At 38.2% G+C, this 63,246-nt stretch overlaps 2 protein-coding genes across 5 annotated transcripts; one reads left to right on the top strand and one right to left on the bottom strand.

Moving 5' to 3' along the window:
- Window positions 1-17,709: 17,709 nt before the first annotated feature.
- Window positions 17,710-24,101, bottom strand: LOC145765716 (uncharacterized). The gene is made up of 6 exons (XM_082577541.1): window positions 23,851-24,101; window positions 23,008-23,122; window positions 22,212-22,440; window positions 20,544-20,714; window positions 20,237-20,389; window positions 17,710-20,078 (listed from the first exon to the last, which is right to left on the bottom strand). The coding sequence occupies exons 1-6, from the start codon at window positions 24,099-24,101 to the stop codon at window positions 19,702-19,704; spliced, it is 1,296 nt and encodes a 431-aa protein (XP_082433667.1). The 3' UTR covers window positions 17,710-19,701.
- Window positions 24,102-24,360: 259 nt separating this feature from the next.
- On the top strand, window positions 24,361-54,860 carry LOC145779177 (tight junction protein 1-like). Of its 4 annotated transcripts, none has more exons than XM_082590739.1 (33): window positions 24,361-24,373; window positions 34,141-34,311; window positions 34,500-34,602; window positions 35,632-35,879; window positions 36,238-36,273; window positions 37,275-37,349; window positions 37,965-38,076; window positions 38,341-38,464; window positions 38,860-38,966; window positions 39,059-39,236; window positions 39,723-39,798; window positions 40,214-40,441; window positions 40,587-40,846; window positions 41,192-41,411; window positions 41,694-41,863; window positions 42,202-42,297; window positions 42,565-42,647; window positions 42,930-43,149; window positions 43,819-43,919; window positions 44,636-44,815; window positions 45,065-45,200; window positions 45,557-45,618; window positions 45,863-46,014; window positions 46,481-46,621; window positions 46,792-46,869; window positions 48,503-48,565; window positions 48,912-48,953; window positions 49,280-49,369; window positions 50,953-51,069; window positions 51,413-51,673; window positions 52,840-53,039; window positions 53,954-54,091; window positions 54,278-54,860. In XM_082590739.1, exons 2-33 carry the CDS (start codon window positions 34,142-34,144, stop codon window positions 54,373-54,375), a joined length of 4,365 nt encoding a protein of 1,454 aa, XP_082446865.1. In that variant the 5' UTR covers window positions 24,361-24,373; window position 34,141; the 3' UTR covers window positions 54,376-54,860. The 4 variants fall into 4 exon arrangements, with proteins under 4 accessions (XP_082446865.1, XP_082446866.1, XP_082446867.1 ...); XM_082590740.1 differs by having other exon boundaries at window positions 53,954-54,037; XM_082590741.1 differs by having other exon boundaries at window positions 51,413-51,610.
- Window positions 54,861-63,246: the final 8,386 nt, after the last annotated feature.

Below are 63,246 nucleotides of genomic sequence, written 5' to 3' on the forward strand. Positions count from 1 at the left end.
GTTCCCTAAGCACTCTCTTTGGAAAACCAGAGGGTAGCCTATACTATAGCCTTAGTTGCTCGAAAAAGCAGAGAGTATACTGCGTATACCACCGTATACCCTCGAATACAGCACTGGTGAACATCAAATCTCTTGTCGTATAACTACATTTGAGGCCTTGAGAAGAAAGGCTCTCTTTGCGTTTTTCAAACGCTGCGTAATTCCTGTTTATGGTTTAATTTTGTCGCTCATGAAATCGGATTGTTTCTTACTGAATACTGAAAAGTTTGGGTAAAAAGTGAAAGTAAAAGCAATAGCAAACAGTATGGTTTATTGCTTCACTGACGTTTCGCGCACCATGACAATGCGCATCTTCAGAGCGAATAGCCTATCCTACAAAGTAAAATTTCACAAGGTTAGCCTATATAAGCTACTGCAGTGCGATTGAAGGCAAGAAAAAAGAAAACACACAATATTTAAAAAAATTGGCCAATGATGTGTGAGCGGTTACTTTTCACGTTAAATTACGTAAAAACTTCCAACAATGAACATAAATTCGAAGCAGTGAAGACCACTGGAGATTCGAGACGAAACTAGATTAATCTTGAAACTCAAGAAATACAATTTGACTGTTTTGACATAGCCTATCATTTGTGCATAGTAAAAAGAAGAGTTTTTCATGATGAACAGTGCCAAAAGCTTTTTTAAGATTTAGTAAAAAAGTTGAACCAGAGGCATAAGAAGCCGAGCAACGTGATCAAGTTTAGCATCTTCAAGTTTATTACATTTACATAAACATAAAACTACGCAACAAATTAAGTATCGAACGTTTTCGACATCACAAAATGTCCTCTTCAGGAATAATATACATACAAATTAACTACATCTGAAAAAAATACAATGGTTAACTAAATCTATAAACAGAAAAAGACAAAAACTGCACAGTACTTCTGACTAGCTCAAACTCAACGACATAGGCTCCACGAGAATCAAAGATAACTGCATCAAAAGGTGTTAAACAGATCACTTGATATGGTAGAAAGGCAAGGTGCGAAAAAACTAATTTTAAAATACAGAGAGCAAGAAAGACGAGCCGCAAGCATACAATTGTCTGTTCAAAAGTGGATTGTGACGCTTTATGTACAAGGCTTCCAAGGTCTTAGTTTGTAACTCAGACCTGCCTCTAGACATGATCTCAAACTGCTTGATAGAAACGTTATTTTGGCATTCTGTACATGAAAAAATGTGATCTTTAATTGCGCTTTTCTGTATACAATTCAAATTCAGGTGTTCCCCAGCTCTAGTCGATAAATGTCTTGTTGACATACCGATGTATGTCAGGCTTGCATCACGCAAACAACTGAATTTATAAACGACATTAGAACATAGAGCAAAGGGCGTTGGCGACTTCAGCTGAAAATATCTGCCTACTTTGAACGTTCTATATACAGGGTAAATGTCACAATCAAATTTCTTTTTGACAATTTTAGCTAGATTTTTTGAAAATCTTACCGAATCTTTTCCCAAGAATGGTATATCAAAAAAGTTGCTAAAATCGTCTTCTTCGGGTTTATCTTTCGGTTTCGTATCCAAAAAAGTTTTTAATATTTTATCAAAAAAGTATGACGGGTATCAGGCCCGCAACCAGCAAATAATTTCGGGGGGGGCATTTAATTTTTATCAAAGAACAAACATTAAAATGATGCATTATTGTGACATTTTTATGTTAATGTCCACGCCCATTGATAGAGTGTGTGGCACTACCATGTTACGGTTCAGTGGTCATAACTTATGTCAATCACGTTTTTGTTTAGTACAGCATTAAAGAAAACTAACCTTTGTAACCTTTTCTCATTTAGCTATGACTAACCAAGGAAGAAAATTACGATAATACAGTAATGTGTTCGGTCGATTACAAATAAAATACAACATCTGTAGGCTACGAACTGCATTGGCACGACTGGAGTCATAAATTAATCAATAACATATAGGCTATTTACATCAACATAAACAAACAGATACATATGAATAAACTCAACACGGTAATTACAAATTACAATCCTGAAACATTTTGTTGGCTCAACAAGTTTTTATGTTTGTAGGCCCAAAGAAATTGACTTTGCAAATGCAAAATTACATTTTAATTTAGAGCATAATGTCTAACTTTCTACTTGATTTGGCAAGTTCGTTTAACACCAATTCCGCGCTTGGAATTTGAGTACGATGGATTTGCATGAGAGCTAGTCCAGAAAGCCTGTCCTGCGCCATAGTGCTTCTATGGTAACTTTTCAAGCGTCGTAGACAGCTAAATGTTCTTTCTTCACAAGCAATTGTGACTGGAAGTGTAGCCAAAATTATCAAGAGTTTGTAAATGTTTGGATAAAACTCTTTTTGGGATTATATTGCTGACACCGCATCAATCGCACTTGCTGGCCTTTCACTTTCAAGAATTCATTTAAAATCAGATTTACAAATGCCGAAGCCCAACTGAGTAGCTTATTCACCACGCTATCGCAGCTGCTTTTGATCTCGAATTATTTAGTTGTTTTTAAACGCTTTTTATGGTGATGATGGATGCTGACATTATGTATACGCTAACGAAACAGATAATAAGGATGCCAGCCTAATTTATCGAACAAAATCGTTAGCATAGCTTCCAACCAGCGTAGCCTACTTTCGGTTTCGATAGTCTACACTCTACAGTATGGCTGTACGTGTACGACGTATAGTACAATTCATACTGCATAGAACGCTTAAAAATTTTTCAAAAAATTTCGGGGGGGGCAAATGCCCCCAATGCCCCCCCCTGGTTGCGGGCCTGACGGGTATCCATTTAAATGTAGCATATTTTTCAACTTGTTAGTTTCATTGTGGAACAACAAGTCCGTCGAGCAAACCAAACGGGCACGAGATAAAAGACATAAGATTAATCCAGATTTCCACTTATTTGGGCAAAAAGCACTGTAATTTAAAAGTAGGCCAGTGTTGGTGGGTTTTCTCCAGATTTGTGTGTCAAACGAGTCATGATTTATTTTTACCTCAACGTCTAAAAAGGCAATAGTGTCATCAGATTTTTCAACAGTAAATTTGATGTTTTGATGTTGAGCATTTAAAAGGTTTAAAAACTGCGAACAAGACTGATCGTTGTCAAAAATTGCAAAAATATCGTCAAATATCGTCAATTTTGCAATTTATAATTATTGCAAGATTTAGCCTAAAGTGACATCTCACGGAGATTCGGTCTGGGCAGCCCGTTTGCTCAAAAACATTTCACAAAATTTAGGCTGATTGAGTAGAATTTTCCACATTAGTTCAGAAGATTAGTGATGCAATGCACCATTTTTTTTATAATGCCTATAATGATAAGTGGATAACATAGATATTTGAACGCCTTTTCTTATTTTACCCTACCTTCAACCACAAAAAATGGTTGCTTTCATTACCTTGAAACTTGAAGTTTGTGGTTGGAGGTTTAGTGGTCCATCGCATCTGTTTGTGATCTAGAGTGGGGGACATCCATTACAAGGGAGATCAATTCGACACTGCTCGGAAGCGTTTGTTTTCAAATAAATCATTTTCAAACTGCCCAGCCCAGTTGGCAAAGGACTGAAGCCGGTGGACAAAATCAATTGAGGCCCAGTCGGGCAGCCTAATTGGAGCCCAGCAAACTATCGTCCATTGGTGACCCAGTTGTTATTGTTGACTGATTCAGTCGTTGAGCGCCCAACTCGAGGTTAAGCGGCGCTGGTTCGGCTCTTGTGGTTCGGCATTTTCAAGACAGCATCCAATGTAGCGGCACCTGGTGAATACAATAATTCCCAGGTGGTAACTGGCCTTTCACATTTAACTGCAACAGCTGTGTTACTCCGACCCTTGGGAGTTGGAACAGGTGGAACTGTCCACATTGAAAAGTGCATTTAGACAAAGGGTTTGTCCTTTTACCGCCCAGGGTGATCTGTGAGTTGCGGTCACTGGTTGTTTGCCATTCGCTTTATAAACTTGAATTACCAAGATTCACCACAAGCTTGCACGACGTTATTCATATGTCCCATTTTGACAAGGTAACTAACAGGTAACAGCTATCGGAACCTTCACTCAGTCAATCTCAGTAACCGGTCCTGTGTTGGTGGTTCAAAGCACCTACAAGCATGCGAAACTGCAAGAAATAACCTATCAAAGACTTTATCAGTAGCCTACCGTATGAAGATAAAGATTCAAAACCCAAACCTCTACGGCCTAGGCTATTCAAAATTAGGAAACCTAAAAGACGGAACCCCGGTCTCGACCCATGTAGTGGCGAAGTGGAAAGATTCAAATGAAGAAGAAAAAGAAAAGGTGCAAAGCATAGGCTATCACTGGTTTAAAAATTATCAAACTACCGGTAGGCTACTTAAAAAACAGATTTCAAAGAGCACTTTCGAGCATTTTCTTATAAGCAAATTAGATTTATTGCGTTTAAATTGCGTTGTTTTCCATGTGTTATGTGCCTACAGTAGCTACCGTACGTTTAGGCTAATAATCATCTGGATTTTCAATGTAGCCTACTGTAGATATTAACGACCTGTTTTAGCCTGATGCTGCGAGTTCGGTGTGGTAGCCTAAAAAGCCTAATAGCCAATTGCACTATTTTTCGGAATACAGATGTGCTATGGCGAATAGCCAGCATCTGAACTGGAAACTCAGTGGGCAACATGAGGCCAAACAGTTGGTACAACAGTTGGCCAACAGCCAAGTAACTAACCCTGTTGGCCAACTGTTGTACCAACTGTTTGGCCTCATGTTGCCCACTGAGTTTCCAGTCCAGATGCTACTATTTAGAAGTCCATGGAATAGCCTACTGTGGAAGCCAGTGAGTCGTCATTTTTTGTGGCTGTTTTGTTTGGCTTGAGGCTGCTGCTTTGAATGCTGTTTGTTAAGATTCTGTGTTGGCGTTATTGCCCTGAAATTTTGTTGAATCAGTTAATTAATAGATTAGATGACGCAGTTCTTCCCTTTCCGCACGGTAGTTGATCTTTGGACTTTGTCTATTTATGAAAATGGCCTCTTTGTGGCGCAATTGTAGCCTATACCGCGTCGTTTTCTCTGGCAATAGTGTAAATTCAAAATCGGCGCGGCACTGTTGTTGATGATCAAATACTGAATTTTTATCTGAGCTAAGGTATTTTTTCCGACGGAAGTGGAGTGGGCGGATCGTGCTGCTTATGTAGCTTTTCCTGCATTTCTTGCATATGATCTTGTAAACACAGTTCTTAGCTACTTAGCCTATGTCGTCGTTCTATAGTGGACAGTGTTGTAGCCGGCAAGGTTCGGATTTTTGTCGTGTTTAAAGGGGCGTTTCGGAAGGTAGGCCTACTTGAGCGTCGAAAGAGGCGGACGGACGGACAGGTCTTCGAAGACTTTGTTTACTTTACGGTCTGCGACGTCGCTCATAAAAGTAAATTCAAAATGTATTGGGTTTGGAAGCTTTGTCTATTTTTTTATTGCTTCAACAATTGGCACTCCAGTTGTTTCAGGAACGAGGAGACGACTGATTCTTAACTAATTCATTTAGGCCAACTTGTTTAAAGTCTGAGGTTTGGTGGCCGTGTTAAACTAAGTTATATATTTATCATATTATCGATGATAGCCTATAGCCTACGTAGAATTAGATCTTTTCATGCACGTGATGATTGATTCATTAAATCTTTATTCTCGGATTGGGAAAGCTTCTTGCAGTGCTTAATCCTGGCAGTTTCGCATCTACTTGTAGACTATGTGGGGAGAGGCTTTGAACCACAGACGCAGGCCCGCGAAATTTTTTTTCCCACGAGATTTTTGTATCATTGGTTCTAGTCACTCTAAAAGTAAGATTTTCCGACAAGTGTTTTGAGAGATTGGTTGATTCAGATTGCGAAATAACTATTTGCCAATGATAATAAAATATAAGCTTTCCCTAACCCTACTTTTTTTGAAAAGCTCTTGTGCACCGCAAAAATTAATTTAAAGAAAAAAAAAGTTTGACTTGGACGGGTGTCGGACCCTCGTCCTCACGATCATTGGGCCGACGATGAAACCACTGAACCAACCGTGACATCGAGATAATGTTGCATTCACAGGGTTTTAATACAAACTTTTACCAAAATATGTAAATGAGACAGAAATCTCGTGGGAAAAATTTTTTCGCGGCCTGGTCACCGAGATTGACAGAGTAAAGTTTCCGATTGTTGAAGTCTTTGTTGCCGGAGAGTTATTCCATCCATTAAATGCCGCTGAACAGAGAACAGTCCTCAACGTGCGTTGCTCAAGCCCACGCCTCGAGAGTCGAACCAGCGCTGCTTGATCTTGAAGCTTCTTCGTTCCAGAAGTCGCGCGCTAATCAACTTAGCTATCGGGGCGGACGTCTTAAACCATTAAGGTTTTGCCACCTTTTCCTTTTGTTGGTTTTGTTACTGTAAGTTATTTCTTTTCACAATATCATTTCTTCTGCATTCTGACAAAGAAAAATAAATTGAATGGAATTGCTGGTGTCATCGTCGTCTGGGTGGTTGCTAAAGAAAGCCCTTGAGGTAGGTATCCGTTGTTCTCGATCGTCTTCTCAAATTCCGTCAGGTGTGGTGTTGCTCTAAATAGATTTTGTATCAAAATCAAATTGAATGGTAGGCTATCTCGAAAAATCGATTTACCCCCTTGTTTTGCCAATCACTGGGTTATTTTTTTCTCAAGATAAAATGAGACAGGAAGGAATCGAAAGACCTTACAAGGTCATGAAGTCAGCTTCCACTTAGCCAGTAGGCTACAGTATCTTACTAAAAAGTTAACAATGAAAATTATACAGATAAACACAAGAGAAAAGGAAGAACGTTGAATAAGGTTACAATCGCAAACTGGTGGTTGTTTGTATAGATGATGCAGCATCACCTCTGCATTCGTTGATAACAATAGCCTACCACAACTTTTCAAGCTCTCATTCGTAAAAAATTATATCAGCTTGTGACCCGATTGTAGTATTCATGAGTCCCTTTTATTTATATTCTCATATTGATATTGCATGAACCGTTGTGTATTTATGTTACTTCGCACATGTAAACGGATTTTACATTTATTAAAAAGAAACTGTAAGCAAGCAAAGTGTACTAGTGAGTAAAGGCAGAACATTATAACTGGCGACGAGTAGAGTTTCAGAAACCACGTAGGCTAAACACATCAACATAAGACAGCAAGATGACTGGTCTTTCGCAAGCATTTCCATCTTTTGAAGAGGGTGATCCTTCATCAACTGGACAACGGTGGAACAAGTGGGTTTGTCGCTTAGAAAACTTCTTTATTGTCAATAAAATTAAAGAAGATAAAATCAAACGAGCATCTCTACTGCACTATGCAGGTGAATGGTTGTTCGACATTTTCATAACTTTGCCTAACACTGGTAATGAAAATGATTATGAGGCTGCCAAACAAGCCATCAGCAACTACTTCAAGCCTCAGATAAACATTGACTATGAAGTGCTGCAATTTCGTGAAATGGCACAACTGCCAGATGAAACCATCAATCAGTTTTACGCCAGACTTAGAAAAAAGGCTCAAACTTGTGATTTTGGTGGCGAAATTGACAAAGAAATTAAAAGGCAAATCATCAGCAAAACTTCTGACAAAAAACTGCGTACCAGAGCTCTAGAAGCAAAAAATCTGAATCTAACAAATTTGCTTGAAATAGGAAAAACCCTTGAAACTTCACGACAGCAAACAGAACATCTAGAACAACAGGCTCACAGTGAATTACAATCGATCAACAAAATGCACAAACTTTCTACAAATAAACAGCATCCATTCAAGCCAAAACCTACTAGGCCAACACAACTCAGAAAGTCAACAAGCATCAGCAAGTGCTATTTTTGCAATGGCAATTATCCTCATGCTAAGGGAAGGCAGTCATGCCCTGCATTTGGAAAGACTTGCAGAAATTGTGGAAAACTAAATCATTTTGAAAAATGCTGTTCAACTAAACAAAAACAATATCAAAGAAATGTTAGAGCTACATCTGAACAGCAAAGCAGTAGTGACACATCAGATTCTAATGAAGAAATTGCTTATGTATGTAGAATAAATTCAGAAAAGAATCCTACTGCAAATCTAAACATCAATGGAAAAAACATCAAATTTTTGCTTGATTCTGGATCATCAGCTAATCTCATTGATGAAGAAAACTTCAACAAAATACAATGCAAACTTTTCAAAACCAATGTTAAAATTTTTACATATGGTTCTTGCAAGCCAATGAAACTACTTGGCAAATGTCATGCTGACATAAAGACAAAAAATAAATCAACTTATGCCACATTTTATGTAGTGGAAGGAACACATGGCTGTTTGTTGAGCTACAACAGTGCTGTTAATCTAAACCTGTTACACATAATCAATCAAACTGTCACTGGTACAAATTCTAGCATCATTAACAAATATGCTGACCGTTTTCAAGGCATAGGCAAACTCAAAGACTTCAAAGCCAAACTCCACATTGACAAATCAGTGATACCTACAGCTATCCCACACAGGCGAATACCATTTCACATTCGGAAAAAAGTCAACACAGAACTGAAATACTTGGAAGACCATGATATAATTGAAAAAGTCAATGGTCCAACACCTTGGGTATCCCCCATTGTCACACCACCAAAACCAAACAACCCAGAAGAAGTAAGAATCTGTGTGGACATGAGAATGCCAAACAAGGCTATACATCGTGAAAGACACATCTGCCCAACTGTGGATGACCTTATTCATGCACTAAATGGAGCCAAAATGTTTTCAAAGCTAGATCTGAACAAAGGATATCACCAAATTGAGTTGGATGATGACAGCAGATACATAACAACATTCTCAACTCATAATGGGTTATATCGCTACAAACGTTTAAACTTTGGTGTGAGTTCAGCAGCCGAACTTTTTCAAAAAACCATTCAGCAAGCACTCGATGGCCTACCCGGTACACTCAACATTAGCGATGACATCATTGTCTATGGAAAGCTGTGTTGCCAGATTGGGCTACTTATCGCAAATTGGGCTACTTTCCATATGTGATTTGCGACAAAAAATTGAGCTTGGCGACTTGCGACTTTTTGGGCTACTTTTAAATTTAGATTGGCGACAATATAACAAGATTGCGACTTTTTTACATCGGAAATTTCTTACTAAAGTAAGTTTCGCTTGCAGTCTACTGACAGTTTATTTGTAGTTTACAAATTTTACAGCACATTCTCATGTTTCCAAGACGTAGCAAGGGACATGGTTGAGTGAGTTTCTAGACTATTCTAGCGTTACGTTATCCCCGTTCTATGTCTTTACAGTTTACTCTTACTGTAGAAGTCAGAACGCAGAAGTGCTTGAAAAGTAGTGTGCTGAAAAAGTAGTGAGAATCTAATCTGTACCCGATAGAGCCTGATGTGAACGTGCCTTAATGTACCGGTAACTCTGTTGCTATTTAGCAGAGTAATTTGTGCAATTTCACTGGGTTTGTTAAGCTGCAGCCAGTGTTAGAACGCCTCACGGGGGGTCTGGGGGGCGAAGCCCCCCAGAAGTTGGAAAACATAGTTCTCGCGCTCCTGCTATAAATTGGGCTACTTTGGGAGCAAATTTGCTACTTTTTTGGCTACTTTTTTTTTTTAAATCTGGCAACTCTGATGGAAAGACTGAAGCAGACCACAACAAGAATCTTGATGCTTTATTGCAACGATTGCGAGAAAAGAATCTCACTCTGAACAAAAGAAAATGTGAATTTAACAAAACAAAATTGGAATTTTATGGATACACATTTTCTGACAAAGGCATTTCTGCACAAGACACCAAAATAAATGCTATAAAGAATGCTGCAACGCCAAAATCAGTCGGTGAAGTGCGAAGTCTACTGGGATTAGCAAACTATTGTGCAAGAACAATCAGAAACTTTTCAACAATCACTCAACCGTTGCGAGAGTTAACACATCAGAACACAGAGTGGAAATGGACTGCTGTGCATGATGACGCAATACAAGCTCTCAAAGACAGCCTGACAGGGAATGAAGTCTTAACATACTTTGACCTGAACAAAGAAACAGAGCTTATCGTAGATGCCAGTCCCGTAGGACTTGGAGCCATTCTCACTCAACGAAGCAATGTTAACGAACCGGCACGGATTGTTGCATACGCAAGTAAAGTTCTCACCCCTGTCGAACAAAGATATTCTCAAACTGAAAGAGAAGCACTAGCAATTGTTTGGGGCTGTGAACATTTTCATCTGTATCTATATGGCATGCAAAAACCCTTTAATTTGATTACAGATCACAAGCCATTAGAACTCATATTCAGAAATGCATCATCCAAGCCTCCAGCAAGAATTGAGCGGTGGAATTTAAGATTACAACCCTACAATTTCGTTGTGACGTATAAACCAGGAAAAGACAACCCTGCTGACTACATGTCTCGACATCCCGTGGGAAGCACACATTGTACTCAATTGTGTGATGCCACTGAACAATATGTGAACTTTATTTCTCAATCAGCAATTCCACTAGCAATGACAATTGATGATGTCACAAATGCTGTCAAAGGTGACGACACAATGCAGAAAATCATCAAAAGCAACGCATGGAAATCTGCTATGAAGAACCCAGATCAAGACATCAAGCCATACATTCCTATCAGGAACGAGCTGACATTAACAAACTCAGATTTAATTCTTAAACAGAACAAAATCGTTATGCCGCGAGTGTTAGAAAAACAAGCCGTAACTCTTGCACACCAAGGACATCAAGGCATCGTGAAAACAAAAGCATTGATTCGAGAAAAAGTTTGGTTTCCTGGCATTGACAAAACTGTTGAAAACGCTGTTCAAAATTGCATTTATTGCCAAGCTGCAACCGTTAAAAACACTGTTGAACCATTAAAAATGTCACCATTGCCTAACGCACCATGGACTGAACTGTGTATTGATTTTTCTGGACCGTATAACACTGGCAAATACTTGCTAGTAATTGTCGATGAGTACTCGCGATTTCCTGTTGTAAAAATTGTCAATTCTACCAAAGCTTCATCTGTGATACCGGTAGTTGACAAAATTTTCTCTATGTTTGGAATTCCACTTCTGCTTAAATCAGATAATGGCCCGCCATTCAATAGTTACGATTTTAAGCAATTTGCCAAACGTTTAGGTTTCAAACGTCGAAAGATAACTCCGTTGTGGCCGAAAAGCAACAGCGAAGCTGAACGCTTCATGAAAACACTTAACAAATCTGTTCGCATTTCAAATGTTCAACACAATTCATGGCAATCTGACTTGAATAACTTTTTGAGAAGTTATCGAGCTACGCCACACTGCACGACCAGAACAAGTCCCGCCGAACTCTTGTTTGGGAGGAAAGCTAATATTACTATTCCTCAAGCTCTCACTACTGTAAATGACCAATCGTTGAGAGAGAAAGACACTCATGTAAAATGAAAAAATATGCAGACAAACGTACACATGCTAAAAATTGTGATATTTCAATTGGTGACTTGGTTTTGTTAAAAGTTAAAAGAGAAAGTAAACTATCACTCCCTTATGGATTGCGTCCTTACTAAGTGACCAACATAAATGGTTCGATGATCACTGCAAAAAAAGGATCTCATGTGGTCACAAGAAACTCTTCATTCTTCAAACCAGTCACAAATGACCTTTGTATAGATTGATGACAAGTATGTTTGATTAATTCTTGTTCTGTGTAAAACTGTAATTCGAGTAAGCAACGTTTTGTAATTATCATCAGACTGAAAATTTGTGACAACTATAATTTATCGTACTCGTTATATAAAAAGCATACCCCTTAATCCAAATCTACAACTTGGGGAGGATTGTAGTATTCATGAGTCCCTTTCATTTATATTCTCATATTGATATTGCATGAACCGTTGTGTATTTATGTTACTTCGCACATGTAAACGGATTTTACATTTATTAAAAAGAAACTGTAAGCAAGCAAAGTGTACTAGTGAGTAAAGGCAGAACATTATACCGATGTAACTTGTTTTCCTATCAATGGATTTATGAACAGAGGCGCAGGAACGGTTTTTGAATGGGAGGCAGGATTATGAAAAAAGGGCACTTTTGTTGCAGAAAGGCCAATTTTTTTTAAATTTTAAGTTAAGATACCGTATATAGCGATGGCCTATGCTCATCCATCAGCTCATCATCGAGTAATGATACAAGTGTCCGGTACCGTATATAAAGAACAATAGCACGGAAAGGTCGGCAGCAGTGGCCGAGTGGTTAGCGCGTTGGGCTCGCAGTCGAGAGCCTGCAAGTTCGACTCCAGCCACCGCACTTGCTGTTGTTTCTCTGGGCAAGAAACTTTACGATAATTGCCTCTACCCAGTGATCGACTTCGAGTAATGGGTAGTACCAAATTTCAGTAATAAGTAGAGTAGACAACCGGAAACAGACATTGCAGTCGGCTGCAGCGTGGGTCAGGTGTACGTCGGAAGGCGTACACCGATGCATAGCGCTCAAGTCCGCTTTCCCGCAATGCAGGGTAAAGATATGAAAAACAAACAAACAAACAAACAGGTATCATGCTATGTCATAATGATGTAGGCTAACCTACTGTGATTCAGAATTTTGTGTCGTGAATATTATTTTGAGGCAGAAATGAAAAATTATAATTAGGTTAAAAGCAGGGGCGCCGGAAGCGGGGGGGCAGGGGGGGCGAATGCCCCCCCTGCCCTCAATTTTTCTGCAGATGGGGGGCAGGGGGGGCAATGGTGCCCTTTTAAAGTCATGTAAGCTACTGCACATTCTACAATATAACAATTTCTGCTTTTCGCCTTAAAACTCGTTGTTTTTTCGGCAGCCATCGTGGCCTACCGGGAGCTCCTTCTCGGCGGCCAAATCTGCGTGCTTGGAGGCCAAAATACAAAATAACGATATCACAAGTAAATAGAATTAAACTTGCAACAATGCTAAAATCATCACTTAGCGTTGTTGAAGTCTGGGTCTGGGCGACGTCCTACAATAGAATCGTTGCACCACGCAATAACTGCTTCATCGGGATTGTAATCCAGTACTGCGAGACCATCTAACGACACTCGCACGAGTGTCTCCAATGTGGCTGATTTTAAAGAAGTTCGCCACTCATCTAGAATTATTTTTAGCAACGAAAAGCAACGTTCGACATGTGTTGACAATGACGGCAAGGTAATAAAATAAGTATTTCAATGATGTGAAGGACATTACTAAAAGAAGCATAATTTTTGCAAAATAGGATGATAAAATGTTTTCCCCTCGGATGTCAACTAACCTAGTTCTCCTTTTTAACAACGATTCAATGTCCGACAACATCGATTCGATATAAAAATGACAATATTGCCAACCGATGTAAATTAGCACTTTCGAATTAGACTTTATTCAAATATACATCGGGAATTACAAACAAGACTTACAGCGCTGTTGATCGGCTGATCGCAGATGGATATATTCCAGCAATAACAAATATTCCCGCACAATGCAACAGTGGCGATTATGACGCGCTGATCTAATTTTGCATCACTCTTTGACACTACATATTTTCGACAGTTAATCCACGATCATTCTATTGCGAAATTAAATAATTGGCTAGAAGAGACTGGCGGCCAAACTTGGCCGATTGAGGAGGTAGCACCGGCGGTCATTCAAGCACTACTTAGCGGCCATGGCCGCAGACTGCTTTAAGGCTTGACAGTAGGTTACATCATTATAACATAGGCTTGCCATTTTTTAGAAATGCAAATCCTGGACGCATATAAAACTGCAAATAATCTTAAGGTAGGCCTAATACAAAATAATTTAATGCAACTATAATTATTTAATATGGGAAAATTACCAATATATTTAAGCCTATTTTTCCAACGAAAGCAAGGGAACTTAACAATATTTATGAGCACATGAATCAGGCCTAATAATATTTTTCTGTGCTAAGTGCCTTTTTCGAAAGTATAGGTTACAGTGTTAGATTTTATCTTTTCATAAAATTCACTACATGTCAAATCAACATTAATTTTGCAAGTGAGGAGAGCTTTGACATTCTGTTCTAGCATTTGGCCTCTGTCATCAGACCACATATTGTTCATAATTGAAAAAATTTGTTCAACTGGTGCTGATGTCCCAGGCAAACAAAACACAAACTCGACAAGGTTTTGAAAGTTTGGAATGGTTATGTTTTTGTTAAAAGTTTACTTTTGTTCAAGAGATGTCGTTGCATTTTGCCATGATTCTTTCCTCTCACTCTTAGACATCTATTTCTTTACCAAAACGTGCTCATCGAAAAAGAAGTCGATGTTGATCATTTGCTTCTGAAACATTTTGTTCATATTTTCCGCAGACCCACTTGAGAAAGAATTGTTTAAGATGACTAGCTCAAGAATTTTTTTTGCAAATCTCAAATTGAAAACTCCGGGACAAATTGGTTAACCGGGCGAGACAACTGGACAAGGCCTTAAAATCGGGACTGTCCCGGCTAAACCGGGACGTATGGCAAGCCTATAATAACATAGCATGATGCCCTTCTTTGCATACCGGACACTTAATGTATGCTATCATTACTCAACACATAGTGAGCTGATAGATTAGCATTATCGCTATATCTTATCTTAAAACTTGAAAAAAAATTGGCCTTTTAGTAAACAAAAGTGCCCTTTTTTCGTAATCTTGCCCCCCAGTCAAAAATCGTTCCGGCGCCCCTGGTTAAAAGCAAATAGCTGAAATTGTTAGGCTATATCGTATTGCAAAATGTGCAGTAGCTTACATGACCTTAATAGGGCACCATTGCCTTCTCTGTCCCCCCCCATCCACAGAAAAATTGAGGGCAGGGGAGCATCCTTTCCCCCTGACCCCCCCGCTTCCGGCGCCCCTGTTTATGAACTACTGGTAATGCAAACAGACTGTTACTATCAATCTTTGTAGTCTATTTAGTAGCCTACATTACGACTCCGCTCTTCGGAATTGAGTACCGTACCTGCTTTGTTTCTACTTTTTATGTTTGATTGTAATATGGATCATTTTGAGTCTGATGCAAATAAATAAATAAAAATAATATGTGGACTGATAGGTTACTCTCAGAGCTTGTTTATCGTTAACTATTAGCACCTACAACTACAACTGACAAGTCGCTGATCCGAGTTTTTGCACACATTTCAAAAAAGCCTAAGTCGCTGGTCAGAGTTGCCACAAACATTTCAAAATTAACCGAACTTCACTTCCTCTCAATGCTAGACTGCAGTTTTATTATTGTTGTTTGGCTTACTCTGACTATGTTTTCTTTCTTTCGCTATTCGAAAATGCGTTGTTTCTATAAAAACGTGAACCATGGACTTGTTGCAAGGTTGTATACAAAAACTGTGGATGACAAAGACCAACATATCTAGAGCAACTCAAAACACTTAACTTGTTCTGATCATGTAAGTCATGGTTCTGATACATCACAGCTTCCAATAAACCAAAACAAATGGAAATGTTGGAAATATTTTCTATGTTGGCTCCTATGCCTGGTTTAGGTGATTAGTTATGGTTGATTGTGCGAATCTTTATGCTCAGCTTGAGAAAGCTTTACTGGGAGTTTAATCTAGGTAGTTTCGCATACAAGCCTGGTTGGTAAAATTCGCAGAGAGAAGTTTGTCGGAAGTGTTACCTGTGAATTATTACATTCAGTAGGTGCCACTGAATGAAGTGCTATCCTTGAAATGCGGCTTGAGCGCATACAGCGAAACTCGAGCCAGAGCCACGTAATCTTGAAATTTTTTGTGCATAAAAATAAGTGCTTAACCAGCCCATCTATCGGGACGGACACATGAAAGATGAAGAAGAAAATGTAGTTGCATAATTGGCCTAAAATTTTTATCTAGATTCTAGATGTTATAAGGTTATGATTGTAAAATAATTATATAGGCTATATATATTGGAACAAACCAGATATTTTATGTTGATGGAAAAGAAAGCTGTGTGAACAAAGTCAACATTTTACAAGAAGGCTGTGGCTATTCTTACAACATATTGTAAAAATAGCCTCAGAGGCTATTCTTACAAGCACCACTCAAGCATTACGTTTGACATCAATATGCGCTCATGCGTGATCTGGAACTGGTATACAAGTCGCGACCCTGGTTAAAAAGGCGATGACGTCACACAGGAGGAATCCACCATAAAATGGTGGAAAAGTGGGGTGAAATTAGTCAACCATGACAAAAAAAAGCGTGCAAGTGTCCGCTTTTACCTAATAGCTATGTAACACAAGCCCGAAAAACACCACATATCTCCTTAGAAAAGAATTAAACTTGACCAAGTTTAACTATTTATCCGAAGAATAGCCTACTTCTAAAGATACCAGCATTTAATCAATAATATATCTTTGTCGTTTCTGCTTCGATTTTTACAATTGAACCATTGCTGGAAAGCGCAAGCTATCGTTTATCCAAATGAAGGTCAGCCAGACTCTAAAAGTTAAAAATATTTCTTAGGTAAAGAGTTGAACTTGACCGACTTTAACCATTTATCCCAAAAATACTTGTAAAGATACCAGCATTTAATAAACGCTAATCTAAAGAACATATCTCTGTCTATTGACAAGCAAAAGTTGAGGTTGATAGCTTTTTCACAAAGCGAGCAACCGGGCTTCAAACACAAGCAAATAGCGCCCGATGACTCGTTGCATTTCCGAATCGAAGCAAGTATACAAGTCTCCCCGGTCTGCGATCATTATATGTCTTTATTAAATTAGTTGTAAGTTGCTTGTTTCTGCTTCGATTTTAACAATTGAACCATTGCTGGAAAGCACAAGCTATCGTCTATCCAAATTAAGGTCAGCCAGACTCTAAAAGTTAAAAATATTTCTTAGGTAAAGAGTTGAACTTGACCGACTTTAACCATTTATCCCACAAATATTTTTAAAGATAACAGCATTTAATAAACGCTAATCTAAACAACATATCTCTGTCTATTGACAAGCAAAAGTTGAGGTTGATAGCTTTTTCACAAAGCGAGCAACCGGGCTTCAAACACAAGCAAATAGCGCCAGATGACTCGTTGCATTTCCGAAAAGCTAGGCTATTTACAAAAAGTGAATACCGCACATGTTAAACAAAAACTGTACATATTTTGAGCACAGCACAGTAACTGTTAGGCCAGATCATCACCCATGTGTCCCTCCTCTCCTTGCCTAGATGAGACCTGCCATTTGTCCTCGCAACCCTTTTTGTTTCCCGACCAAACTGAGAAGTTTAGAGTTTCGTTATTTGTTGGATGCAAATAGACGCATGCTTACATTTTTGACCACCTTAAAACACTAAACCAGTTTCTGCTCGACATAGCCTACAGTGTTCAATTTTTGTCCCAGGAATCAACTCTTCAAGCAATACTTTCCCTACTTTGTGTGCACTAACATCCTAATTTATATGCCATTGTTAACAATTGCGATATTCGTGAATTCATTTGAGGCTTTGGGTACCGGAATTAATATACTTATTTGAACTAGCAAATTCAATCCACAACACTTTCCACTAGGCTGTTACTTAACACTAAGCACGCATATGCGCTGCGATTTGTGGCCGTGTTAGCAACTGAAAAAAAGCCTTGGTGTGAAGATCACTGAATTGTTCAAAATGTGAGCTCAGTAGCCTATTACTGTGCTTGCAACTGCATGGTGCTATCAACGTGCAAAACAACTCGGCTCCAGGTCCCCTGCGGTCACAGACACGCATATTATCCCTGAATAGGGGGGTATCGCGTTTGCCATTCGCTCATTGTCGCCTGGTTTGATTGCAAACAAGTCTGTTCTATGTAGTTGCTTTCCTCATTGCGTCTAGTATGTCAGCACAATTGCTTTATCATCGCGAACGCCATTGTCACTTTTCCTCATCCACCTTTCCCAGGCTTGTTCGCGATGAAAGGCACAGAGTAACACGTAGCAATCTGCGGAACAAGAAGTCGTGGGCACTGAGTGGTAAAGTACAGTAGCAACTTAACAGTGACGACACAAATGCATGAGCAATGGAGACAGCACACAAGCAACGAAAATGTTAATGCAATTCACTAACTTGAAAAAACGCTTTCGATGGCCTTGATTTCCGCCTCACATGTATCGGTCATGAAAAACGAAGGGTTCCAGTTTTCTGACCACCCTTTTACAACAGAAAGTGCTTCTGCTATGTCCGAAGCTTGTTCATTTTGGATAATAAAAGTAGCAACAACCTGGTAACCAACATTCGTTCTGACGCAAAGAAAAAATAGAGGAAGGGAATACTTGGACGTCTTGTAAGTTGCATCCAAGAGGCAAATGCCTTGGCCGCAACGATGCAACAATCGTATTATCTTCATCTACGATGAGTTACAATCAACTAAATTTTCATCTTATGATAGTAGCCTACAGAAATAATATACGGTACTGTACGTAACATTGAAAACCACCAAGCCTACTACGTGAATATGGTAAAAAATAAATTGTCTCAAAAAGATTGGTTGTGACCCAAACCCTGCCTTTGGTTACCGCTGGACATGTCACTTGGTCCAATCAATAACACCACATAGGCGTATGGATTTGGCACACTAGATGGAAAAAATACAAAAGAGGTCAGTGAAGTAGGCTAGGCTACTTTGAATCAACAAAGCTTTTACACCTGAAAACTGAGTGTCTTTAAGAAACGAGATGAAAAGTTGATGAAACAGAACACATTTACATATGTTTATAGCATTTTTTGCAGTTAGTAAACCGTTTCCTCTTTTATGATGCCTATCCTCCACTTTGGTGAAAACACTGTGCTTTGCAGAAACCTTTTCAGAATCTTTGTCAACAAAGAAAAGGCTTATTATTGTAGTATGAATATCAACACTTAGTACACTAGTGAATTACAATGACAGGATGTTAAAAATCAACATTAACATGGCACCGTATGCTCGTTTCTGAACAACAACAAGCTTCGTTCCTGCTTTTGCTTCGTACTCTTCAATGGATCTCATGGCATCTTCAACTGAAGCCAACCACTTTCAACAATAAACAATTGATTTTTTACTGTTATAAACTTATGGATCTTCATCACCCATTTTTTGCCATAAGAAATCAAAGCATTTATGCCATAGCCTAAGATTACAGTGAAGAAATGTAAATACTACACACATGCAACAAATCTGGATTTAGCGAGTATAAGGTAGCTGATAGTTTGAAGCTCCAGTTTTTCTTCTTTCCTTCTACTATAAGTACTTCACCACATTTAGGTTTGTTTTATTCTGATGACAGCTCCTGATGAGTCAGTCAAAAAAAAAACTGCAGCTTCGAGCTACCTTTTACTTGCTATTTTCAAGTTCTGTACCACCATTTGCTATGAAAGAGTTCAACATACGTATACTAATTGTGTTAAGTTGGAAACAGTAAAATAGTTGAATATTAATGAACTGTTGAAGGTCTTGTTGGACCGTAGTATATTGCAGCAACTACATTACAAACCTGTACTAGTCCATGACTTTCAGCTAGCTCTCCCAAAGAATGTTAAATGTCCTAAATGCATCAGAACTTTTAATGCCAGGATTGGACTCATTAGTCATTCAAGAACACATCGTTAGCGTTTTATGTGAGGACCATTGAAGAAACGATTTTTATCAAATGTTACAAGTTTCAAGCATAACGCGTCAAGGCCAATAAGTCTTTTCGTAGTTCACGGTTTACATAACCTTGGTTTAATTGACAAAGCGAGATTGCAGTATCACCTGAACATTCACTGTCACTTCTCCATAAGGTTGCATTTCCTGCAGAACCAAGACTTCGTTTTTGGCGGCATTGTTCTACCAAGACATCTCAGATGGTGCCAATCCAGACACGAGTCGCACATGATGCTGTCGCCTGCATCAAGATCTAAATAACAGGAGATGCACAACCAGCGGCCTTTATTTCGCAAAGTGGTCAGTAGGTTCTCCATCAACGTCCAACCGTCAAAAGAAAAATGTCTTCGCACAGAAGCAATGGCAATGTTTTCATCTAAACACTTCATTGGAATTCTTTCGGGCAACGTTTCAATTTCATTTTCTTCGATCAGTCGATCGCTGAATGGACGCAAGACCTCTTCTACTACCTCAGAATCGACAAACCAACTGAGTATTGCTGAAAAATATGACCATGGGTGACTTTGTTTGATGTAGCCTACGTACGCTTTGACGTAGCCTATCGGCTAGGCAGACCCACAGAAGTCAAAGTGTAGTTTTTTAAACTAACGTAGGCTATAACAAAAATGAAGTCACACAAACATAAATGCAACAAACCTGCTTCTTTCTGAAAAGACGACTTCAGTCTGAATGGAATTGGTCCGCTCTTTTTTTGTCTCTTGCGTGGTAACCCAATGACTGTCAATCCAGCTCCTTTTGGCCTGCCACGTTTCATCATCTTCGGTGGAAATTTAATTGATCCTGCATCATCTGTTAATAAACACAACGAGAATCGAATATAGGCTACAACGTAGAAAACATCACTATTTCAACGTTTTTATTAAAAAATTAATAAACATAATGCATTATGCAATGCAAGAAAAAACAACTAATCAGAAATGAATGTTTCAGAAACAGCACATACTTGTAAAAGACTGAATAGAACTGGACGGTGTCTGCATCATAATCGCACTGGTATCAACGGTCGACAAGACGTCACCGGGTGTGTGCTGTGAACTACTACTTGAGACTGTAGGAAGTGCAATTCCAGGATCATTGCTGGAAGATGTTGCAGCAGCACTTCCAGTATCAGTGCCTGAAAAGGATCACCTCTGAGCAATGAAGAAACAATAGAAGCGTCGCACGAGTCTTTACTGGACAATTATTGGATGTGTTGCACTGGGGGCCAAACTGACGAGGTTACGGTCCTGGGCGGAACATAATGTCGTATAATCGTAAATACGTGCACTGGCAGTAGATATTGTGATATACCGTATTTTGAGTTACTGCAGCACCTAAAATGAAAATCACATCTAAACACATCTACTGCAGCACCTAAAATGAAAATAAACTGAGGATTAGTATACCCTACAAAGCAAGAATCTTGACAATCCTGGGCCAGACTAAAATAGCGCAAAACAATTAGGCCTATTAGGCACTCCATCAGATTTAAAAGCAAAAACATCAACTTTTAGTGAAATTTGTTTTCTATTCTATGTTATTTTAATTATTGGCCAGAGGAAGGATGTTTAGGCCTTTGGTAATATTTACATCATATAATCAATGTTCCAACTGAGCGGTTGTATACCACTCTCACCCCATTCTCTAAAAGATGCCACATTGCAATGCTTAGGGTCCGTTAAAAGGATCCATTAGGAGTAAACTTTTACGTAGATTTCAAATTTAGCAATGTTTTCTATTTCTATCCACTCAAAGTAGAATTGTTTCAAGATATTGAAGACCTTTGATTGAATTCCTTGATCCCGCTTTCAATCTTACAATCCCCATAGCGCCTTATGTTGCAACAAAAATCTTTGGAGCATGAGTTTGGGAAAGTAGAATGAATTCTTATGAAGAAAATGAAGCAAAAAATACTCTCAATTGACCCTTTATAGCTCAATGTTGCAAATTTTCCACACGTTGTAGGGTACTGCTAATATTCTGTGTTGGTTATACTAGACAAACGTTTTCTGAATAGAAAAACGTCTGAAAATTAGATATTTTTCTTGTGTAGCCTACTATGATGTGCGTACTGGTAATCCGCAGTTTGCTGCAGTAGACAGAGTCTATTGACCGGTAAACCAGGCGGTCAACACTTTAAATTGAACTGGCAATGGTGAGATTGAACCCACGTCATCGAAATAATTCATCTGCAGTCTAAACCATTACGGCAAGAGGTCAATCGCGAATTGCTTAATTGACATTATATCTGAAATGGTTCAAGAAGAATGCTCACAATATCATGTGACACTCAATCTGCAGCAGCGACCTGTAGATTGCAAATACGCCTACGGTGTTGACCAATGTTACAGGCAACCTGGTAGCCTATTCTTGCATTGCTGCAGTACTACAATGATGCAAAAAATTAGATTTTTCCAAGGTCATGACCCTGACCACAGCTTGCACACACACATCCGGCTCTAGGCCGGAGTCACATCACCTCCAGTACGGAGCCAGAATTTGACCGGAACCGGAGCTCATTCTATCTCTACTTATCATACTGCACATAGAAATTAGAAAGTCATCTCTACTATTTAGCATGAACATATCTTGTACTGTATAACAGACAAAAAAGTTTTGTCTGTCGACTAACCTTTTTCTTTGTTCATTTCATTAATAAGTTCATCATAGGTGTTTTCATACAAAGGTCTCTGTTTTGCGGCAATATTATGCAGATCTTTAAGAATAACTGTTTTTCCTGTAGAAGCTGCAATGTGCTTTTGTACCAACTTTTTATTTGCTTTGGTGGCAAGCATTTCTCCGATCACACTGCTTTCTGTTTCATTTAATCTTCGTTGTTTAGGCATCAAATTAAATGCATTCTGAAAAATAATTTATATGCACATAGTCAAGAAAATGACATATCTTTTGACAGGTGTCCAACCCACAGAGATGGGCAAGATCACCAGGTTTGGTGAATCGGCGGCTTGAATATGACCAGTTTCGCACAAACTGGTCATATTCAGCATGTGCGTAGTCATGCGCGCAAAGTGAAATGACCACTTTACCGTGTCTTACGATGAAGTCAAGATCAGAAAAACTGTCTTGCAACATTCTTAACGTGTTTTAGTACAGTAGCAAACAATATTTGAACTTCAAGTGTCATAATCAAAATGCAATTATACACGAAAAGTAATTTTTTGGATAAAGGGGGTTTTGGACGGAAATTTCAATTTTTTTTACTAGTGGTCTTAGAATGTACTGTTGTATCCTAAAACCTGGGTTAAAATTGAATTTGAAAAAAAAGCCGATTAACCCCCCCCCCTAATGTTATTGCTCTTTTTTATCCTTCACATAATTTCTGATGAAAGCCTCCTTATCATATACAGGGCTAGTGTGACCATAGCTCAAAGGCTATGACTCTACTACAAAGGGTTATTTCCAATTACTTCATTGAAATCATGATTATGATCATTGACATTACTAATCTCAGTGATGCATAGCGCTTTTCCATCTGACGTTGCATTTACTTTGATTCCAAATGGACAACCTTTGATAAAAGTACTGAAAAACAACAAAGATGAGGTGACATAGGCCGTGTTGAATCACCCATAAGTACACCTAAATTAGCCATAACTCACGTTAAAGTAGCCTACCTGCAAGTCATGTCAAATTGCCCATAAGTTGCATCCAATTACCTATAAGCCCACCTGAATTACCCATAAAGTCACGTTGAATTACCACAAGTTCAGCCGAGCATTCTCATAAATCTAGTCGATTTACCCATAAGTGACGTCAAATTGCCAAAAAGCTGCGTTGAAGTACCCATAAGGCATGTCTTTATGGATAATTTCATGAGACTTACGGGTAATTCGACGAATTGTGCTGATGAGCAATTCGACGTAACATATGGGTAAATTGACAAAACTAATGGGTAATTCAATGCAACTTAGGAATAATTCTGGGCATGACAATTCAATGGAAATTACAATAGACAGCATGCGGGAATGGTTCAGCAGAATATATGCATTTTGCTAAGTTCTAAGCATTCATAAGGAATGTAGGCAATTTGCACTTATGCAAAACTCAATCTATTAGCAAAACTTATTACAATAGACAGCATGCGGGAATGGTTCAGCAGAATATATGCATTTTGCTAAGTTCTTAGCATTCATAAGGAATGTAGGCAATTTGCACTTATGCAAAACTCAATCTATTAGCAAAACTTATGCATATAGGCTACATGAGTAGCTCAACCTATGGGCACCAAGGACAAAACCATCATTACTTACCTTTGATTTGGTCTTTTTCCTTGACTACATGATTTGGGTGTTCTTCCTCCATGCACACAAGCATACTGTATTGTACGATACTTCAACTGTTCATTCCAGGTTTTTGTGGATGTAAGTGCTAGACGTCGTTTTGCGCGTTCAATTGTTATGGAATTTCTCACATAAACATTGACAAAGTTTTCTTTTTCCCATTGCTTAATAACCGAAGAAAGTGTCTCAAAACTGTAATATAATGCTCCCTTCGTAATCATGATGACGATGGATTCATTGACGTGCAGTTTCGATCAGCAAAATCAGCAACTACCGCGGTTCACTCTACGATCAAGTGTGCAGCACAAGCCAATACGCATGCGCGCGAAATTACGTATGAGCGTCGTCGGATGAAACGCCTGAGCGCATTAAGGTCTTGCTCGAGTAAACAACGTCTTGCTTGAGTGGTGCTTGTAAGAATAGCTTCAGAGGCTAGTTTTACAATATGTTGTAAGAATAGCCACTTCGTTACAAGAAATACCAAAGAAAGGAGGTAATGTTTTATTTCTTTGGCTAGTTAATATAATTGTTTCACTTTGGTTTTTCTGCATTGATTTTTATTTTCTATTTCAACATGCAATTTTGCAAACTTACCAGGAAAATGCAGCAATTTTACTTATTGCCTAATAATTGCTCGGCTCTTATGAAATCAAACTTCGTATGGGCATAGGGCTTTTCCGTTCAACCATGCACCAATGGCTGGCCTTCCAGTGTAGCCTAATTTGGGAACATTGTGAATCTGAGTTAAGGAAAGCATAGACCTTCGGCCTCAGTTGCTCACACAACGACAATGATCATTCTCTTTTTAAAATGTTAGTTCCTCATTTGATTTTCTCGTTTTAGAAAACCACACTGTTTTTTCTTCACAGCTTATGCTTCTGTTTCTTTGTGAAATCTATGGTCATGCCTCAACCGGTTGGCCAAGGCACCTGTTTTAGTCAACTTCAATTTTTGCACTAAGATGTTCGATTGTTCATATCTGTTACGTACATCACAATCTGCTTCAATGAGCGTGTAGGGCTGTAGGCTATGACTGAAGACTTGATTGAATTTTGTCTGAGTTGATTGACAATATTTTTCACTTTAATTGAAAAATTCGCTTTTTAGGAATCTTGCAATGTCAACATAAAATCTGATGCGATCGACAAGTTACAGCTACCGCAAAATGACTTCGGACCTTTCTAAATTTTCAAGAAAAACAAGCATTTTGTATACCATGAAATTTTTTAATAAAAACTATCGACCTTTCTTAATAATTTGTCATATTGCATTATTATAACCTTCTTCACATTTTTCACAATCTTTGCATTGTTAGTCACAATGCTTATTGTTAGTGGTATGATCTGATGTAAAACGCACAGCTACAAACCTGGCGTAAATTTTGGTAAAAAGGTCCGAAGTCATTTTGCGGTAGCTGTAAGATTTGGTGATTGACATGTTGGCTACCCCTGTTATACCACCCTTAAAGACACTGAATGAAATTTTCAAACGAGAACTAAGCATTAGAATACGTAAACTGAACATTCAAGAATATATACATTTAAAAAAAATTATCGAAAAAAAAATGTTTTTAATGGCACTGGCAAGGCCCAAAGTCCAATGTTTCATTTATTTTTAATTTTTTTCAAAATGACCAAAAAGTGGAAACACTGCTCGAGAATACGTCACTATCGACAGCAATATCAAAAGCCACATTACCACATCTGATGTTTTAACATCAGATCTGATGTTTTGAGCAAACTCTCTGATGTTTTGATGTTGAAATCTGATGTTTTGATGTACATACGTCATACATATAATGCCATACAGGGTCTGCTACTATTCGGCGAGTCCGATTCGGCGAGTCCGATTCGACTAGTCCGATTCGGCGAGTTCCCTATTCGGCGAGAGCCTTTTTCGGCGAGTGCCCTATTCGGCGAGTTTTTGAAATTTGTTAAAGGAAATTATCGGATGCCGTAGCCCAGTTATCCCGACCAGCAAAAATTGCCGTTTTTACATCGTTTTAACGTCGCTAAATGTTGAAATCGTGTAGAAAAGAGAACTTTGCTGACTAGGATACGTTGAAGCTGAGAAACATTCACAGAAGCCTTTCGAATTGTTCCAAGAACCCATTTAGCATAACATTTCATTTGTACATTGATTCAACGTCTGAATACATTATCTTAAAAATGCAACGTATCGTAGGGCTTCTGTGAATGTTTTTCAGTTTCAACGTATCCTAGTCAGCAAAGTTCTCTTTTCTACACGATTTCAACGTTTAGCGACCTTAAAACGATAGGCCACACATTTGGTTAGCCTTTTTATTCTGTTACTACAATGTAAAAATGAACTGTTAGGCTAACTGGGTTCTTGGAACAAATTTTTGCTGGTCGGGATAACTAGGCTACGGTACCCGATAATTTCCTTTCAATCTAAGCTGTAGGTCACACATTTGTTGATCCAAACTAATCATTTTAACTATTCAAAAGTACTAACTTATAGACATAAACATGATTTTTTTTGTAACATTGTCTTTGTTTTATTTTCCCTTCATATCTTAAATTTTTCTGAAGGTGTTGCGACCGTGCCAAATTTCTTTCAACTCAATAACTTACTTCGGTCACAAGCACGTTTTAACTTCGCGTTTTGTCGCTTCTACCTTTTTCTCGACCTTTGCTATGTTGACGTGTATTGTTTTTGATATGATGGTCAAAAATAAAAATAACTGAACTGACATGACGAATTTTAATTTAATAGTTCAAACATTTTATTTTTATTCCTTTCTGCACGATTTAAACGTTTAGCGATGTTAAAACGATGTAAAAACGGCAATTGTAATTAGGCTACGGTACCCAATAATTTCATTTTAAAAATTTCAAAAACTCGCCGAATAGGGCACTCGCCGAAAAAGGCTCTCGCCGAATAGGGAACTCGCCGAATCGGACTAGTCGAATCGGACTCGCCGAATCGGACTCGCCGAAACGGGCCATTCCGTGCCATACATATCCTACAGTTAAATCGCCCGCAGTAACAGCTATTGCTCGATCAGCTGATTGCTAGTCTATAGTGACGTAAACTGTGCAGTGGCACGCTTCGCCCATTCCCGTTTTGAAAGCTCTGACAAAACCACGTGCGGGCCGCGGAATGCTGATCCGACTGCAATCGGGCAAAATTTTATTGAAAATCGTTTTATGGTAACATGGTAAACACAAAGAACGTGGAAAATCGCCAAGTCAGGTGTTTTCTTTAGTATCCCTTTAATGCTTCTTTAACTTCATATTTAGTGTTAGAGTTTTATTTTATAAAGTTTATTACCAGCAATATTTCCCCTCCACTTTTTAAAAATCTGTTACAAAATAAGCATGTATTTATCTACTTCAAAATGGTTTGTTATCGAAATTGATCAATGATCACAATGCCATTGAGGAAGTAATTAGGAAGTAATGCAATTTTCATATCAATGCTTAGTTGTGCTGTTTTCTAACTTTAAGTGATGAATTGAATGTCAAAAGAGATATTCTCTATGGTTCAACAAAGCAAACTCTCTACCAAAGCTTTATTGAATATCAAAAGTTCACAACTGATATTTTACAATACCAAAGTATGTGGGAGTTGGAGAACATATTTGGATTATTGCAAATTTTAAAAGAATATTGTAACTGAAGATTGGTTGATGTTGTGATGATATATGGTTGATGTGACTGACTGAAGAGGTAAGGAAGGGTTTGCTGAGCAAAATTTTGTATGCAGATGACCTGGTCTAGACCAGTGATAATGTGGAAGGATTTGTAGAAAAGTTTGAGAAATGGAAAGAAGCATTCGAAACAAAGAGTATGAAGGTAAACCCAGACGAAAGTGATGATGAATGGAGCAGAAGGTATAGTTGTGAAGAGCAAAGTTGATCCATGTGCAGTATGTGGATGGAAGGAGAGTGATGAGGAATTCGATGCAATGCAAAGAGTGTAGTAAGTGGGCGCATGCGAAATGATGCAAAGAACTACAGCAAGATTGGTAAAGTGTCTTGTTTGTGGAAAATGTGATAAAGAAAAAGATTTAGTTATGGATTGCAAAGAGAGTTGAAGCGGTGTATGCGAAGCAGATGTGACATTACAGGGCAAGACTAGGCTGGGCAAAGTTCAGGGAATGTGGGGAATGTTGTACGGAAACATTATTTTTTAAATAAAAGGAAAAGTCTGTTAGAGTCATATGCAGCCTGCAATATTATATGGCAGCGAGGCATAGGTGCTAAAAGAGGGTGAAATTGCAATTCTGAGAAGAACGGCAACGGTTAGAGCAATGTGTGGCAAGTGTGGGCCTGTGGGGTAAAAACAAGGAGAGAGAAAAATATTAAAGAGCTGATGATTGAGTATGCTAGAGATGAGGGAGACTATTGAACAACTTGCCAAGGCAAATGGCATATGATGGTATGTATGGGCAATGTATTGTATTAAGGAAGGAGGGTGGAAGTTTTTTTTTGAAAGGCATTGACTTTGAGAAGGTAGATGGTAAGAGGAAACAGGGAGACAGCCAAAAAGAACATGGAAAGAACCGGTGAGGAATGAGGCAGACACAGTCAGACTGAAGGAAGAAGATGCAATGGATAGAAGCAAGATGGAGAATAGGAGTGAAGGCTATCGCTACAAAGAAAGAATTGGCCACTCCCACTAGTGTGACAAAACCGAATTTGGATGATGAAGATAATGATTTCAATGACTCTGTTGTAAAATAAGGTAATAAATATTATTATAAGTACATACCGTATGTACGTTTATTAATCTACTAAACTAATTTTTTTAATTGAATTGATCTAGAAGTTGAGGAAAAGCATAACTAAATTAATAATGGACAAATTTTTCGAGCTCGTGCATTAGAAGTTTCAACTACCAAAGCACATGGAGTGCTTGTTCTTTAGTCCACGACTTTTATGCACCTATTCTTTGGCATTAAGCAATTTAGGTGCTGCCTGTTTATTTATGTTACTTGTGAGTATACTTCATGCATCACAACTTTTGTAAATTTTTAATTGTTTTAAGCACACTTTTGTGTTGAAAGCATTGACCTACCATTATAAAAAAGTAAAAATCTACTAAAAAAGTCCGTGTAAAGATTTATTTTAAGTAGATGATTTTTATGCTTAACAAGTGCTCCAATTATTTTTTAGATCTCTTGTATTGAGTTGTGGTGTTTTGATGGTATATATTTAATCTTGTAGTGACACTGATAGTTGTACCTTGATGAAAAAATGCTTTTTCTTTGATATGTTTGCGTTGAAGATGCCTGGATTGCCATTGTTGGCATTAAATAGGTCTATTCGTACAGATTGACAAAGCAACCAATAGTTAGTAGATTGATATCAAGTTATTTATTAACCAGGGTGTGGTCCCATGTTTGATCAAATGGGATTCTTTAGTGTGCTATTTATAGTATTCAAGTTTTAGCATTAAAATCAAACTGTTGTTCCTGATATCACTTTCATGTTGTGTTTCTTAGCTGTACTGCAATCAATCTGTATTTGTTGTTTGTTTTGTTTTTAAAGCTTTTGCATCGTTATAGTTTGCACTTATGTATTGCTACTATATTATCAGCGTGAGTAGTTATTTGTGCAAGTTTCTATTGACTTCAAAACAAACAAACGAACTTCATTGATGTTGCAATAACTTCTTCGAACTGTATGACGTTTTTGAGTTTTTATGTTAAGCAAACACTGAATCGAATTTGCAATATATATATTAAAAAGTGTGTCTAAACTAGCATTGTTGATGCTTCTGCACTGTACCTCATCATTGAATTCGAAATTACATTGATATTTTGTAAAGAATTTCGTTTTATTTCAATCAAAACATTGTTTCAAACATCCTGGTCACGACCATTGGTTTGCAATGCAGTTGCATTGTAACGTTGTCTGACTTAATTGCATATCATTTGTAGCGCGACGTAGCAATCTATAATATAATATATAATACTAGCAGAAAAATTGTTACTTGGTAACTGTGCTTGATAAATAAAACAAAAATATGTTTTTATCAGTTTTTCTCACCAGCACCAAGAAACGTTTTGACTGACAGCTTTAAAGACGAAATATTCTGCTCAACACACATTTTATAACTTATCAGTGATAAACAGATTTTTATTTACTGATTAAAATAAAAAAAGGAATTAGGAAGTCAATATTCACTTTCTCTTTTTGACATTGTCTTGAAGAAACTTACACAATCAGTGGTAAGGTTTCATGGGTCTGCTACTACATAGACGCCGACTTTTCAAAAAACCTTGGGGGGCGAGAAAGGTGATGACGTCATAGCCGTAACGCTATTTTACTCAATTAAAATAGTCTTTGATAAAGCTTAGTGTCTTGTTTATATTAACACCTAGGTCGCAAACCGAATTTATTAGAACCGCTGCTTGAAACGATTAGTTTTACGCATGCAGTAGGCTACGCCCAGTCGAAAATTTTTGATATTGTTAACTCATAAATTATTGGAACAGTTGGAAAACAAGCCGATTCATTTCCTTTTCGTGCGAGTGAATAACAACGATCAAGACAGTGAAGTTATCGAAATAAAACGCAAAAAATCATGATCTCAAGCAGAGTGAAAACCCGCCGTCAGTTTTGTTTCGCTGGTTTTACTAATTACTTACTTTCAAAGTGTTAACAACGGCGAAGTGTTTTCTCTTCTGTTTTTTATCGAAAGTCTTTATATAGTCTTTTATTGAATACAGTAGGCTATACTCGAGTAAAGGTCGAGATGTTCGCAAGTGATTTTCACCTCAAAAAGACAAGTTCAACTAACATGGGACAAGCTATCGTCTCCAGCTCGGCAGTTTTCAAAATGAACGCACTTAAACTCATTGTCGACGTAGATTACGGAGTGTGAAATCGCGTCGGCCAAACTAAAAGTTTTGAATACGCTTATTTGCAGTGATTCAAACTTAATTTTCAAATTTAATGATTTCTTGTCAATTCTAAACTTTATGCATTTGTTGAGCAATATGCAAAGCTCACGAGACAAAACAGCGGAAAGAGCTGTTTTAAGAGATCACTTTATTAATTTTTGCGTGTAGGATACAATCGTTCTTATTATTCTTATTATAACATTCCATGATCGTTAAAGTCGATGTCAAACCTTAGCGGCCGCATAAAACAATGATGTCAGGTTAGCTAGGTGATAATAGCGGTAAGAGACGTCGTTAATGCAGGCAATATCTGCGACCAAGTCCATTAAACACTTTTTCTTTTATCGGTCTTCGATTTAATTCTCACACATTGCGAAGAAAACAATGCGTTCTGTTGAATCATAATTGTCTCACAGCGGGAAGACCTCGTTGAAAATAGCGCGTCTAATTTAGCTGGTTTGCTTAATATTGCCGTGAATAGTTACGTGATCATTCCAGCAGCGTAAGTTACTCTACCATCTACTTTGAAATTTCCATACCGAATAAGAAAACCATGCGATCAGCTGAGGTTATGCGGACAAGAGCAATGTATTCTTTAAGTTTCGGCATTCTTTAAGTCCGTTTAAATTATCTAAATCTCTTTCGCGGAGTGTTTTATCTTTGAAACACCACTTGTAATAACCATTTTTGTTGCCCCTCAACCATAAATTTACGGGGGGCGGTCCCCCCGCCCCCCCCCCCCCCCCGGAAGTCGGCGCGTATGTGCTACTATTCGGCGAGTCCGATTCGGCGAGTCCGATTCGGCGAGTTCCCTATTCGGCGAGAGCCTTTTTCGACGAGAGCCTTTTTCGACGAGAGCCTTTTTCGACGAGTGCCCTATTCGGCGAGTTTTTGAAATTTTTGAAAGGAAATTATCGGGTACCGTAGCCTAATTATAATTGCCGTTTTTACATCGTTTTAACGTCGCTAAACGTTGAAATCGTGCAGAAAGGAATAAAAATAAAATGTTTGAACTATTAAATTAAAATTCGTCATGTCAGTTCAGTTGTTTTTATTTCTGACCATCATATCAAAAACAATACACGTCAACATGGCAAAGGTAGAAGCGACAAAACGCGAACGTTAAAACGTGCTTGTGACGTTGTGACCGAAGTAAGTTATTGAATTGAAAGAAATTTGGCACGGTCGCAACACCTTCAGAAAAATTGAAGATATGAAGGTAAAATAAAAAAAGAAAATGTTACAAAAAAAAAATCATGTTTATGTCTATAAGTTAGTACTTTTGAATAGTTAAAATGGTTAGTTTGGATCAACAAATGTGTGGCCTACAGCTTGGATTGAAAGGAAACTATCGGGTACCGTAGCCTAGTTATCCCGACCAGCAAAAATATGTTCTAAGATCCCAGTTAGCCTAACAGTTCATTTTTACATTGTAGTAACAGAATGAAAAGGCTAACCAAATACGTGTGATTGTGTGGCCTATCGTTTTAACGTCGCTAAACCTTGAAATCGTGTAGAAGAGTGACCTTTTCTGACTAGGATACGTTGAAACTGAGAAACATTCACAGAAGCCTTTCGATTTGTTCCAAGAACCCAGTTAGCCTAACGGTTCATTTTTTACATTGTAGTAACAAAATGAAAAGGCTAACCAAATGTGTGTAACTTATAGGCATAAACATGATTTTTTTGTAACATTTCTTTTTTTTATTTTCCCTTCATATCTTCAATTTTTCTGAATGTGTTGCGACCGTGCCAATTTTTTTTTTAACTCTATAACTTACTTCGGTCACAAGCACGTTTTAACGTTCGCATTTTGGCGCTTCTACCTTTTTCTACATCTTCGCTATGTTGACGTGTATTGTTTTTGATATCATGATCAGAAATAAAAATAACTGAACTGACATAACGAATTCAAGCACGTTTTAACGTTCGCGTTTTGCGGAAGCAAGTCTTTTAGGCGCAAACAGTTAGGCGCCGGTCAAATAGGTGCGCACACTGTGGCGTCTAGATATTTAGGTGCGGAGCACTGTGGCGCCCGTTCATTTAGGTGCTATCTCTAGTAAAGTCTGCAGATTGTATCAGCTTGGCAGGTAGGGCAATGCTTTTCACACAAAATGTTGTATTGAACAGAAAAATTTGTCATGGCTTCAGTTAGTGAAGCTGCTTAAACCGGCAATGCTTTTCACACAAAATGTTATATTGAACAGAAAAATATATTGTATTGTAATGCGCGTGTTCGGCATTTATTTGTTGTTAGTCCAGATTTATCAATAAATTATTCCACTTTCTGAACATGTCTGAGATCACTTGTAGTGAGTCAAATAATAACTACACTAAACATCAGTAAAAAATATACCGTAGCCTATATTCAAGCGGGTGGTAGGCTAGAGTGAAGAGTAACTTAGTTTTCCGTCTACCCTAGGTTTAATAACGAGCAAACTCGCACCATTATGCTTGCAACGTGTAGCCTGGGTTCATATTGCAAATAGAAATGTATTTATGTAGTAGAGCGTTGTCTCATACGAAGTCGCCACATGACCAATCCATCCCGAGTAGAAGTAATTGTGAAAGATAACAGATTAAGTAAAGTTCTATCTGGCTGCAACCTGTGTTTAGGATGCATAGCAAATGTCCTGTGGAGATGTGCTAATATCTAGAATAGTAGAGCATTGTCTCGCACCTCATCTCCACACGCGCATTAATAAAACAACATATTTTTCTGCTCAATATAACATTTTGTGTGAAAAGCATTGCCCTACCTGCCAAGCTGATACAATCTGCAGACTTTACTAGGAATAGCACCTAAATGAACGGGCGCCACAGTGCTCCGCACCTAAATATCCAGACGCCACAGTGTGCGCGCCTATCTGACCGCCGCCTAACTGTCTGCGCCTAAAAGACGTGGACCCCGTTTTGTCGCTTCTACCTTTGCTATGTTGACGTGTATTGTTTTTGATATGATGGTCAGAAATAAAAACAATTAACATTTTATTTTTATGCCTTTCTGCAGGATTTCAACGTTTAGCGACGTTAAAACGATGTAAAAACGGCAATTATAATTAGGCTACGGTACCCGATAATTTCCTTTCAAAAATTTCAAAAACTCGCCGAATAGGGCACTCGCCGAAAAAGGCTCTCGCCGAATCGGACTCGCCGAAACGGGCCATTCTGAGGTTTTATATAATTATGGTTGTGTATATGAGGAAGATCCTATTCTTAATCATTATTTATTGATCCAACCTGATCAATGATAACTTTGTTGGCAGCGGCCAGCCTTGTGCTGGTATAAACTCCTTTCCTCTAACATGCGATTGTTAATATCAGTCACTTTATGTTTTGCTGTGTAAAAGTACGAAACAAACCACTCATGGATGCTTATAATTTTAGCATGAACACAGATAGATGGCAAGAGTATACTGTCATCATAGAAAGAGCCCTCGGCCTCGGATATGGCATTGCGATCAGTGGCGGTCGTGATAATCCTGGAGTTCAAACTGGGGATCCTTCCATCGTTATCTCAGATGTTGTCAGACAAGGCCCAGCATTTGACAAGTTAAAGTGAGTTTTTATGCTATTGATTAAACTAATTCCACGTTGGTCGTCTTTAGGTTTTGATTGGGAATTGGTATAAATGATTATGACATACAGACCTATTTTAGTATTAATTTCCTCAGTTACCTGCAGCGCTACAAATGTGTTGGGCATGGGCAATTCTTCAATGAGTTTCAGTTCTTTTAAACTTTTAGAATCAATGATATCGTAACTCGGATCAACGGTAAACCAACATTTAACATGGAGCACAGGCAGGCTATCAAGGAATTAAAAAATTGTGGTCAACGTGTGGAACTGGTAAGTTTTTGATTTGTGGATTTTTAAATCATTTCTTTTTAGATTTATGAGATACAAAGGCATGCAACTAGGGTAGTTCTTCTCTCGCACCCTTTTTTATGTCTGGTGATCAAGGTTTGCACCAAACGGACGGAAGCAAATACGCTAATGTTGGTGTCCACTTGTAAAAATATTCCACGTGCTTTCAAACGATCCGACAAGCTCACGAGTGTTGATAATAATGCTTTCAACTGCGCCACATTGCTTAAATTTTAAATTTCAGTTGCTTGTATTTTAGTGTTTTTCATTCATTTATTTTGATTTAAGTCTGTTCAACTGGTCAATACCGATGGTCAATACGTACATTCTATTATGTCACTGTCAGTTGTAGATTCTTTCTTGTCGTTTCCAAACAAAATACTCAAATTGCAGCGATTGATTTTGCCACCTCCCTGAGGAGCGGTTTGCTGTGCGGCAATTAAGCAAACTTCTTTAACTTGCGGGCTTATCTTTCAGTCACCACTCAAACATTTTAACGTTGATTTATTAAAGACACTTTACGAAATGCAATAATACACTCAACCATGACTGAGCTCTTTACTTACCTGTTTAGCTTTAAAAGTTTTGCTACACTTGACAAGTAGGGACTCAAATACTATGGATTAAAAATGTTTTTTTGTTTCGTTTTTCTATCAGCCTAAGTTTTCTGCTGGTGTGTGGCAGCTGTTCAAAGCTGTGTGAAACAAAATTTGTCATTGTCGTACAACGTACAAACATTACAAGCACAAAGAATAAGCAAAAAATACAAAGGACAACGATTTCATGACGAAGCGAGCCCGAATGGGAAAATTCTTAAAAACTTTCTATCCGCTATTGATTTTTGTGTCGTAGGCAAATCCCAAATTATACGGTGCTAAATCTGAACCAATATGATGCCGATTCATATTGAATCGAGATAACTCATCTTGCGATAAGAAACCATTGAATTAGCGGCTCAGCAAAACTTTGCACGGTCCCAATCGTTTTTTCCCAATTTCTTGTCCGTTTCAGACCATCAGGCGTAAAGTTGTGTCTTCCACACCGCCTGCCCGCAGACGCGATTATAACTCTCTGCCACGTCACCGATCACGCAGTCGCGATCCAGGCCAGGATCGCCGTCGTGCTCGAAGCAGAGATTTCGACGATGGCAGCAGACGACGACGTGGTTCCAAAAGCCGTGATTTTGATTCAAGGGATAATAGGCGGTCAAGAAAACACAGTAGAAGTCGCAGCAGAAGTAGAACTTCACCACCAAGAAGGTAAAACTATGCCTCACAGAGACTTTGTTTGTGAAAGGCATTGTGTATTTTCTATTTGTTTTTTTCAATATGATTTTTTTCAGAAAACTGCAGTGTGATAGTTTCCTTGTGTAACTTGTGACATAAGTAAATAACATGTGGAACATTTTCTCAAATGTTGATACTTCTCAATAATTCTCATCCATTTAGGTTGATATAATCTCGCAACTTTGTTTATAGGCCGTCACCTTGAACATTGTTTGCTGATCAAAGATTTAACCTTGTTTTGTGTATGTGCACGTATTGCTTTCCAATGCGTCTTGCTGTTTTCCCTTTATTTTGGTAAAGTTATCTGTAAAACTGCTACTTTTGCTTTCAGGAGACGAAACCGCAGCCGATCTTCTTCACGTTCAAGGTACAGTTTAATATTTGATCATTTTATGATAACCAATGGCGGAACCAGCTCCTGATCTAGACCGCAGGTTATGGTATGTCGGCCTTGAAGCTTGAGGCGTGTGCAAGCTAAACTTAAGCCTTTTTTTCTCAAAGTCCGATCAACGTTTTTCTACCAGAGCAATTGGAGACTGGGTCTAACAATGTATCATCTCACAATTTTGGTGTTTTCATGACCAATCACAGCAAGCAACCTCTTAGTGATCAACCAGTCAAACAAAGTTAAATTTAACGTCTAACAAAAACTTAATCTTCTTGTACAAAAAGACTGCAGTGAATCAACAATATCGTTAATCATATTCACGGCATTTATATTAGTTCGTTACTTATTATTATAGACTTCTTTTGTTTCTGCCCTAGTGTAAAACAAATTCACCAAAACAAAACTAGTGGACTATTCAAAGTCCTCTAAAACGAAACCTCACTGCTCGAAAGTACGAAATTAATAAAATCAATTGTTACAATCAATTACCAGTCAGTGAACAACAGATTTGAGCCATGTTTGAGCCCATGCATTTTATGTTAACATTTGTACTCATTAAGCGACAGCAGAGATGGTGATTGGTGATAGCATTCTTTCGACGAATCAAGAGTTGGAAACGAATGTTAAGTTTGACAACAAATGTGATGAATTGCTCTGAACTACGCTCTGATCTCATTGCTTTGTGTGCTGCTCTTCCTTGCGTCTATTGTTTGTTTTGCTTTTGTAATTGTATTTACGTTTGGCATTTGCAAATCGACCACGAGGTACAATATCAAACGAAAGTACTCCTTAGTCGCCAATTTGTCCTTTTTTATATTGTTTTAACGTCTGCAGACGTGGTTGAAAATTTGAAATTGATTGAACAGTTGAGTTAAATCACGTCTGCCGTCGTCTAATCAATGTAAAAAGAACTTGTTTTCTAGCCTGGCTGCCCTTGATTGCACGAGTTTGTGTTTTAAATAACTTGGACAACTTTGTAGAGAAAGAAGTCGTTCCTATCGCAGAGGCCGATCTAGGTCACGTTCGAGGACGCCTCCAAGAAGAAGAACGAGAAGGTAGTGGCCGATTGAGTGCTGGGCGTTTTTGCACTTGTTTTGGTGACCTTGTGTTGGGATGATAACCATGACACTGTTTACCAATTTCGCATGGAGGTATTTGTATGTAGAAAGCGAAACCTTTTCACAATGAGTCAAGAGTGCTTGATTTTTAAATCATTGCGTTGAATTACTTGGAGGGCATTGTTATGGCTTTTAAGCGCTTACAGTAGTTATTAAGTTATTCGCTCTGAGGATGCGCATTGTCATGGTGCACGAAACGTCAGTGAAGCAATAAACCATCTTGTTTGTTGTTAATTTAGTTTCAATTTCATCAGATAAACGTAGCAACTAGTGCTAGAAACGATACAAGTAGATACTCAGTTGGATAGCAACTTGGATAGCAATTACTTGATAGTCTCAGATACTCAGTTGATAGATACTCTCTGCCAACGTAGCAACTAGTGCTAGAAACGATACAAGTAGATACTCAGTTGGATAGCAACTTGCTACAAGTTACTCGTTTGATAGTTGCAGGTAATTTGCAGTAATAATATTGAGCCCAGATCACATGATTTTAAATTTGTAACATGTTTGAACACTAAATTCAATCTAACGGGAAACTTTTCTGTTCAGCCCCACACCGAGCAGGAGCGACAGCTTTTCTTCTTCAAACGAGAGTCCCACTCCCTCACGCCATGACTCGCCTCCTCACAAAATGGAAAAGTACAAGCCCGTGGAAGATCTGGTAAATGAAAGCAAAGTTCATGTTGTTATTATCACTATCCAGTATCCGTCATGCTATCGGTAGATATTTGTGAACAAAGGAAAATGGTAAAAATCTCGACTCAATTGTTTTGTGATTGGTCTTCGTGATTTGCAAAGCCACCTATCCATCAAACTGTGTCCTTTTACTCATTTTCTCCGTCGTTTTGGTGTGTTCTAGACCAAACAAACATGACTCCTCACGGGCTTCTTCCATTTGATTGTTCTGACATTTCTTTTTCAACAGCGAGCCTCTCTGCCTCATTTATCTCCTGATCCACATGAGGCTGTTGCCGATGACAACATGATGGTCTTTCCTGTTCAGGCTCGTCCACCGAAGACAGTTGTCTTAAAGAAGTCACGCTGGAATAGTGAGCATTCATGAGAGCAATATATCCACCACTTTATGATATTCAACTTTTTTGTTTCTTCATTAACTTTTTTACAAATATTATGTATAACCCGAATTATTCTCTGAACTAACCTCGCGGCGGATCTGGTCCGTGGACCGTAGTTTGGTGACCTCTGCTCTAGAATAACTTTGAATAAAAGTCGCACTTAATCGTATACGAATAAAACGGTCGAATGCCTGTCAGGTTTGCGTTATTGATATAGCTTGACGTTAGCTTTTTTAATAAACATTAGATATCAAACGTATATCACCAACCAAAGCTCTCGTATGTTTGTTGATCAACTTGATCAACTATGATTTCAATGTGCGTCTGCCATTGACTAATTATTTTCATCAACAGTATTTTGTCAACAGGTTCGTATGGCATAAAATTTGGCACAAGAATATTCATTCAAGATATACAACCGGGTAGTTTAGCAGCCAAAAATCCCGAGATCACCAAAGGAGACACAGTTTTAATGGTATGCTCTTACGTTTTTGGTGATGAAATGCGATATTGCTACCCACAGATAAAAGCTGCTATCATGATTTTCTTCAAATGTTTCTCTTCCAGATCAACGGTCGCAATGTTGACAACAAGACAGTGGATGACGCGATTCGCGTCATTGGATTAAGCAAGGACAAGGTGACGATGTTGCTGAAGAAAGACGATGGCGGAACAGTCTCCCTTCCGGCGGATCGGTTTAACGCTTCCGCAACTGCGAAACCACAGCAAGACAGCACAAGCGAAGGTTTGACCCAGGGATTGGTTTGACCAAAACTACCGTGTTCTTATCGTATACCGGAAATTTGTACTTTTGAAAGTTATGAAACGTGACTACTGACTATTGTTGAATCAGTTTCTGGTTCGGATGGATATTATAATTAACAATAATTTTATGTAACTCGAATTTCTAGTTACGGGTTTATCGGCAGAAACGTCGTTATCATTTCACTGATTGTGTATTTGTTTCCCTGAGGGACTTGAATGACGTTTCGATTGTTTAAGGGTGACGTTGTCAAAATGGGATTTGTTACATCCCGCTATTCCAATAGCCGTCGGTCGATTTTTGTTTGATTCTTAGTTTAGATTTTTAGCACCTTCACTTCACATTCATCCCAGACAGCAAATCAGTCGTATTTTTACATTGATTTAACATCTGCAAACGTTGAATCTATGTACAAAGCGAGTGATTTGCTTTCTGGGCAGTTTGCTGTAATCTTAACTTTTCGCGCAGTTGAAAGCCACCATTCCACTAGTTATCGGTCCCGGTCGCGAAAAAGCTCTGCGTCGAAAGAATCTGTTGGAATTGAGTGAGTCATACTGTCAACATTTAACAATAGTGAATGTTTAATCTGTGATGACGTACTTTTTACTATACCTCACACACAATATTTTACGCACATGTGAATATACTACGCTTGGATAGTTGGATACATCAAATAGCAAGAAAGTTTGCTTTGTATCCACTGTCCACGCATTTCTTGCGAAATACTCGATCCAGGGTTGTGCTGTATTTTCTACTACCGTATGAGTGTATGTTATCGTTTTTTTCAAAATAGAGTAAGTAATTTGATAGGAGCTGTATTGCTGTCGGTTTTCTTGACCTTAGAAACATGAAAAGGATTGAAACATTCCACATTTACAAAACAATACAGAAAGTGTTTTTTTGACTTGGCAAGTCAATGCGCTGTTTTTCGTTCTTTTTCAACTCTAAGCTTTATACAGTGAGGTCGATTTGAGCTCTGTGTCATCTAATGCTGCTGCTACATCGGAGAAAAAGCAAGTCGGTGCTGTTCGTGTCTTACCTCCGAGATCTGGTGCTTCTGCGATCCGTTCTTCCTCATCATCTAGTTCCCTGTCCGTCCCTAAACCTGCTCCTCGTTCCACTGGAGTCGTGGAAAGAGAATATTCCGTACCACCCGGACCGGAAGAAGATGACGGACCTATGTTGCCGTAAGAGGATTTTATTGTAAACTTGTAAGAATGTTTAATTTGTTTATACTTATTAATTTTGCTTGCAGTTGCAATTAATAGTATTTGCTTATTTTTTTGTTGGTGTAGGAAAAGGTTAAACGTTTTTGTTTTCTGACGTTTGCAGACCGGATGCTCGACAAATCACATTTGTAAAGGAAAGAAGCGTTGGAATCAGATTAGCTGGAGGAAATGATGTTGGGATATTTGTCGCTTCTGTGCAAGATGGCAGCACAACGGCGAAGCAAGGATTGAAAATTGGAGACAAGATCCTGTCGGTGAACAACATCAGCTTTCGCAACGTCATCCGTGAGGAAGCTGTGCTGACATTGATGGGGCTTCCTACAGGAAGTGAAGTTCGAATTATTGCCCAAGCCCAACCGGAGCGTGAGTATATGTTGTTAACGAATTGAGTCGCTTTTGTTGCCACTCATATATTTCGAGGCCGCACTCTTTTGACTTAGTTTATGCTTGCATTTTCAGATTCATAAACTTTCAAACGTAGCTGGCAAGATTTTAAGAAAGCTTTTTAGTTCCTTCTTTCAAGCTTTTTATTTGTGATAATATTTTACAATTCTTGTATGTTCTGTTGTAGTTGCTCATTTGTCATCTCAGTTCAACAGGTTTGAAAGGAATTCCTGTTTTTTTGCCTGGTGATGTACCTAAAACTTGTAGATTTGTAATGTAACCGATTTTTTTAGTTATTAAAGTATACAAATTTTTTCTGTTTAGTTTACAAGAAGATTGTGGAACGCGGGACAGGAGATTCGTTTTACATACGAACCCATTTCAAGTACGAGAAGAACGGAGTCCACGAGTTGTCTTTCAGGCACGGGTCGACTTTTCTCGTCATCGACACCCTCTACAACGGGATGGTCGGCTATTGGCTGGCAGTCAGAATTGGGAGAAATAACAAAGAAATCGAAAGAGGAGTGATTCCCAATAGCAGCAGGTTTGTGTGTGACAGAAATTTTATTGACCACCGCTTCAACTACAGTATCTTCATTTCTATTGTTTTGGGTTTACGGCGAAATCATGCACTTCTATTTCAATCGCAACGTTTCAATTTTTAACTTTCAAAAAGCATACCCTTTTTACGAGTTGGATTTTATTTCAAAGTTACACAAACCAACACTTTTTAAAAAAAAATGTTGCTACAATTAAAAGTATTACAATCAGGTTAAATTCTGTAGCTTTGTGTGCTTACAAAGTTTCTTGATATGTTCATCTTTAGATCCGAACAATTGAAGATGGTTCAAGACAAGAAGAAGTCCCAGCAGAGAGAACGAAGCCATCGAGGAATCAGTCGGAGGTTGATAAAGAGCCAGAAAACAGACACCACAAAGTCATCGTCTGCTGCGTCGTCTCTGTTCCCTGCCTACGAGAAAGTCGTGCTGCGTGAAGGTGATGATTTTAAAATACCCCATCTCAATAAAAATGCAAGAACTCAAGCTATTTACAATGTTGATGTAGTTGATGTGTGGTTTTGATGTAATTTCTCAATGCAAAGGCGTTATCTTTGCTCTGTGAGGGTAAGATTCGCTCTGTGCGTTTATGATACGCCATATTTTTCACGGTTTGCCTCTTTTTATTTGAATATTTGTTTCCAGCGTTTCAACTTTGGGACTTATAGACTTTTGTAAAATCTTGTATTTCAGCACAACGGGACCATACGAAAAAAGTTCATTCAATTTTTAATTCATTTCATGATTTCATAGTTTCTTTGTGTTTTTCTTCAACAGCTGGATTTAAGCGACCGGTGGTTATCTTCGGTCCCCTCGCTGACATTGCCAGAGAACGACTGGTTGAAGACTATCCGAGCCAGTATCAGTTCGCACGTAAATAACTTTTTGAATATTAATATTTCGCACTTTTCTGTTTTCCTGTCAATCATTTAAAGACATAAAAACATAAAATGAATTAATTGAAAGTTTTCTACACTTCTCTTCATGTAGCTCTCAGATATGTTTTGCCTGTTATTTGTATCTCACGTCATTTTGAAACAAAGCGATATTTTCCATTTTTTGCTTGGATAACTTTCGGTCTTTGCGTTGTGGTTGCTGGTTATAAATAGTCCGCAAATTCACAACCACATTGACGGACAGGCAACGAAGGCTTGGTCAGTGGACAGAAATCAAATCGCAAAGGAGTGATTCGACTAAACACCATCAAAGATATTATAGTCAGGGTAAGCTCATATGATTTGTGTTGTGTCACTTTGGTGCGTGATAATACTTTGGCATTGCCCTTGTAATGCTTTATGCGAAATTTAAATATTTCGAACAATATTTTTACTTGTTTCTTAATTCGATATTAAATCACATTTCAGTTTTCAGCAACGCATACCGCGTGGATTTGCAAAGGATTTTTTGAACAATTTTATGGGTCAACACGTTAGGCAGGACAAAAATGTTAAACGTTTCTTTGTCTTCATTCAACTAAGGTTGAGATGCTTTCTACTATTTTTAAGGGCAAACACGCGGTTTTGGACATCACTCCAACAGCTGTTGAGAAGCTAAACTACACCCAACTTTACCCGATCGTTGTGTTCTTGGATCCTCATTCTAAGGCCGCTGTCAAGGACTTGCGACATAAACTAGCCACCACAGATCAAGAAAAGAAAAAGAGAGTCGGAAAATTATACGACAGAGCTAACAAACTACATAGAGGATATGGCCATGTATTTACTGGTGAGTGTGTTACCTGATCCGACACATGCTTCGTTATCGCCAAAATCGCTTCTGTGCTATCGAATAATCGCAGCATCACGCCATGTAATTCGGGAATCATTCAGAAAAGTAACGTTTTCAACGTCACCAGCATAAAGCTGTCCGGTCACAACGCCTTCTTGACGACCCCACAAGCAACAGACAGGCAACTGCATTTGCTGCATTTTTGAAATAAAAATTGTACGATTAACAGTCATTTTTTCCAACCGTTATGCTTGATGCAGGTAATGATTAGATAGCTCTATGTGTAGTAACTTTGCTCATGCTTTAGCTAGTAAGATATTTAGTTCATTCACTTCACACAGTAATGCTAATTTATTTTCACCAGTTTAGTTCTAACTCCAATGTAATCTTACTCTTGTTTGTGATGTAACAATCGCTTCCGTGATTGCAACGGCGTTGTCAAGCTTGTTCGAATTATCCTTTTGACTTACGTTCCTGAATTTAAGCATCCAGCAACTACGCTTCATCGCTGAACGTTTTTTAAATACTTGAAGCTGTTGTTCCACATTGGTTAAGCACAATGTAAAAACTTCCATCTCTGTCTGTATTGTGTCGTGGTTTTGACATAATGTGCAAGTGTCTATTTGAAATATAAACACAAATAAATCATTTCTGGCTTGTATTTAGACTCAATCAAGTTGACGTCAGGGTCGGATGACTGGTACACTAAGTTGACATCTTCCATCAGGGACCAACAGAACAAGCCCGTGTGGGTCTCTGAGGAGAAGGTATGGCGGTGGAACATGTTGACCCTATATAATATATCATATGACATGTGCAGTACAGTTGATTTTTTGACCTTTTGGTTTGCATGAAAGGTTTGTGTTTTATTACACGTCATTGCTTTATTTGGTTGTAAAATTTGTCATTCTTGTGACGTTGCAAGTGTGGAACTTTCGAAAGTGTGATATCGTCTACGACTCTCGCACATTGCTCTACAATAGGGATACTCAACTAATGTTAACAAAGTCCAGTTTGACAAGTTGAATATTTTTATTGGTCCGGTGAATGAGTTATTTCACATGCAACTACGAAAGTTAAACTATCAGTACTGAACCATTTTTTTTTAGGTAAAATGTAACTCGAGTAACTCGATTTTTGAAAAAGTGTTGGGGATCTGAGGCGCGAAGCCCCCCAGCTAATAGGATAATCACAAAAAAATTCTTTCTTCCAGTAAAAGTCTGTTTAAAGAGGCTCTAAGTCTAAAACGTTGCAATAAGGTTATTTTTCTAGAAGCCCGAGGTTCACCATCAACACCCAGAAGGTCGGATTCGGACCGTGGCCCACGAGTTCAGCAGCCCTGCTCTACAGTCTACGCTTTATTTCTACTTCCGTTACTTCATTACGTCACGTGTCTAACCAAGAATCCCAAAATAACCGCAATTTTTTTGCTTTTGTCTTCACATTTTTCTCATCTGAACTGCTAATGTTCTGCAACTTGCAGCTTGGTGTGAGTCCTGATGAGGCTGAAGAAGGAGTGATGGTTCCTGGAGACGACGATCAATTCTCTTACGTCTCGGCCCCTGCCAGCGACTACAGCGCCACCACCGTCGGTTCTGAGTTCAATAATTCTAGAATCTCTGATGATGACGACACAAAAGTCAAGGATTTTATTCAACCAAAGGTTCAAGATTATTGACTGTATTTTCCATTTTTATGTTCAAAATATTGCTTTTTTTTTAACACTGTGTAAGGCTCCATGAAAAACCACCAGACTGTAGTTCCTGTGCCAAACATGGACGTCTCCACTGCTTTTTTATCAGTTTTAGTTCAATCCTTTTGTGTCTACAATTAAAAATAATGTTTAAGGTTTTAAAACGAATGGCCAATTACTCTGAATGGTTAAATGTAGCTAACCAATTTCTTTCAATAGTTGCGGCATTCTACATCTTCTGACGATGATGATGGAAAAAGATTTGACGACAACGATATCGGTGATGTTTTGAGTTCTTCTGATGAGGAAGATTCACCTTCCTTGACCCAACCAGTGCTTCCCCCTGTCCTCGCAGGTGACCTCATAAATTTTTTTTTAATAATTGTACCAAACACTTTATTTACTAATATACCAATGAGCCACGCGTTGATTTGAAGTTAATTAGCGATGAGTTGCTAGTCTGATACTAAGGTGCCAACTGAAAGGGAAGTTCAAGCACCCAGTTAGCAAAATCCGTTCTTTTTGCATTGATTTGACGTCTGCAAACGTTGAATCAATGTACGTCTGCAGCAACTGCAACGTCTGCAAAAGAATAGATTTTGCCGTTTGTGCAGTGGTGTGTTGCATATGAGATGTTGATGTGAAATCTTCCGACAATTTTGCTTTTTAATATCTCCTCACCACTCAGGATACTCATTATGTTTCTGTTAGAATCGAATTCTAGTTCGGAAACACCTGCTCGAGACGATAAAGCCACAGAGCAACCGCAATTGGTAGGTGTCAGTCTTTTGTTGAATAAGAATAAAAAGTGTTATTGTTATATTATTGTTATGTTATTGTTATTACATTATTGTTATGTTATTGTTATATGTACAATATTGATAAAGCTTTGGTAGAGAGTTTGCTTTGTTGAACCATAGAGAAATAAAACAGAGTAACCTTAATGGGTAAGAGGACTCTGTTTTACATATATTTCTTTGATAAAAGGTATGTTGTAATCATCAACGTATGTTTTAGGTCTCAAGCTCATCTTCCAGCTCAGAAGATGAGGAAGAACCAGTAGTTGAGATAATAACTCATGACCCTCCTCAAAGTCCGATGCGAGTAACGCCATCACGCGGAAGACAAGAAATTCCTCCTGGAAGATTTGATCCTCACTCGTTCTTAAAGTGAGTTGTGATTTTTTGACAGTTTACGATGATGAAATGATGTCCTGTTCTACATTGCGCTATCTATTTTTACGGAAGCCGTTTTCATAACTTTTCGTACTTATTTCAGTGTTTAAGATATTAAAAGAAATCCTGACAGTCTCGTGGACGAAGCACGTATCTAATGTCTGTCGCTGTCCATTCTTGCTACAATCGACTGCTTAGACATAACTTGTTGATTGGATAGTTGTAAGGACTACCGTGGAAGCTACACTGTTATAAATTGGCGAAACGTAATTGGTCGCTGTTTTACAGTGAATATTCAGTATTCATGCTGACTACCAGGCAGACCGCTACTTCTACATCCAAATCTGGTGTTTACTAACACCAGATTTTTTTCTTTAAAGTGCGTGCGTCGGATTCACAGCACTTCCTTAAATGATTACGGCACCAAGAATTACTTTCATTAGTTAATGTTTTTTTGTAGAACTCACATCCAAGGTTTAAAATCTTCAGACGACTCAGACGAACTAAACTCTCCTCCAGTTACCGATCGATCACACAACGAGCAACATCAGCCGTCTGCTGTCGAAGCTGTGCCACTACACAGGCAAACTTCTTTGGAAAGGTGGGTCAATCGAGTTTAAAGGAAAGTTTGGGTCCGTTCAACATTTTTGAGACTTGATGCAAATTTTTGTTTTGTGTATATCCGGTGAGCGTAAAATAGTTGTTCCACAATTAACCATTTCATCATCTTGTCTCACATCCCAATCTGTGTAACCATGACGTTTGCCACAGCGCCAAACCTCATCAAATAGCAGCATCACCACCACAGAGCAATATATTGCCCTATATCACGGCTAAACCCTTCACAAGGTGACTTTGCATGTTGAGTGGTTTTCATCTAATTGTCTTTGATTGTTGGCTTCTGGAAATTTTACAGCAATTGCATCATCTTAATGTTCAATGACGTTCGTCACCGCAAAGTGTATTGAAGTTTGCCAGTGAGTGTTCATAAAATGTCGATATCAGAATATCTGTTGCTTCTGTTGTCGTGTGTGTCATGAAACTGGTGTCAGAAATTCCACAAGAAATAGTGGCGTTGTCATGCTGTTGGTGTAAACGTTGATCTGCTGATTGTTTTAGTGTCACACTTCGTTAATTCGATGCTTTTTATTGCGTGATATTGTATTGTTCACCATGTGTTTACCAATGCATGCGTTGAATGTCTGGATGAGTGGCGTTAACAATAATAATCATGATTTGTTTTGCGTCCATTGCGACAACATACAATACACTGCGATCACAGATGCGATACAACAAACAGGAACCAACGAAGTGTTCGAGTTAGCTGCTCCCTTTATTTTAGCATGCCATTAAGTGTCTTTGCCTGTTGCTCTGGAGCGATGTTCAACCCACGTTTTTTCTAACGTCGTGCAGACGTTCTCACCAATCGCCCACACAGCCGACAGGCATTTCGCTTTATATCATGTGGCTGTTTTTTTGTTTTGTTAGAATCTCGAGCACTGAAAGTACAAGTTTTGGGTTTGTGTAGTTATAATGATGATATCGTTGTTACACTTTCAATACAACGATTTTTTTTCCGAAACCGCATCTTTCTGTTGAATTTAACTTAGTAAGCATCTTCACTCTATTGCCTTCGCATGGTTTAGGTCTACATTGTAGCACACGTGTTTAAAGATTAAACACAAAGAAAACACATGTGTGACAGTTGTCTATATCTATAAACTTGTATAGAGTTGCTACAGGTTTTTCTTTACGGAAGAGTTTTTTCGTCGTGTCTTGTTGCACACATCTCACATATTATGTCCCTGGTTTGAGGTGAAGTTTTTCAACGTAGAAAAGCAGGTTTTTTGCTGAATTTTGTTTCACCATAATTTTTGTTTTATCAATGAAATTGGAGTTTTTTAATCTCATATATGTAATCATTGTTTTGACTTTCGTGTTTTTAGTTTTATTTTACCACCATCAACAATAATTGTTTTGTGTCAATTGCAATGTTACGCTACGACGACGGCAGAGGTAAGAAAAAATCCATGCCCAATATCATCTTTGTTTGAAAGAAGTGTTGTTGATTTGAAGCGACATTTAAGTTCTAAATGAAATCTTGCCATACATGTCGTGCTTTAATTTATGGCTAAAAAATATCATTTTAGATTATAAATGGTGTGCATCAGCGCCAAGCGTATCGTAGCAACTTTTGAAGTATTTGAAGAAGTGCGGACAAAGCTCCATATCATTGTTGTGCCCAAATGTGCTGATTGGTTTGGTCACTACATGGCCGCAACCATGTGGTATTTTGTCGGTTTTAGACCGCAATTCCTGTGCTTTTTTTATAATATGTGTTCACTGTTCACTTGCTGATTGGTGAAACTTGTTCAGAAACTTCACGAATGTTTTATAACAGTTCTAGCCAGAGCCTTGTTTCCTTGCACGTCATTTTTTTGCTAAAAAGCTTCACATTTTTTCACTTTTGTTTACGTTTTAGAACGACAGGCAGCGGACAAGAGCGTCAGCAGCCGGAGCCAGTGTACGCGAAGGTTGACAAACGGTTGGTGACTTTTAGAAACTTGGACATCATAACTCTAATGCGCTCAGTGTTTTTCCACAGTTTGATCGACAAACCCAAACGGTTGTGCCGGGCTTCTTACCAGTGTTCGATTTCTGATACAATTTCATAAATCCTGACGATCTTCCCAAATTCCTCATTTTGTCCACAGGAACCTTTATATTTCTCATCAAGCAATCCTCATTTTAAATCAGATCAATAATTCATAAATATTTTGTCACAAAACAAAGCTTTATGTCACGCATCAACGAGCATCATTTCAAAATGATGCTCGGCGCGAAAGAGTTAACGTTGTTTTACCCTGAATTATTGTTTATTGTATTTTTAGACGGAAAGTTGTGGAATCCCAAAGAAATTTTCAAAATCAAAGGTTAGTGACTTGCCTTGTGCTTGCAACATGTTAATCTTGTTTACAGCTTTATTTTAAAAGTGTTTTTCCTCAACTTGGATCAGCATTGTGTCAGTGGAAGGTGAGATTGTGATGCTGGTATGACGTCACGTCGTCACTGCATGTCACAGTATTTGCTTCGTACTTTATAAAAATCGATTTATTAAACTATTGATTGGTCAATTCACCTTCCCAATGCGTTTTAGTTATTTGAGTTAGAAATAAAACTACTTAAAATTTGTTATGAAATTTACGAAATCTTCTTTGTTTTATTGTTTTTGCTTGATTTAAACTCTAGTCTTTCACAGAGAGCCATTAGTTCGGCCTTCCTCTGGTGAGCTGAATGATGCCACAATTCAGTCTGATACCCTCGTGAACGCAAGATATCAGGATACAAGGTGAAATTAAAAAAAAATGAGTTCTGGGTGATTGGCACACTCAATCATGTTACAAGACGACGCAAATCAACAAAGAACAGTCGTTATTGTCGTAGTGCTGCTGCGTATCCATGCTCGAGGAATGAAACATAAGCTTTCCATTTTGCTTAAATATTGCAAGCAAACTTTCTTTGACGGCATGTAAAAACTCTTTGTTATTGGTGGTGTTGGCCAAGTAAATCAACGCAGTGAAGTGCTCAGCTTTTACTGAAAATTGTTTTTGAAATAGTCGCCAGAAAAAGTTTCTGAAACACACAGGTTGCTTCGATTTGTTTGCGTTTGAGATGTTCCAAGGTGTTGCATTTGGCTTTGGTAAGGTCTTCCACGTTTACAAGCCTTAAAGCAGCCAGCGGCCAACGCGGACATGGCCGCTAAGTAGTGCTTGAATGATCGCCGGTGCTGCCTCCTCAGTCGGCCAATTTGGCTGCCGGTTTCTTTAGCTAATTATTTAATTTTGCAATAGAAAGATCGTGGATTAACTGTCGAAAATATCTGGTATCAAAAAGTGTTGCAAAACTAGGTCAGCACGTCATAATCACCACTGTTGTATTGTGCGGAAACATTTGCTATTGTATGGAAAATATCCAGATGCGATCACCGGCTATAAGTCTTGTTTGTAATTCCCGACGTTTATTGTAACAAAGTGTTAATCCGAAGTGCTAATTTACATTGGCTGGCAATGTTGTCTTTTTTATGTTGATTCAATGTTGTCGGACATTGAATTGTTGTTAAAAAGCAGAACTACCCAGACAACAAAATTCGTCATTTTTACCCTGATTTAACCACTGCAAACGTAGAATCAATGTAAAAATGACGGATTTTGTTGTATGGGAAGGTTAGTTGACATCCGAGGGGAAAACACGTGTCTTCAGAGTTGAGAAATGTTTCCGCTATGGGTTAGTGACTTCACAGTTCACACCCTAAATGGTGACATCATAACGGTATAAATGGTCACGTTTTATGAAAGGCGGTATGCAGTTGAAAGAATTTAGTATCGTTAGATGGTCCCGCAATACCGGATTACAATCCCGATAAAGCAGTTATTGTGTGGTACAACGATTCTATAGCAGGACGCCGAGACTTCAATAACACTATAAAGTGATCATTTTGGCATTGTTGCAAGTTTAATTCTATTTACTTGTGCTATAGTTATTTTGTATTTTGGCCTCCAAGCACGCAGATTTGGCCGCCGAGAAGGAGCTCTTGGTAGGCCACGATGGCTGCCGGACAAAAACACGAGTTTTAAGGCCTGCGTTTAACTGCAGCAGTGTTACTCCGACTCATACGACTTATGGAACTGCCTGCACTAAAAAGTGCACTTGCTCAGGATCAGGAGGATGAGTTTCTCTCGTTGGAAACCGGAGCCGAAGGTTTATCCGTTTACCGCCCCGGGTGCCATGTGAGTTGCAGTCTCTGGTTGTTGCCATTTGCTTTAAAAACTTGAATTACCAAGGTTCACGCGAGGAGGTTGGCAACTTGAGTCCCACTTGTCCCAATTTGGTTGCTTCGATCAATGCAACTCACGAATGCTCTGTTTCTATCAGGCAAGCACCGATTCGACAGGAACCAACCCGCCACGTGTCTCCACCGAAACCAAAGCCAGCTGGCACTTACAACAGATTCGCTGGCTCCACGCAGCCAAAGCCATATCAACCTTACAAGTACGACCTTCAGTATAATTTTAAGGAGTATTGGAAATCTGACTCTACTTGCGTTGATACAATGCCGACGTGGTTTTCTAAGCGCAAATGCTTATAGCACAAGTGAGCGCTCATAGCCAGATGAAGCTCTTTCTGTTTGCATAGGACTTTATACAATCTTCTAAGTTTCCAGCCAAATTACATACTTGTGCTAATGTGTAATTACTTTCACATCTCGCGCACGTTGTATTTCCGTGTATCTCCAGTATTTTTGTATCAAGATGTTTGTGTGTTAAATTTTTGTAAAAAAAGTTGTTTTAGCGCAAATTTGTTTTAAAATTGCATTACTCGCTCATTATTTCAGCCCTCCACTAAAGCCGTATTACCAGCGGCATCTGGTTTCGAATGGCGGGCCACAAAAGTCCAAGTTTCAGCAAGAAGAGTATAAAGGGTACGTGAACCAGATCAAACCTGCTCAAACCACGTCATCCTACGACAATCCAAGACCTTACACCAAGCCAGGACCGAAACTAAACCACGGAATGGGATCGCAAGAACCTATGTACGACAGTGGTGTAGATGCTTATGATAATGCTAATTCAAAGAAAGAGACTGTACCTGTAAGGTGTGTAGCTTATTTTTTCGATACCCCTTCTTTTCACTTGCGGGCGTAGTTTGATGAGTTTTCTACCCTAAAATAACATTACAATTGTTACTTTCTTGCGATTTAAAGTTTTGATTTTTCAACGAAAAACAATGTGATTTGTTTGACAAGCATTTGTCGCTATTTTGGGGTCCATGTCGTTTAGGTGCAGAAATTTAGGTGCCTGCTAAATAGGTGCGGCGCCCGTCATTTTGGTGCTATTCGATGAGAAGAGCATGAGAGTTTATATTTCACCTATAGATGGCCTAGCCTAGACTACCTTAAACCTTGGTCAGGCTATATAGTAGCATTAGGCTACTCTTACTCAAAAATGACAAATTATATCGAAAATCCCCTTTTTCTCCCAGTAACAAAATCCTGCGTACACCACTGAACGTATACTCAATAGGTGGTTCACTGGGTTGAGTAAGTCAATTGCTACTCCAGAAAACATTATATGTGAGACGTGAAGAGTGTTGAATCATATTGTTTAAATTTATCCAAATGAGTTGTAATCTAGCTGTTGCAAACTAACTAAATATCGTCAATGCCAACTGAGTAAGTGAGTATGGTAGGCTAATCTTGTACAATATAACTTGCTGGTTACGATTATCAAATGAGCGTTGTTTTAAATTCGTTTTTGTTTCGAAAAGCATTTCAAATGCCCCCTCCCCCTTTTAAGAAAATCCTGCGTACGCCACTGTCTGCAGTATTACCATCAAGCACCTCATGAAAAAAGAAATAGCACCTAAATGACCGGGCGCCACACCTAAATATCCTGACGCCACCGTGTGCACACCTAATTGGCAGGCACCTAACTGTCTGCACCTAAAAGACCTGCTCCGCTGTTTTGCCCTTGTAATGTAACGCACAACAAAATGCTTGTTAATGGCGCCAGGGTAGTGTTTGTACGTATCTAACAATGACCTGGTTTGGAAAAGAATTTACCTGTGCGGTAACAGTTTTGAAAAGAGAAACCTGCTACAGAAGCAGATTAAGTATTTATATGTTTCAAAGGCGCTTAACTCATTGAAAATTTGTTTATTTGCTAAAGTAACCCAACTTTTGAAAATAAAAAAATAGCATCCTCTTGCTTTCAAGGCACCTTAGTGGACGTTGACTTACTGTACATCTTTTTGCTTTTCCAGCAACGTGGATGAAAATGATCCTGAAGTTGTCGCCAGTGCTCGCGGTGTTTTCGATAGCAACGGCGGGGTTTTGAGTTCAGTGGAGACCGGAGTCTCCATCGTCATTCCAAAGGGCGCAATCCGCCCTGGGGTTCGACAGGAAATTTATTTTAAAGTTTGTCGAGACAACAGCGCACTTCCACCTTTGGACAAAGACAGAGGTTTGTCTTCAATTACAAAAATTTTATGCAAAGTTGAGGATTTATTTGATGGTCCACGCCCTGGATATAATAATGCTAACTTTACTTGTTTGAACGGTCATTAAACGACGAAACGTTGCATGCTAGAAAAAAAAAACTAACTTAGCTTGATTATAATACTAAATTTGTACTGAAACAAATAAAACTGTTTACTTTCTCCGATTGGTCTTAAATGAAGTTTGATTCAAAAAACATGATACGCTGCTCTTCTGGTAAAAATAAACCAAACCAAAAGCAGCTACCCCCTCGTGGTCTTCCCCGCAAGTGATAACTTGGGAAACTAAACTTGCTACAACTGTTGCTATAAAATTAACAAGGTGTTTCAGGTGGTTATCCGCATTCTGACGTTTTTTCGACTCATTTTGCATGTTTAGTTGTTTACAGCAACATGATTTTATGCTCTGCCATGCCAGGCTGGTGATTATTACTTGATCTAGCTCCTTGAAGAAGTTGAAAGTAAAACAATATAATGTTTCATTGTACCACAGTAGATGCGCAAAGCAATGAACGATTATTTTTTACTATTATTTTGAAATGAATCATAGCTGCATGACATCATGATGTCATGTTAGACAAGTAATCATGACCTGATCTAGCCCCCTAAAAAGTCACCAGTGTCTGATTGATGAAATGGCGGAATAAATGCGCTTATCATCTGAAACACCTTGTGATAGTTTATTTTAAGATGGTTTATTTTACATCACAAAAGCGTATCATGTTTTCGAATTATATATTTAGTGAACAGTCTCATTCCATTTTTAGCTTGATCATTGTTGCTCATTTTCCTGTTTTAGCCTTTGCAGTTGCTTATAAAATGTAAAAGGCTATGCTTGTCATTCTTATCCAAAATATGTCACGATAATTTTTATTTTTAGGAGAAACTCTCTTGTCGCCCCTGGTGATGTGCGGACCGCATGGACTACAGTTCGAGTATCCTGTGGAGCTTCGCTTACCACACTGTGCGTCAATGACGTCAGACGGCTGGTCTTTTGCCCTGAAAACCGCCGACCCAGGTGTGACGTCACACCCGTGCATGACTTGCATGAGTTACCTTTTCATGCTACGCTTGTCTTTTTGTGACATCATCCGCACTGTAGCATGGCAAAGTAACGTATGACGTCCCCTGTGTCCCGCCCCCTTTCGTTATGTGTTTTGTTTGCAAAAAGTACGAAATGTAACAATTGCTTTTCCTTTGTCAGGCGAGCCATCTCAATGGCAGGATGCGGGCGACCCGAACAAGAACAATAACTATGAAGTTGGAAGCAACAGCGTCTCCGTTCTCATCGATCATTTTTGAGCATTCCTAATGGAGAGAATCTAACACTTGCTTCTCGGCCGATTGCGTCGTTTCGTTTTTCTTCATTAAGTCAGTTGCTAGATGGCGCAGTCTAAACAATGCATCGTCTTCAAGCGCCCTTTTGTTAAAATCCACGCTGGAAATGTATGTATTATATGTATCTGTCACGAGCATATCTTCAGCATTGTCGTCTCATTATGTGCCTGCACGCTTCTTCTTCACTTGACAATAATGAACGATACGATCTGCTTGCCGTGTTTTCACCTCAATCAAGAAATTTGTTTTATATTTTGTCAAAATATGTTCAATTGTTCATGCAACGTTACAGTTTTTAAGGTTGTTCTTCAAAAAGTTTATTCATATTAATCATGAAGTAATTGTGTTTTGTTAAAAAAACAGTAAAATTATTATGATGTGTCCATTTTGTAGGTGCCATTATGGTGCTTCTTTGAGTCTTATTTCTTGAACAAAGATATGATGATTTTTATATGTAGTGTATTTGCAACGTAATATAATGTTTACTACGGCATCTCAGTGTTTTCACCTTGGTATGGTTTCCTTGCTTTGCCTTTTCTTTCATGTCTTTCTGGCAAAATGTAATGGATTGAATCGATCCAACGCAGCCTTCATTTTGTGCATGTGTTCACCAGATAGGATCAAATGGTAGGCTACCTTTTGTGATGTAGGCTAGATCTTTGATACCTGAAGCGGCGGTCTAAGATGGATCTCCTATACCATCATTCCAAAGAAGTCATATGGCCATAATGCCCATTTGAAGAATGATTTACCTTTTGCCATATAGATTGTAGGCTAAGGTATAGTAGCTGCAACAGAAACCACAGCAGTCTTTCAGAAAAAGCGCCCAGTTCCCATCAACGACAAATCTGTCGGCCAAAATACAAAAAGTAGGCTACTGTGTGTGAAATTGTAGCCTAATTGAAGCATTTTATGCTAAGTTTTACTCTAATTTCTCTGACATGATCAATTGATCATCCATACGCATATTGATGCTTATCGTAAAAATTTGTTTTGTTTTTAAGGTTTATTGATGAATCTGACAGGATTGCAAACTTATTAATTTTAAAATTCCTTTATCAAATGTAGGCCTACAAGAACTTCAAAGTAAATGCTTTGTAGGCATAGCCTGGTTATCTTGTTGCAGAGATGCAGCGATTTTTTTATTCTGCTTTTTTATCAATTCAGCGCATGTTAAATTACTGAATTTACGTCAAAAAGCTTCAAATCAAGGAATTCGCGACTAACTTTTCAAGACGCAAGGTCTAGTCTATTACTGTTGTTGCCATGTAGATTTTGACAATCAAGTTATAAATTATAGCTACTTATCGCCTACCTGTAAATACTTTTTGATTAACAGTTGCAGCTGTAAATTTTTCCTTGTGTACCAATTGCATCAAACAGCCCTACACCAGGTAAACATAGGCTAAATAAAATTTTATGTTCTTCACATTCCAAGTTCACATATGCGAAACCTATAAGCCTAGTATGCTACTTGCCTCACACAGTTGTTCACGACCTTCATTTTCCAGCATCAAATCTAAAAAATATGTAGCACTTGCAGGCCGGATTTAGCTGATGGGGGGCCCCGGGGCACTTTTAGATCGGGGGGCCCCCGTGCAAAAAAATTTTTTGCGCCTACGGCGCGAAAAACCATCTCTACGTCTACAGTAGCATTAGTCCTGTAGTGCACAGCATTTTGCAGAAACTTTAAAGGCCAAAAGGAAAAAAATAACACAAAATCACATTTTTTTCCACATAGGGGGGCCCTACAAAAGTCGAGGGGCCCGGGGCAACTGCCCCCCCCCCCTAAATCCGGGCCTGATCACTTGCCACAACCACAGAATTATTCCCTGATTCATAACACAGCAAGGACATGGAAAAAAGTAGAAACTGCAAAATGCGAGCTTAAAAGTGTGCTCGATGTTGAATTGATTTTGGCTACTAATTGTAGGCCTACAGGGATTTCGACAGGGTTACAACAACACCCTCCTCTGAAGATTAGAGCTAAACATTAAGCCAACACAATTTTATCAATTAAAAATTTAAAAATCTATTTGTTTCGATTAACGTTCGTAAAAACACGTTTCTACTGCTTTCAGCACACTTTGCCTAGTTATTTATTTGCACCAGACAAAGCTGTCCGTAGGCCTATCCAAAACAACGAAATAATGCACAAAAAACACTTTTGATGCCAGTTTAAGAGTTCACTGAACATTTACTGTTCTGTTACAAATACAATGAGCGTTGGAAGAATTGAAAGTATTCAGAACGATAAAAACAATCGCATGACATTAGGTCTGATGGCCTATAAAGCAATTTGAGGGGTAAGGTTAATAAACGAAAACATGTTTTTTCTCGACAAAGTAGGCTATCAACTGTTATATTATTATTTATTCATCACTTGATATTCACGGGCACTGACATAACGAGGTAAATTGTACAAAAGGCTATATTAAAAGAATCATTGTAAGCACGTAATCGTTTTATAGGCTACTGGAAGATCTAAACATGTTCCACAACTGGGATACGTAAAACGACATAGGCCTGCCCTACAATAAGAACGAAATACAATATTTTTTACAGTGGGTGAGCATTTAGCAAAATAAGATTTTGTATTGTTTGCTGCACAGCAGGCTACTGAGATCGTAGCCTACTAGCCAGAAAACTCTCAAAAAGTTAATTACTTTTTAACTGCGATTTCAATTTAACAAATGACATTGTCACTATTTCTCCTTACAACACACACAAAGAATTAATTCAACAATTCATCACAGGCCTCGAAATTTGTAGTTTTTTCCGGCGGTCAAGCATGTCCTACCGGACTGGCCCTTTCAGCGGACATTTAATATCTCAACTGGACATATTTTTTGCATACGTAGATTTTGCACAAAATTACACTACAGTATTGTGTAGTCGTGTTTGTAGAAGAAGATTTTCTACAACAGAATAACTCTGCAATGGTTGATGGCTTAATTAACCGACACTGAAGTAGGCTATACTGGAGCAGATTGCTTGCAAATAAATCAGAGCGTTAATGACAGTCGTGTAATGACCCAATAAACACGATTGAAAACAACAATCCAAATTTCCTCATTACAAAAGCAACTACGATCACTTATTCCGTGGTTTTCGCGTTATAGAATCGTTGTGCCAAGCGATTACTGCCGGCGCGGGGTCGTAAATCTCCATGTCAGGACCGTCCGGACAAATGCGCATTAGTGACTCAATAGTGTTAGCCCTCAATAGTGTTAGTTTTAACTAATTAACACAATAGTGTTAGTCTAACACCCTCCCTTCTGTGCAGAAATTCTATTTCTATAATTATCAGCGTGAATAAGGCCGCCACATTCGCCTGAGCACGTGCGGAACCCAGCTGAGACTTGCTTCTTTGTGACGTTTCTTTTTAACAAACGATCAATGTAACGCAATAATCCTCATTGTTAAAATTAGAATACATATCCTGCCGAAAAGTTCAGACAACTTTATTGCAAGGCGTTATGTAAAAATGGCTACTTTTGCCATCAGCTCGTTAACCACGCCACTCTAATGTGATCTTTAAAGCAATTGCCTGTACTATTAATTGTTTCAGCTCCGTATTTGTTCGCGTTAAACAAACAATTGTAACAATTCAAATTTAAAATATATTTTTGCTGCATTAGCTCTGTTTTTGTCAAGAATTTTGCGGCGGTCATTTATGACCGACCAATGAGTCGGCTTCGGCAGACATTCGAGGTCATTCCGGAGGTCATGTCTGCCATGACCGCCGGAATTTCGAGGCCTGCATCAGTTACATTGCAATTTCATTACAAATAATAAGTTAGTGTACCGGTAGCCTAAATTATTCTGTCATCAACAACAATAGACAATAAGTGTAAAAAGTACCATATTAGAAAGTTTAGCTTTCATCATAGTAGATATCATTTTTTTATTGGACATGAAAGAGTATTGGTATAAATATAAAACATGTGAATTTCAGTTCTTAAGTTTTATCCCCATTTTTAAAGGCTCCCAAAGTCAGGCCTCCTAAAATGCACGGAGCAAATTGAAACCTTTGTAGGCTAATCACATCAAGCAGTTATCTGACATCTTTTTAATCTGTCGTTCTCGGCAGTCAGTTGTAACAAGAATTGACAGCGATAGACACTTGTTTTACCCATCAGGCTGGGCTCATCAGTAGGCTATTGCACTATACTCGTTTGAACTTTTATTTGCATCAGTAGGCTAGAGGTAAAATGTGAGTAGCCTAATTACTGACGCAAAATAAAATGAGCCCGATCTAATAAATAACGCCTTTGCCAAACCCGCCCGCCGGCGTGTTTGGCAAAGGCGACAACCAGCGGCGGGGCCTGGGGCGACACCCAGCGGCGAGGCCCCAGAAAATTTTGAAAAATTACTTTGAAATTGGTGCATTCTGAGAGCATTTTCAGCGTGGGTAGGCCTATAAATATTCCTGTAAAATAGTACTGTCCGGTTGCATAGCAAAAGGATAAGATCATGTTTTCTTGGGCTTTGCTTGGTAATAGAGCTATAAGTCTCTATGTTTTCTTGTTGCTAATTCCTGGCTGAGATATTTGAATGTTTGGTACAAGGGCAAAACTCGCTCTTTTAATGCAGTTTCTCTAAACATTAGGCAAACTTTGTTTTAGAGACATAAAGACTGAAAGCGTCATTCTCAATATCGTGACGTCACATGCGTGCCAAAGGGGGGTTGTAACCCCCAGAACCCCCCCCCCTGGCTACACGCCACTGACTTAGCTGCAATAAGGTCTGATTTTATTATGTTGGTTTTATAACATGTTGAAAAGTTTTTGAAACAATTTTGCATTCATTTTGATGGACTTTTGTTTCAATATCGTAGCCTAACAGTTTGGCTGTTTTATATGGTTGAAACAAATATGAACTACAGTACAGAAATTTTACAGCTTTTAACTAAGTGCAAAATGCATGGGCTTGTAGGCTATATTAATCACATAGGTCGTAGACTTTTTGTTTACTCTAACGCTTACGGCCACATTTTTTGGATAGTTGTCGCTTGAGGCCACGCCGTAAAGTTTTCGCGTTTTTTTAGCGCATAGCGTCAACGCATACTTTTTAATGTATTTTTTTCGCTACAACTCGCCAATACCTTTCAGCGCTGCAGTTGAAAGAATGTTTTCAATGAGCAAAGACATATTGGAACCAAAACACAGCAAAATGTCACATGAACACTTTCAGATGCTTGTGTTTCTTTGTGGAAATTCAAAATAAAACTTGTTTGTTTCGAATGGTTTATACCATGTGAATGTTTGGCACCTAGCAAACAAAATTAGTTTACGCTAGTGTATGCGCTGACGTTGACGCCGCCAACTTTTTTTACAAGTTACGTTGACGCATATGGCGTATGGTTTTTCGAACGTTTGCGTTTACGCTGACGGCGTCAATATTTTTTGTATGCGTAGCCTACATCACTGATATTAAATGCTTTGTATGATACACTTTAGCTTTATCTAAAGGTGCTTTAAACAGGATACTGTATAGGCTATTTCACAATTTTATTGCATTTCGTTATTAAATTCCTTTTAGGCTAGTTTGTTTTCTTTTGAGTTAAACTTTTCAAGTGAAAAAAATCCTGATTTGATTTAAACACCTTTAAAGCGATTTTATCTGTTTCAGCAAAAGTAGTTAACTTTGTTCTCAACAAATGGACCTGTTGTAGCTTCAGGCATTTTTGAAATACCTTCTAAATTTGTCAAAATGGCTAATGTAATTATATGCCCTTTTTTAACAAAAGTACTGAATAAATGTGTCTTGCAAGAAATCTTTCCTGATGTACTCAAAAAGAGTCTGATAATACCTGTACCAAAAGTTAGTTCACCTTTACACTTTACAGATTTGCAACCAATTTCTTTATTGCCAACTTTTACCAAAATTTTCGAAAAAATTCTGTATAAACGGATGATGAATTTTATTGACAAATATAATATTTTAACCCCAGCTCAACATGGTTTTCGTGAAAATGATTCAACAAGCTTAGCATTGACAAAAATTTATGATGATTTACTTTCTAACTTGAATGATCATAAATACACATGCTCGGTTTTTGTTGATTTAAGTAAAGCTTTCGATACAGTTGATCATAGCATACTTTTAAAAAAACTTCACCATTATGGCTTTCGTGGCAAGTTTTTAAACGTTTTAACATCTTATCTAACAAATAGAATGCAAAGTACAAAGATTAATGGTAAGAATTCTAATTTCAATGTTGTTAAATGTGGTGTCCCACAGGGTTCAATCCTTGGTCCCTTGCCTTTTCTTCTTTATGTGAATGATCTTCCAAATGCATCTTCTTTTTCAACTACACTTTTTGCTGATGACTCAAACTTTCATATGTCAGATAAATGCCTGTCGTCTCTCCAAAAAAATGTCAATAGAGAAATAGAAAAAATTGATGTGTGGATGAAATTCAATAAACTTTCATTAAATTATAGTAAAACTACTTATATGATCCTCTGCAACAAAAAAAATGCAGCAGAAAATTTTAGTCTGTCCATCAGTGGCCGATCCATCGAAAGGAAGAAATGTATAAACTATCTAGGTGTAACTTTGGATGAGCGATTGACATGGGATAGTCATATTATTAATCTTAGAAAGCAGCTTGCAAAGGTCTGCGGCATAGCATTTAAGCTGAGATACATTGCCCCTTTAACAGTATTACGGGCTTTATATTATGCTTTGTTTCAATCCAAGATCCAATACTCGATTATAAATTGGGGAAGAGCAAACTCTACATTGCTTGCTCCACTACAAGTGTTACAAAACAAGTTCATTCGATCCTGCTTATTTTTGCCGAGGTCAACATATACAACTGTTCTTTATCACCAATTTAATGTGCTCAGAATTGACGATATTATTAAATTAGAAACTGCAAAATTTATGTACAAATATGTGCACAAAATGCTGCCCCGGGCCTTTGCTGACTGCTTTATTTTTGTAAATGAAATTCACCATAAAACCCGTCAGAACCAAAAAAATGATTTATATTTGCCTTCTACAACGTCAAACTCTGGTAAGAAGATGCTATGTTTTAATGGAGTGAAACTATGGAATCAAGTACCAAAAGAAATAAAAGAAAAGTCTTACAATGTTTTTAAATTTAAATATAAATGTTTATTAAAGAATTTGTACAATGATCACTCCTGAAGCGTATCATCCGCTTATTTCTCTACACAATGTTTTTTATGTTGCCCTGTGTTATTCCATTGTTAATGTATTGTTAATTCCATTGTTAATTTTTACAAATTAAAGTGCTGGTATTGTGCTATATATTATATGTGTTAATGTTCTTAATTTTGAGTCTTTTGTTTAAATGTTTGGGTGGCAGCTGACTTTGGTGACCTTTTGGTCTTTCGCTGCCATCCTTGTGCAAATTATTTGTGTTTATTGTGTTTTGCTTTTTGTGTCTTTCTTTTTCGCCAACAAAACAAAAAATAAACTGAACTGAACTGTAAAATTATAGATTAGTGCAGTTCAACCTTATGTAGTCCCTGACTATTCAAGGAATTGTTTTCCAGTCAGTGACGTAGTTGGATCATATCAACAATGATGCTAAAAGCCACAATTTTTTAAAACCTGTTTTATAATGCTGATTGATATGAAATGTACGGCCGAGGGGCAGTATCAACAATAGAAAGTGTTCACAGGATTTGTTGAAGTTTTTACCATCATTGTCTTACAGTACCGTATATTTTTTAATGAAAATCAACAGAAACAGTTCAATCAAACACCATGTGTAATATTTGTGGACAATAAATTGCATTCATAACTTATTTTGGATTGCCCACTAAGCTAAGTTTGTTAACAATTTGTTACAAATTTATGGATTATTTACAAAACGCAACTGTTGAAGCTTAGGCCTGTTCAACAATCCTGTAGCCCTGACCATGATCATCATGTAATTAAAAGGCTTACTTTATAGGTTATTGTATTATAATTACATTATATTGTAACCTCATGCAAATTTTTTTGAAGGCCCCCCACCATGAAAATTGTCTGTGTCTGCCACTGCTGGTTAGTGGTTATGTATCATGTATTATAAATTGTAAAAGTTGAACGCTTTTTGGCGAAAAACGGTTCTCTAATGGGCTAAAAATATGTACCGAGATATAAAAACTCCAACAAGCCCAAATTTATGCCTCTGGAAGATGGTTTACCCCCTTGAACATACCCCTTGAAGATGACCACTTTGAGATTTTGGATATTTTCTTGCAGTGTTGCCATATAAAACAATACGATTAAGTCTTAACACATTTTATCTCGCAAAACTTGTTCCTTTGTAGTTTTAAGCAGTTTTTGATAATTTACCAGTATGTAGAAAGATATTTTAGTTGTTTAGTGACACACTTTAAATTGAATTTAAGTTAAAAAATAGTTTTTTTTTTGTGAATGGCAACATGTGTTCTGCTTTGGAGACCATGTAATAAAAGCGTGTGCCTTTTGATTGTTGGTACACGTTAGTATGAGTGATAGTGCAAGGCAACTAGGCTACTTTATATTGGAATATTGCCTGATCAATGAGTATAAAGCCTTTCCAATTGAGAAGAGAGTACTGATTTAGATACAATTCAAAGTTGTAGTAGGCCATATTAGGCTAATGCCTGACAGTTCTTAGCCTACAACCTTGTAGAAAACTAGGCTATAGCTTGTGGCGAAACCAACCTAGCCATTGGTGACTATCAGTACAATAGTTGCAATGAAATGATTATTTTGGTTCAGTTTCAAATCTACAGAGTTTTACTATGGTGTAGAGAGGGATGGAGCAGGGGCCACTGCCCCTTAACCTTATTTGGATTTTTTGATTTATTTTGAGGATAAGTT

This window comes from Aplidium turbinatum, chromosome 1 (assembly GCF_918807975.1).
Source record: "Aplidium turbinatum chromosome 1, kaAplTurb1.1, whole genome shotgun sequence".
In the NCBI taxonomy this organism is placed as follows: domain Eukaryota; kingdom Metazoa; phylum Chordata; class Ascidiacea; order Aplousobranchia; family Polyclinidae; genus Aplidium; species Aplidium turbinatum.

Excerpts from the sequence above, each read along its gene's own strand:
- LOC145765716 (XM_082577541.1), bottom strand. The coding sequence starts at position 24,101 with ATGATTACGAAGGGAGCATTATATTACAGTTTTGAGACACTTTCTTCG. Across the intron at positions 22,441-23,007 it reads ATAATCATGATTTCAATGAA|AATGCATTTAATTTGATGCC; the intron begins GTAATTGGAAAT and ends ATTATTTTTCAG. Across the intron at positions 20,715-22,211 it reads TGAAATGAACAAAGAAAAAG|GCACTGATACTGGAAGTGCT; the intron begins GTTAGTCGACAG and ends GATCCTTTTCAG.
- LOC145779177 (XM_082590739.1), top strand. The coding sequence starts at position 34,142 with ATGAACACAGATAGATGGCAAGAGTATACTGTCATCATAGAAAGAGCC. Across the intron at positions 40,442-40,586 it reads GATGACGGACCTATGTTGCC|ACCGGATGCTCGACAAATCA; the intron begins GTAAGAGGATTT and ends TGACGTTTGCAG. Across the intron at positions 49,370-50,952 it reads GCAAGATATCAGGATACAAG|GCAAGCACCGATTCGACAGG; the intron begins GTGAAATTAAAA and ends TGTTTCTATCAG.